The following is a 72089-nucleotide window of genomic DNA, read 5'->3' as shown; positions in this document are numbered from 1 at the left end:
AATAGTGAGATTGGAAACTAAATTAAGGGGCCTTTGTGCTAGGCAGGCTATAGATCGGTTGTGGTCTGAGACTGGTCATCAGTCCAGTGCGCTTGGAAGTCACTTAACTACTTGGCTGTGTGAAACACAATTTTGTGTAATTTTAATGTTTTGACCAATATTAACCTGTAACTGCCAATGTAAGTTTAAATAATAGGGTTATAGCAACACAGAACTATTTTACTTCAAATATCAGTAAATTATAGCGTATTCTTTTTCTTTTTCTTTTTTCTTTTTCAAAACAGGGTTTCTTTGTGTAGCCCTGGCTATCCTGGAACTCACAACCAGGCTGGTCTCGAACTCACTGAGATCTGCCTCCAAAGTGCTGGGATTAAAGGTGTGTGCTACCATGGCTCAACATCTACAGCATATTCTTTAAGCAAGCAAATAAGCAATTTAAAAGCAGCCATCTGTTATGATTATATAGCACCTATCATTTTTCTGGGTTCTTCTCAGTCTCTACAAGACTATCATTTTTTTTCTTATCAAACAAAAGTTGATTCATCAAGTACATCTGCATGATGAAAGCATCTTCTGGGGGTTGAACTGATCGTCTGAACTTTCAACTCTCCTTTGCACTGCCATGGATCACTTCCTGGATGGGAGGCTCCCCTCCCCCCCCACTTTGCATCTGAGCAGCGTGCAGTTTCCAGTTCCCTATGGTGATGTGAAGGCCAATCTGAGCACACAGCTGACCCACCAATATCACAGTACCAACATCAATTTCATAACTGTAAGAACTTTTGTTGTCTCTGCTCCCTGTTGTATAACAGTGCCTGGCATAATTGTTCAGTAATAATTTTTTTAAATAATGATTGTTTTAACCCATAGTGGTTGTTTGTATTAGTTAGGTCTATCTAGAAAACGCAGATAACAGTTTATTCTGGCACTATTGAAGAATTTTGGGAATGCTTAAGGTTAGGGACTTAGGCATTCCTTTTTAGCACACTGATTTTGTTGGATTTTAGAACAATATTTTATAAATTACCAAATTTCCATTGTGTTTACTTTTGCATCAGTGTGGATCTGGCCTATGATTCTTCACTCCAAAGAATGTTGCAATCAAAGAAAGAATAAGGAAACACCTATCACAAGGGGTGGTTAGATAGAACTTTCTGTCCCAGGTAGTGAGCTAGGAAAAGAAAGAGAGATGCTACATGGAAGACCCAATGTCTTATTGGGCATGAACTCTGTCCTTAGGGTTTATAAGGTGAGAAGAAGCTGATTTGGATAATCATCTATCTATCTATCTATCTATCTATCTATCTATCTATCTATCTATGATTTATCTATCTATCTACCTATCTATCTGTCTGTCTATCTATCTGTCACCGTCTATCAACAAGAAGGTCAAGCTTAGTCTCCTTCACTGATTTTATATGTATTTTTATGTATGATATTTTATATGCCACCTAGTATATAATTATAAGTAAGGGTATTGAGGGTTTTTTTTGTTTTAGTATGAAGTACAATTAGAGTCTATTAAAAGAGACTTTAATATACATTTTAGACACCAGGGCTAAGTAAGAGAAACAGACACTTGGGAAGAAAGTAAGGAAAGTCAAGAGTAATATTTATACATAGATTTTTTTTAAGTTACTGACTTCAAAGAGATGCTAAAGAATTTCAATGTGGTTACGGGGTGGGTCCTGAGGTATAGCTGATGGGATTATAGTTTATATACTAGAACTCTAGGTTATAGAGATACAAGAATTTAGCATATTTTCTGTGAACAAATTATCCTTAATTGTGAGATTCCTAAAATCATCTAAAAGACGAGTGACAGGTCCTATACACATAACCATAAGCCTGATGTATTGTTACTTTAACACTCTTAACATAAATATTATCACCAACAATCTTAACCAGCTGTGGACACTGTGAACTACAGTATGACTGGTGTGGAAAGACATGCCCATGGCTGCAACAGTGGCATGACTATTATGGGGTAACCAATTGCTTTCTGATTGCACTTAAAATCCAATCCACAGGAAGAAACTCGTTGAAGGAGGCTAACCGCTCTAGAGTCAGTTGAGCATGCGCATTAGTAACTTCCCTATGAGCCAAACAGAAGTCTGCTGCAAGGCCTAGAGATCGCTGAGATCTTGATGACTTGGATCCAATGAGAGAGAGACAACACAGCATTCCAGATGGCACCACCCCTGGCTCCCAGGAAGGGGTATAAGAGGCCTGCCCATACCCTCAATAAAGGAGTTGGCATTTACTTTTCCCCTGGCTCCCAGAGTCTGCACCATTGATTCCGTGCCTTCTCGTTCCCACCCCCAAGAGGCTTCCTGGTTGGACTTGCCCCTGAAACAGAAACTCATGCTCAGAACTGTAAATTTGGCCAAGAACACTTGGTTGGGGAGTTCACTCTTGTTCTACTAAATGAAAATAATATAAGACTACCTTCTAAATCCATATTTCTATACCCATAGATTGGTGCAGCTCTCAGACTTTATCAGAAATACATCTTTATTTCTGGATGGATGGTGGTTAATGCAGAAACTCAAAACTGGTCAAAGTGCAGAGAGTAAGTGTCAGTAGAATGCTCAGGCACAAATGGGAAACTCAAGGATCAGGGACCATGTTGGAAAAGAGGGAGGAATGACTCTTAAGAATCAGGGTTTGGGGAGGATGGGAGTGAAATAATGCCTTTTCCACGGGACTGGACTTCTGTTCTCATTGATTAACAGCGGCTGTTTGCCCACACAAGACTTGTACAAGATCAAGCCAGTCGACATTCAAGCATGGAGAATGGAGGACTTCATGAGCCTTTCTTCTCCTAATAAAGGAGCTATTGATGGTGATAGCTTCTGGTGGAAAGAAAGTCAGTTTTTTGTTAAAGGTGTGAATCCTCGAAGGTCAATCCTGAGATGACCCCATGCCCACGAGTAGACATACAAGCAGCACCAACTGGACTCAACTGGTCATTTTAAAAGAGGGGGTGTTGAGAATGTGGGGGTGGCTCTGGGAAGAGTAATAGAGCAGAGTGGAGGGTGAAGAAGATGAAAAGGCATCATATGAAATTCTCAAAAGAATTGATAAAAATATTATATGGATAAACAAATATGCCCATGTTGGCAACAGTCAAATAATGTTTATCTTGGCTTCAGTGGGACTTCAGAGGGGGTTCCCTTTCCCTCTCCCCACAATAGCTCTGTTTTTTATACTGTCTCAGATAGTACAACTAACAGTTTTAGTTTAGAGGACACCAACGTGCTGGAGCACTCTCCGCTTTGCACTTTAGAAGGCTTCTGTATTACAAGGGGACCATAACTGCATTTAGCATTTAAGGTCCCAGTGCTGCTTTGTATCATTACACAGAAATCTCTTGAAGCACAAAATAGACCAGCAGGGCTACAACACTATTAGACCTTTTGCAATCTGGGTATTGCAGACCACATACATACCCATTTGCAGAAGTCTTGTGCACAGTAAGAAAATGTTCATGTCTTCAAGGCAGGCAGAGATAGACCAGGGCTTCATACAGCACAACTGTCCAACTGGTGGGTCTCCCATACAAATGCTACAAATTAAAAATAGCAGAAATATCAGGATTTCATTGGTCATTATGACATTTTGTGTGAAAGAGAGTATGTATTGGCTATGTGGCATGCAAACTTACACACCTTTAACTCTGTAAACTTTTGCAAAACTTGGTGAGAGCAGAGAAGGACATAGAGAAGGCTGAAGGAGTGTGGAGATGAGTGTGGAGTAGAGTCATGGGCTTTTGTCCTTTCTTCAGTTACTTTCTGCAGGATGATGAACTCCAAAAAAAAAAAAAAAAAAAACAGGCCATGTTGATAAAACCTGTACAGCGATTTTACAGATGGAAGACATAATCTAGCAAACGAGGATCGTCACAGGCCCTTACCCAGACAGTGTGGCGCTGAACTTCTGGGAAGTGTTGGAGAATTTATGCCATTCCACACACTGGTAAATGGTCCCACTGTCTAGCTCCCGTTACAAGTGGTTGGTAACACTGAATAAACCATCCTCGTTTTTTTTCACAATGGGACTAGTGACAGTGCATTTAGTAGTCTTTTGGAAATGGGGATACCTTGGGACATGCTTCTTGAACTTTATGCTAGTGGCTTCTGGATAGAATCTGTCTGACTTGCATACCGAATGCTTCTCTTCACCGTGGCTTCACCACACACAGTCTAATGGCAGAATAAGCCAGCAAGTGGCTTTTCACACTGCTGTGTTCAGCTGCTGACCCGGGGCCTCGGCTGCAGACACAGTCTCTGTCTTTGTCTTGCTGGGTCAGCTGTGGTCTCAGGTGAGCCTCCCACACCTTTATTGACTTCTTATCAGTTACTAGCTATTTAGACCCGGAAAATGGAGAAAACTTCCTTTAATCCTTAGAATTCATAACACTGATCGTATCTTTGCCACCACTATTTTGCAGATGAGGAAATGGGCTCAGAACTGTCAATACAATTACCCTATGTCTACAGCCTAATAAATAACTAGCACGACCTTTAAATCCAGGAGTTCCAACTTCACAGTGTGGCATTTTAATGGTAGGATAAGCTGCCCAAAAGCTGTGATATTGTTGGGTCTATCCTTTTTTTTTTTTATCTCTCTGACGTAACTGTGAGATTCCCAGGAACAAAATGGATCGTGTGTATTTGTCTGCTTCCCACAGGATCCCTAACAGATGAGCACCTTGAACGAACTGGGTGCCCAAGAAAGACATGGAGAAGGCCATGCTTGCTTTGTTGACATTTGGAAGGCTGTGTGTGGTTAGAAGTGACCCCAGGTCCCTCTGCGTCTTACTGGCTTGGTTGTGTTTGTGCAAATATTTTATTTTTGCAAATTAAAAAATGCAGACCGGTAAGAAGAAACTAACTGGCACGCCCAATGATTGATTTCATGCTTTGGTTTCAGTAATTTTAACTGGCCTCCCTCTTGCTTCTGCCCTCCCCCATCATGGTGAGGACAGTGAGGCCAGATGGGGGCAGTGGGCTCCTGAGAGAATCTTGTGCCAGTGATAAGCCTGAGTGCTATCCTAGAAGGGAACATGCAGTGTAGCTATTCTTCCAGAGTGGAGATCATAGCTGCTAGAACCCCAGGCGAGCTGGACTCAAATCCATGTTCCCCTTGAGGTCAAAGCCAGATAGGTAGAAATCAGGAGTCATCTGGGTTGGTGCTCAGTGGCCTTTCCCATTCTGGGCTCCTGCTAGTGAGACCCTGGGACCGTCTAAAGATGAATGTGTGTATTGATTTAATGAACAGATTGCCCATATCACTCACCATGTTGTACAAGTCTCCTACGTGCTCACCAGGGCGCATTACTACCCCCAAGGGAGATGCCTATTCATGCATGTACCGAGTTCTACTGCTTCTGTGGCTATGGGTCTAAGTGAGTGAGTGAGGCTAAGGTCCTTTGTGTGGATGCAACTTTTCCCCATAGGCATGTCATGGCTCCCGAGTTATTTTCATTTGCAGTTGGAACTCTATTTAGACCCCCAAGTCTAAGATGGAAAACTCTGTTGGCATCTATGGCCCTCAACAAACCTTTAGTTGAATGGGGGAGTCCTTGTTTGTGGGGTTTCTCCAGCACATGCAGGGAAGAAAGAGGATGGAGGAGGTTTTGTGTAATTTCCAGTTCCTGGTTATCATGCCTAAACAGTACTAATTTTATCTTAATCACTACCAACATTGTCTGAATTTCATAACATCATACTTTAAAGTTAAGGAAATTTAGATGGTTTCTATCATATAATGGTGAACAATGGAACAGCTTTTCTAATCACACGAGGCACCTAGGCATGCACAAACTGGAAATAGGATAGATTTTAGTGGATGGATTTTTGTCAACAAAATTAATTTGTCCTTTAACCCAAAGATCATTTTGTCTCCATTCTTGAATGTCTGGCTCAAGGGAATTTTTTTTCCATGATAAAATGCACTTTGGATTGGAATTTGATGCTGACTGGTGACCACGGTAAACTGGGAAGGTTAACAAACACAAAGGGGTTGTTCATTGACTCATTCTGTGCATCAGAACAATGGATAGCATTTGGAATTTCAGTGTTCCCACCCACCGAGCAGAGGGATGGGGAGTGCCATGTGTGTTACCTTTATTTCCTGCCCAGTGCTTCGGTCAGTGCGTCTGAGCTGTGGGCATGTCTATGACAAAAATACACCTGTTGAAGAAAACAAAAGACTGGATTTCAAAATGATTTTGCTAATTGCTTCTAGCATTCAGTAGTCTCTCAATCTTTCATTTGGAAAACCATGACTGACATAGTTAGGAGACTATGTGGAGTAATGTTCTTGGCTTCATGGAAATCATTTCCCATCCTCTGCCCTCGTTAGCTGGTGGGGTGTTGGCTTATTACTCATTCTCTTTCATTATCACCCCCCCTTTAAATGAATGACCCAGGGAGGGGCTATCTTATTATAAAAACCCCAGACACAGCTTCGAGTCAGGTGCCACATAGCCATGATCTACAGTGTGAGTGCCTGTAAATCCCATGACTACCTGGGCAGAAACACACTACACGGAGGCACAGGAGCCTTCCAAAAATAAGTAGATGTGGCTAGCTCTAACTGGGTGTGTGTTTCTGAGGTTTGTGGGAGCCCCTTGGTGGAGATGGTGAAAGTGAGAGCCTGAGCCAGCACACCCTGCCTCCTTCCTCTCCAACTCTGTGTTAAAACAGTCTGAGGCTTGGCCATGAGCTGTCTTTGTCCATTCTCTTGTTCAGTGAGCTACTGCTTATTTTGTGTACTTTTAAAAAAGAGAAAATATTTTGTAAACAGTGCCCGATGGAGTGTCATTTTAAAGCCTCACACAGATTCACTTTATAGGAATCAGCTGTAGTTAAACCTGACCTGGCTTTTCTCCTTTCCCTGCCTTAGCAGAGACCCCGGGCCTCAACCTCTGCTGTGTTAGTGGGAGAAATTCCCACCTGGGTTTTCTCACAGTCATGCGTGCTGATATAGTTAATGTCTCCAATTCTGGTGGAGCTGGAAATCACCATTTGTTTCATAGTTAGAAAAAAGCTAATAAATCTGGCGGGTTTCTTTTCTCTTTGAGAGTAGAGAGTGTTGAAAAGAGAGACTCCATTGCAATTAGATTGTAAATTTTGGGCGATTGTTCTGTCTATTGGATTTTAGTTTCAGCGGAAGCGATCATGTCTGCATTGTCTGTGGTGAGCGAGGCCTGTGGTTCCATGTGGCAGCATACCTCTGGACAGCAAACACAATTTCTCTTGCTGCAGCCTGAGGCTCACAGTCTTCCCAGCTCTAAGAACAAGAACATGGACGGAAGAGCACTGAGGTCAGAAAAGTCTCTGGAGATTCTCTAGACGGCCACACATTAATTGTGTCTTTCTAAATGGTAGTGGCCTCTTGTGGGGTGAACTCGAGAACAGGCCGTCACTAACCTGCAAGGATGGGCTTTGATTGCACAACCCTGATGGCCAGGGGACGTTCAAAAGAAACACAGCCCTTGAAGGACTTGAGCAAACTGGTTCCCTTGGGAAAGCCAAGATTGAACATAAAAGTTATGATATTTAATTAACTTTAAGGTACAGGTAATTCTCAACTTCCTGGCCTTTTTTTCACACCACGGTGCGCGTGGGAATAATAAACTTGGAGAGTTTGGGGCAAATGTGGAAGTAGCTGGGAGTTAACCCCTACGTGAGATTGGTGAAAGCAGACTTTAGATACTGTGTAATTATGAGAAGATTCCAAAGGGTCTTTTCACACATTTTAACGAGAAATCTGAAATTCTTTTTGGGACATAACGCTTTACAATTATGCTTGAAGTGGCCCCCTGCCATCCCTAATGAAGACATTGTAACACAGGTCTCTTCAGTCTTGAGAGCCACTAGTAGTGGGAAGACTGTTTGCAAGTGATGTGTTACAAAACGAACAACTCTTTCTCTTCCTGACCATTTTAATGTAACTTTAAAATTTATCAAAAGCGGTGATGCTCTGACCTGTAGCAATCTTGTGGGGTTGGTTTGTTTTTCTTTCTTTCTTTTTCCATTTGCTTGTTTGTTTTTCAAGGCAGGGTGTCTGGTGTAGCTTTGGCTGTTCTGAAAATTGCTCTGTAGACCAGGCTGGCCTCGAACACTGAGAGATCTGCCTTACTCTGCCTCCTGAGTGCTGGGATTAAAGGTGTGCACCACCACAGCCTGGTGGTTTATTGTTCAGTAACTTTTTTAAAAAGTTTTATAAAAAGAGACTTATTTATCTTGTTTATATGTGTGTGGCTGAGTGTATGTGTGTGCACCATCGTGTGCATTCAGGTGCTGGTGGAAGTCCGGGGAACTGCCTTGGATTCTCTGGAATCTGACTTGGGTCCTGTATAGGAGCAGGAAGTGCTCTCACACTTAGTCCCTGGGTCTATTCTGAACTAGGATTTGAATCTGCAGTACCTCTCAATATGGCATCCAATATTGTCTTTTGTTTGTGGCTATTCACCTGTCTCAGCACCATTCGTTGAGAGGTTGCTCCTTCTCTGTTGAAGCTGAGGGCTCCTGGCTTAGGTCTGGATGTCAATTCTCGTCCTTTATCTTGTGTGTTTGTTCTTGGACTAGTGTTCGCTGTCCCCCAAATTGTGACTTCACAGTAAGCTTTGGAATTGGAAAGTGTGCTCTCTTCAGCTTTGTTTCTTTGGACAGTATCGCTTTGGATCTTCAGGGTCCCGACAATTCCATGTGAATTTGAGCTTCAAATTGTCATTCTGAAAAGGAGGTTGTTGGATTTTCACCAGAAGTCACACCAAGTCTGCAGTACAGGTTGGCTAGGATCTCCATCCATGAATGTGGGATAGCTTCTCTTACTTCTTTCAGCAAGGCTTGTAGTTTCCATCATTGATGAAATTCATTCATAAGCAGCCTGACGATACTATGATACTATACTATAGGTGGAATTGTTTCCTTTTTAAAAGTTTTTAGTCATATTTACCCCTCCCCCAGTTCTTCCTACCAGATCCGCCCCCCTCTCTCTCTCTCTCTGTGTGTGTGTGTGTGTGTGTGTGTGTGTGTGTGTGTGTGTGTGTGTGTGTGTTAGGCCACAACTTCTGGGTCTGGGGCCTGCTCTGGAATGTGGTTGCTATACCAGGGCTCACATCATTAACAAATAACAACCCTCCCTCTCCCAGATGTAATGAAATGCCAATAGCTCTTCAGCTGGGGGTGAGACTTCCTTCCCACCTTCCTGGAATTGTTTCCTTAGTTTCTTTCTGATTCTTTATTGCGGATGTGTAGAAACTTCTGTAATGAGCTGACTTGTGCCCAGTAACTGGACTGCATTTGCAAACCTTGGCGATTCTTTTTGGATGTAGGCTATGATGGTTTCCATGTGTAGAAACAAACCATCTACAGACAGAAGTCATTTTGCCTGTTCCTTTCCAATTTGGATGCCTTTAACTTCTTTTTTCTTGCCTAATAATTCTGGCTAGGGCTTCCAGTACAATGCTGAATGGTAGTATTGAGAGCAGGAATCTTTATCTCATTCCTGATCTTTGGGGGAAATCTCTGTCTTTCACTGTTTAGGAGGGTTTGGCTGGCTTTATATACAGGCTGAGGTTTTCATCTTGTTGAGGGAGTTCACTACATTCCCTCTTGCAGAATGCATTTATATGTAGAACTACTGATTGACTTTTGTTCAATGGGGGATTTTGTGTTTGCGTCCTATGAGATAATCTTGTGTTTCTACTCTTATCCTGCTAACATAATATGTTGACACCCCTACATTCCTCGGGTAACTCAGTCAGTCACAGGCTTTCATATGTGTAGTGTACTATTGAATTTAGTCCATTAATACTCTTGAAGACTTTTTTTCTAAAAATCTGTATTTCTAAGAATAGTTTTTCTTTCTAGTTTTCTTGTGGTGTCTTTGTCTAGGTTTAGTATTAATCTGGAATTTGTCCCTTTTCTGTTAGAACGAATTGAGTTGGGTTGGCATCGTTCCTCCTTTGATTATTTGGTAGATTTCATTTATTTCCAGAACTAATTTTATTGGTAGAGTTTTAAAATTTCCTTATTAAAAATTAAATATAAATTTAAGATTTCAAGTAATAATGAATTAAATAGCTGTGCATAGTGTACAGTGTTTTAAAATGTGTACACATTATGGATGTCTCAATCAAGCTAATTGACATGTTTATTACCTTCACATACTTATCACTCTTAGGGATTTATATGTGAGAAACAAATACATTTTCTTCATAATTAGAGCATGGGGACTCAATAGTGAAAGTATTTTGCAATTTTGAGACGTCGGACATCAGCCCACAAAGGCAGGCAAGCTAATTGAATACAGAGAGAATGTCCAAGCCCTACCATGACCCCTTCCCACTCTCTTCTTTGACTAAGTGATGAGAGGGTTCAGTCTTCCACATAGCCTAGGTCTTGCCCTCCCCTTTGCCTCTTACATGTGTTCTACCCTTGACAAACTTTAGAGGAGTTCATTTCTACATCCTCTATCCTGTGTATTTTAAAGTTGGTCATGTCTTCAGGTCATCAGGAAAGCTTGGTTGTTAATAATTTTTAATTCTAATTGTCTAGTTGGGGGGCGCAGAATAGCTAGACTAGCAGGCATTAGCAGGGGTCTGAGTTTTTTTTTTGTTTTTGTTTTTGTATTTGTAGCTGGATCCAGGCTGGCTTAAGTAAACCATCAGATTTAATTTCCTGCCTGTATGTTGTCATTAACTATAATAATTGTAAAGCTCTTGAAGTGATCCTTTCTGTGTAAATGAACTTTTATCCCATTTGACCAACATCTTGCCTACACCATGCCCAGCTCTTGGTAACTGACATTCTACTCTCTGTCTCTGTGAGTTTGGTTTTCTTACATTCCCCATATAAATGAGACTTTGAGTTGCTTCTCCTTGTGCTGGAGTGGGGATGGATAGGTTATATGGTAGCTGCATGTTTAATTTTTTGGGGGCAACTCCACTTAGTTTTCTGCAGTAGCTGCATGGATGTACATTTTTCTCACCAGTACTCGAATGTCCCCCTTCATTCACATCCGTCCCAGGGCTTGTTATCTTTGGGGATCGTATCCCAAAAGGTCTTTATCAGATGAATATACCAGAAACTTCCCCTGGAGAGCTCCGTGCCTGTTAAACTCTCTTTCCTGATATAGGCCTGTTGAGCTATCCCGTGTCTTGAGTCAGCGTGTGTAGTTTCTGTGACTGTGTTATCGTGGCCGTTGCTTTGCTGTGGACACATGCCTGCAGCACTCTCTGATAATGTTTGTAGTTTCTGTAAGGTCAGTAGTCATGTCACTGTCTCGTTTCAGCATTTTTTTTCTTTTTCAAATGCTGCAGATTCACTAACTTTGTTGATTATATAAGAGGCAAATGACTGCTTTGCTTTTCCAATGCTTTTCTGGACTCTATTTTATTTATCTCTGCCTTGGTCTTCCTTTTCCTCCTTCTGTTATCTCTGGATTTCGTTTGTTATGCTTTTTGTCAGTTCCTCAAAATATAAAACCAAGTCACTGATTTGTGATAATTCTGTAAAATAAATATCAATGGCTATGCATTGTCCTGTAATCACTGTTTTAGCAATTCCCCATAAATTTTCATCTGTCATGTGCTTTTTCATCATCTCAAAGTATTTTATATTTATTTCCCAGTGATTTCCGTTTTTTTGTTTTGTTTTTCTTTCTTAATGGCTATTTAACAGTAATAGATACATTTCTGTGTATTGGTGCATTTTCTAATTTCTTTCTGTCATGGATCACTATTTTCTATTCAGTGATGTGATTTAGTTGTATGGTGTAATTTAAAAGTCCACTGGCAATTGGTTTTGGCATAATATTTTGGCAACCCAGAGAGTGTTCTTTGTGCACCTGAATATTTGTTCTACTGTTGTTGAGCGGTGTTCCATGAGTGTCAGTTAAGTTTTGTTGACTCACCATGTTGCTCAAGTCCTGTTGCCTCCTTACTGGGAGTCCCACCAAGCTACACTGGGATTGTGGGCCAAGTGTGCGTGGCTTCCTTCTGCTGGGCTGGCATGAGGTGGTAGCTGGTGTACACAATGTGGAAGCTCACTGGGATTTACTAGCCCTTCTTTAACCAGCCGAATCATTGGATGCTGTGAATGCCTGCCTGGCCTGCGGGGCTCCAGATTATAGATAGTTCTTGCCAACTCAGTGGCTGCTTTGGGGGAGTATGGATACTTGAAGCTGCCCACTCTGCCATTTTGGGAGGTGTACTCCTTCATGGTTTTTTTAAAATTCATTTTATATAAGTCAGTCAGATATTGTTAAAAGGTAGCATTGGCCTTTGGTGAACAAAATGTTCAAAATAAGCAAAGTCAGAAATTATGCCTGATAGATGCTCACGTCTGGTCTGCTGTAATTCCCGCATCCACTGCTACAAACAGGTCATCCATAGGCTACTCTGTGCAACGTTGGACTCCTGGTCTCATGTGTGGCGAGCAGAGGCTCACTCTTGGCTGGTCACTGGCACAGCTGATTTGGTAGTAGACATGTTTCCACTGTGATTAGTGTGCCAGACTTAGCCAGTAAGCTCTGGAGACTGTTCATCATCCATCCCTCATGGGAGCCAAGCAGTCTCACGGCAATATGGGGAGCCTGGCAGACCCTGTCCATCCCACTTGCTGCAAGTTCTTCCTGGGTTCCCTGAATGCCAAGAGATTGATTATGGTCAGTATTAGGCCATCGGTGTGCCCAAAGCATAATCTGAGCAGCTCTGAGGTAGGCAGTAAACTGAAGGAGCTAACCGTGTCATCTCACCTCATGGATAAGTGCCTCTCAGAGCCGAAGACCAGGCGAAGAGCACTCTCTGACCCAGACTGGGGGTTTGTCTCATTTTAAGCCTCGCTCTTCACATCTTGCAAGTGCTGCCTCTATTTCCTCTTTATTGAGGGTTCAAGGATCAGGGTGTCCAGAGGGTTTTGTTGAGCTTTGAGGGCCGAACAGTGTTTGGAGGAGCATGGAGCAGGTGGTGGTGTGTTCCTGGAAGGAGTCCGAGGCTGCTGAAATGGCGCGTGAAAACAAAGCCAGGGAAGAGTGGCCATGATGGCACCTGCTTGGGTGTTCCTCCATCGCAGCGGATTGTTTCAGGTGGTAGTGACTTTGTGTAACATTTTCTTGTTCACCCAACTGTTAAAAGAAGCTTTTTCCTTGCTAGCCGCTTTGGTTTATCCCCCGCCAGTCGCCTGGGCTCTGCCGCGCCAGCCTGGTTCTAGATCCGCATGAGTCCCAAATAAACACACAGGAGGCTATATCCATTATGAAGCTGTTGGCCTTGTTTGTCTCTTACTGGCTAGCTCTGCTTTAAGTAATTACCCCATAATTGTTAATCTAAGTAAGTCTCTTACCGGAGAATAGTTCCAGGCTTCCTACCCCCAATGGCGTTACATGTTGACTCTCTTGTGTTTCCCCTTCCCAGAATCCTCCTCGACTCCTAGCCCCACCTATCTAGATTCCTATTGGCCAGACAGTGCTTTATTAGCATAAGACTTCCCCAACACCCAACTCATGTGGCCTGTTATTTAAAACAGTGCAAAAAACACTGAAGGGGAAAGCAAGGGCCCTGAGGAGAGCCTGAAAATAGGGTTTATCCTGGCAGTGTGTTCTCAGGTAATTTACACGCCTTTTGTGCTTGCATGGAAAGTCTCTTGTGATGTCCCTTTGAGACTTGTAAATTCAGTTCCTTTGTGTAGACAGATTTTTCTTGGGACTGCCATCTTACAAAAACAGCACAGAGACTTATTATTACTCATGAAAGCTCGGCCTTAGCTTGGGCTTGTTTCTTACTAGCTCTTACAACTTAAATTAACCCATAGTTTTAAATCTACTTTCTTCCACACACTTGTTACCTCATCTCCATTTTGCTCACCCTGGTTACTCCACGTGTGGCTGGCGATCCTACTTTTCTTCTTCCCTGAGCTCTCTGTCCAGAAGTCCCTGCTATACCTCCTGCCTAACTATTGGTCATTTACCTTTCTATTAAACCAGTCACAGCGTCAGATCTTCACACAGTGTAAAGGAATGTTCCACAACCTTTGCTTCTTGGAGAGATGGGCTCCAAAACAGGCCTCAGTTCCTCTGTCGGCTTCCTTCAGCTGTTCCCTAACCAGCTTCAGCCCACGGAGGTTGCTGTGGCTTGAATATGGTTTGAGTATATGCCACCCCCACTCCCCAGGATTCATATGCTGATGTTCAGTCCCCACTGAGTGCTTAAGAGGGTGTGCAGTGGGGGAAACATTGGTCTGACTGTGGTGTTTAAGGGTGCACCATTTGGGAAGTGATTAGATTTGGGCAAAGTCATGAGGACTGAGGCTCCATGGTGGTTATTCATTGAACGTGGTACTGGTTATATAAGTACGTCTTTATGTAAGTATGCAGGATACTTTATTTTAAAATTCCCCATCCTTCTGGAGATGTTGTTCATGTAAAGCACTTGCCCAGCTCACGCAAGGTTCTAAGTTAAAAGCTAAACCAGACAAAACAACCAGGCAGCTACCACCACCACCACACAGCAAACACACAAACAAACCAACAGCAACAGAAACCTAGCCACCGTTCTTAAGTCTTTTCCTGTGTATCCTATATGCCCTCTTTCTCACCAAATGTGGAACATTTTGTATGGGCTAGAAAAAATTCCTGTGCTCAGAAACCTCTTTTGTCATCTGTCTCCTCAGGCAAAGGCTGGCAGGAGGTTTTTGGGTGGTGGCAGTACAGACACTGTGGTGAATCGTCTGTGTATGTTGGGAGAACTTAGCATGGTAAGGTTTCTGGCCATAGAAGGAAGCTCGGCTCCTTCTGTTGTCTGCTTGAGGCAGATTGCTATGAGCATTGCAATGGACAGTTAGGCTAGGGCAGAAGGGCAGGACGTGTGTTTTCAATCTGAATCGCATGGCTAAGGATGAATGGGCACACACTTGGTGCCAGCGAGATGGAGCAGGTTATACATATGGGCATGGAATAATCAGAGTGAGTTCTAGAAGTCGACAAAAGCCCAGAATGTGCCAGAAGTACACAAAGGTGTCTGCGGAGATCACAAGAAGGAAGCAGCTGACACGGGGTTCCTTCAGAAGCCAGCTCCCTGTGGATGGGTCCAACTCTGCTCACCCTGTCACCCACCTCGGGCAGACTCTTGGACCCCTAGACCTGTGTATTTCCTTCTCTGCCAAAGGGTCCTGACACCCAGGAGGGGAGGGCCTGATGCAGTTCTGTCTTTCCCTTTCAGTCCAGCAGGGGGTTTGTGGTGAAGGGGGCCGTGCTGGAATCTTGGAACCATGGGGTATGGTTTGGGGACCATCCACAGGTTTAACCTCCAAGCTGCTCCTCCCCCTCCCCTACCCCATAGCAGCATACCCAGGAACGGCCTATACTGGCTTGTGCTTTTCTGGGGGCGAGGAGGGTAAGTGTGGGGTGTCCTCTGCAGCTGTCACCATCAGAGACTCCGCAACCTTCCTTTCATAGGTGCTGGGGAGTCGCCGCAGGCTGCTGGTGCTCCCTACACAGTGGTAACGGTTTCCATCTTTGCCTCTTGGGTTATGAGTATGATCTCGGTTTCTGACAACTGCTGTTTCTCTATTCCCATTTCTGTCCAATTTAAACTAATTTGAAAAGTAGAAATACTCCTTCTGTTCATTCGGTATGGACAGATTCAGTGTCAGTTTCTGGTTATTGTAACAAAACTCCCCCTAACACCTAAACTCCTAAAGTAGGAGAGGTTTGTCTGTGGGCTGGGTCTACACAGCTGGTTGCAGTGTGAAACGGGCTGAGCTGTGGTGAGGTGGAGCATCATGCTGGAAGGGCATGGTGGATCGAGGCTGCTCACTTCATGGTGGTCAGGAAGCAGAGATGACAGACAGGCAGACAGATGTCAGGGAGAAATATCCTTCAAAGATACACACTCAGTGACCTACCTTCTCCAACCAGGCCCCCCTTCCAACAGTTCCTCCATCTCACAAGAGTCTGCTTGGAATTTGAAGCCTTCTATGACTCCACCCATCCCCAAAGGCAGAGCCCTCATGAGCCAATCATGTCCTCAGATTCTCTCTCTTGAACACAGCTTGCACCCGAGGCTGAGCCTTCAACATACAAGGCTTTGGAGTGAATTTTTTGGATGTTTTGTATGCAAGCCACAACAGGTATTTCTGGGTGACCCATTGTGGGTAGATTGAGCATTGAGTCACCACGTCACAGGCTGTCTTCTTCAAATGTCACCGCAGTGACAATGAAGACGAATTGCATTGTAACTCAAACTCATCTGACTGTGGATTTTCTGTATAAGCTGCTGAACTGGCACGGGGGTGGGGGTTGTGGGGGCAGGGGAGGTGTTGGGGTGGGAGAGCACAGCTAGAGAGATAGAGATAGGCAGATAGACTTGGCTGTTTGCCATCTCTGCGATCTTAAGCAGGTTACGTTGTTTTACTAAATCTCAGGTCCCTGGTTTGGACATCAGGGATTATAACAGTGGGCCTTTCATTGAGGAAATCCGTCTTTCTTTTCGGTTTGTCTGTGGGTGGCTTCCTATTCCTGCACTCCAGGAATGCCTCTCATGGAACATCTAGACATTTACTCTCCCAGTCTCTCTTACAAGGTGGCAGGCGCTGTCTGTAGACTTGTGGTCACAAGGAACTTCTCACAGCAGATAGTGGTGAACTGATGGCATTTTCAGGGTAGCAGTGGTGGCATTCGGTGTCCAGTATTAGGAATGCTAGTGGTATAGCCTGGGCTAGCCACTTCCTAGAGCAGCAGTGGCCATCTCATTATCACAGCAACTCAGTTGTGTAATTTTGTGCACCATCCCTGCCTGGAGAACCTCAAAAGCAGTGACGAAGCTTCTTGCTAACATTGGCTGTTTGCTAGCTCAGCCTCCTGCAGGAATCTCTCTGGGATCTGCACTCCAATACCAATGAGAGTGGATGAGAGGAGATGCCACTGGTGGATGGATGGAAGTCAGGGTATCTCCTGAGAGGCCTCATATCAGGTTCAATTTGCACCCTCATTTTCTAATGTAAAACCATAGGGTGGGGTGGGTAAGCAAGCAAGGTTCTACAGACGTGTGTGTCAGCAGGCAACAACCCGACCCATTGTTAAAGCTGTTTCTCCAGGTCGCTCCGCTCCAGGTAGCAAGTGAAGCCATGCTTAGAAAGGGCCAGGACAAACAGTGCTCTTGGTAAAACACTAAATAAATCAACAAGCCTGCATTTAATAGTTGGTCTTTTCTGCCTCAAGCCCCTATTGGTCTCTATACCTCATCTCTACAAGTTCTGATTGACTCTTACTCAGTGGGTATGAAATGAGATAATACAAAGGAATTGCTTGGCTAGGGCATGGCACGCAATAGGTGTGTGTATTAGTTATGTTTCTATTGCGGTTATAAAACACTACCATTATGTTGCAGATAGATAAGAATCAGTCATGACAGAGAAGCATGGCATCAGGCAGGCAAGGTGGCCAGAGCAGGAAACTGAGAAATTGCACCCTTAATCACCAGAGGGACAGGATGCAGAGACACCCAACACGAAGTAGGCAAGGTCTTCACCCGCAAAGCCCGCCCCCAGTGACGTACTTCTGCACCTTCTAACTTCCTGAAGCAGCACCACGAACCGTGGAGCAAATGTTCCACTGTCTACACATATGAGGGTGGGGCGTTCTCGTTCAAACCACTACAGCTTTCTAGGAAAACGATGTCGGTAACTGCAGTGGGAGGAACAGCAAGCAGAGCCAGAGATGAGACTGAAATCACATCTACTGGGCTGTGAGTGTTCTGAGACGAAAGCATGAAGGGAACTTGCTGGATTAGAATATGCACATGAAAGTTTAGGTCTCCCAGAATTAACTGGTTGCAGCCTTCCTTCCTCATTTAGAAATGAGGAGTGCTCTGGGTCCTGGGTGAATTAATTACTCACTGCCACCAGTGGGCGAGGGACGGAGCCGAGCTGGAACCCCAGCTCACTCTTGGCTTCCCGTTTTTCATGCAGCTGTCTTGCTCTTTGAGTGGAAGAATTAGGAAGCAGGTGTGTTTGGTGGGGGTTAGGTTCTGTGGGGAACTGAAAAGGAACTGTGGTCTCACTGAACATTTCTTTCTCCCTATGGTAAAAAACAACTGGCGAAAGGAGACCAAGATGAGGGCACGGCTGGTGCCTGTCTGCGAGGAGCCACAGTCCAGGACAGCCAGTGCAGGCCCTGGTCAGGGATTGCCACATGGGAGCCGGTGAGCCGGGTAGCTCCCCCGCCCCCATATGGTGAGGGTCAATAACAGCACATGCATTAGGGTAAAGCCAAAGTCAGAAATTAACTCACAGTTTACAGTTTGTTTCTAAAAGGACATCATGTTCTAACTTAACACACACACACACACACACACACACACACACACACACACAGAGGGTGGGGGTAAGTTGGGGATGCTGAAATGGGAAAGCAAATCTGCTTTGTGAGCTCTCAGAGAACTGCTCTAATGGTCCTCTGTCTTAGTAATGCTCAGAATTCTCTCATAGTCACAATAAATGAAAACAATGAGGGAGATGTCTTTCTGGAATTAAAAAAATAAATCAGTGGTCTTTAGAGGATCTTCATGTGTAAGACCTCTGATCATGGTGGCACCCAGGTAGAGTTGCCTAAGTACAGGTGGTTTCTAGCTTAACATTCCATCTGCTAAGAAAGTCTTCCCCTCAGACCCACTTGTCCAGAACTTCATGTAAACACTGAGGAGAGAGGGCCCAGGAGGGGAGACTTTCATTCCATAAGTTCTGTGACCCTAGAGAAGTCTGACTAATACAAATTTTGGTACCAGGAGTGGGGTGGTTTGAATGAAAATGGTCCCCAAAAGAAGTGGCACTGTTAGGAGGTATGGCCTTGTTGGAAGCATGTCATTGTGGGGCTCGGTTTTGAGGTCTCTTTTGCTCAAGCTTCCCTCAGTGTGACTGTCAGTCAACTTCCTGTTGCCTGCAAGATGTAGCACTCTCAGCTCCAGCACCATATCTGCCTGCATGCCGCCATGCTCCCCATCATTTGTGTTCGAGATGATGGCTATTCTGATATAGGAGAGAGATTCTTAAGGCAGTTTTAATTTGCGTTGCTTTGATAGCTGAGGCTGTTGAACAACTTTTATATGTGTTTCCTAACCATGTGTTTTTCTTGAGAAATCGCTGACAAACTCTGCAGCTCATTTTTTAAGTTGTCTTATTTATTTTCTTGATGTGTATTTCCTACCCGAGGCACAGTTGGCAAAGATTGTCTCCCATTTCATGGGCTGCCTCTTCACCCTATGGACAGGTCCCTTTGCTGTATAGAAGTTGATTGCCTGTTTTATTCCCTGTACCACTGGGGTTCTATTTGTTAAAGGGCAAGTGCCCTGGCCAGCAGGGCACAATGGGATTCGAGTCCACAGAAACCAGGAATGAATGAGACAAGAAACATGAGAGAGATAGGCAGCAGGACAAACATAGCTGATTGAGCTGCATTTAATGAAAGTTTTGTACAGGCTTAAATAGGGGAAATGATGTAGGGGGTTGCAGGACAATAAGGGAGGGGTCATTGCCTAGTAATCAGGCTGAAGGGTGTTCTTGGTCACGTACCAAGGAGTGTGTTTTTGGTCACGTACTGAGGGGTGTTGGCAGACCACCTCTGAGGCTGAGCAGCAGGAATGAAGAGGTGTTAGTGCTAAGTAGCCTAATTGCAACGAGGAGGGTTGAGTAACCTAACTGTAGATTGCTATCAGCTATTGCTGTGAGCCCAGGTTGTATTCATTAGGAATCTGGGGAGGGGATGGACTTCTTAAAAAAGACTGACAATATTTTCAAGAGGTTCTAAATAACAACGATCGCTCCTAACAATTTCATTACCCAAACTTCACTCTTCATAGTCGCCCTCACAGCTAAGACACAGGCTAGAGCAATCATGCATTTGCAAAGCTTTTAGGGACAGGGTAAGTTGAAAGGAGTAACTCTGAGAGCAGGCTGAAATAGTGACATAGGTGGAGGGGAGAGAGGGTGGCAGAGCCATCACACGGCCTCCTAAACTGTACCAAGATGGGTAAAGAGAATGGCAGGTGGAGGTGTGAGCATTCACATCACGAACACGACCCCCATGCACACGCAGACACACCCTGGACCACTGCCCACTTCAGCCCAGGCGCTGTGTAAAGATCTGCTGGAGACGTGAGCATCACAGAGTCGGCTGCCAGTCAGTCAGCAGCCTCTTGTCGTCACGTGACGTGAAACAGATATCAACACAAAACAAGCTTACCAAGGACTCATCTTTAAACACTGCTTTTCAAAACTGTCCTAGGACAATCCTTATCCTCCAGTTCCCAGAGTGGAGTAAGACGGGGCTTCTTTAGTTCTGCCATTGACACTGTTCTAATGCAATTCCCTGGTCAGAATTCTCAGAGTTAAAACCCCCAGCTCTTTAAGTGATTTGTCAGGAAACCAAGGCATAGCCCTACTGTGGAGCCCCGTTGAATGCAAACTTTGTAAAACTGTCTTTAGAAAAAGGCTAATAATTGTGCAATGGGATATTTCCCTTTGATCTTTCCATACTAGTAATTGGCCTCTGAGTTAATTAAACTGTTTTACAAGGGTTCAGAACTGAATATTTTTAATAGCTAAGCTTTTCCTCAGTCACTCTGTAGACAGCATGTCCTTCTGGCAGGCCATCGTGGTGGGAGCCGAGTGGCTACACTGAGAGAATATAAGAAAATGCAAAGGACTGAGGCATTTACAGACAGTTGTGAGCTGCCGTGTGGGTGCAGGAATCGAACCCGGGTCCTCTGGAAGAGCAGTCAGTGCTCTTAACTGCTGAGTCACCTCTTTCTATCGCTGATTCCAAGTATCCAGGCAAAGCAACAGTGACCAAGGCAGCACGGAGAACATCAGACTCTTGAGGTGGAGAAAGGGTTCACAGAGAAAAGGACGGAGGATGCAGCTTCGGCAGCAGTGTTGTACCGTCCACCCCTGTGATGTTACCCTTCCAAACAGACAACTGGCATTCACTGTCTGTTTCTGTGTCCCCAGGTCCAGAGGTTGAAGTTAAGCTGCTGCTAAGGCAACGTCACACAGCTCCACAGGCAGGGCTCACTCACAGTCTTCTTCTGTGGCTGCTGGCAAATCCACCTGGCCTCTCCACAGGCCTCCTGCCTCCCTGCACTCGTGACTCTGCCTTCTGGGCTTCTCCTAGAGTGAAAGGAAGGGAGGGAGGGAGGGAGGGAGGGAGGGAGGGAGGAAGGAAGGACAGAGGGAGGGATGACAGCAACTGCAGTCTTCTTATGACTTATTCTCTGGTGGCATTGACATACTTTTGATTGTCCATGAATTTGCGGACATATCTTTAACATCATGGTATGTGCCTTATAAAGAATTTATGCACAGAGTAGGTAGAGAACACTTCCAAGTCTGAGAAAACTAACTATTCTGTTCCAAGCAAATACAAGAACCCAACACACACTTTTAAAAGATGTACTAGTGTCAAATAAGTGTGTGAGAATATGTTCAGTACTGTTGGCAATCACAGAAATGTAAAGAGAAACCAACACATGCTTGTCAGAATGGGTAAAATTTAAAGGACTGAAAATGTTGATTAAATATTTGCAAGGATATGGAGCAATTAGAATACAACATTACTGGTAGCCAAATAAAATAGTATGACAACTATGTAAATTTCTTTAAAAAAATCTAATACACACATAACATACAGTACAGCCAAGAAAATTTACCCAAGAAGAAATGGAAATATAATAGTACAAAAGTTTATACACATATATTCATAGCAATTTTATTTACAATTGCTAAAAATTAAAAGTAGCATGAATGTCTTTCAACTGATAATAGAAGAAAATGTGGTATATCCATCCAATGGAGTACCACTCAGCAATACAAAAGAATAAGATACTAATGTAGAAAACAACAGGGATGAGTCCCAGAATCATGTTAAAGGAGATACAAAGGAGTACATGCTATATGGACCCAACTATAAAGTTAAGAAATACATGAACTTATCAGAAGTGAACATATCAGGAATGACCAAAGCAGATACATTCTGCCTTGGGCTATTGGTAGAGGGAAAATAGAATTAAATAATAACAATAAATTATCCTCCAGGGTTGGTGGACATTGTCTCTGTCTTGGTTGCTGGGACAGTTTTAAGAGTCAATACCTCTGTTAAATCTCATTAAATTGTGTACCTTAAATGGATGTTGCTTTCTGAGAAAAAAAAGGCTTTACAAAGGTGAGTGTGTGGGAAGCTAAAAGTCAGTAATGCTCCCTCTTTAAGACTGTTGACTGTCACGTTGGATGGGGACATTCACTACTTGCTTAACTTGTGACTTCGCAAAACATTGAAACTGTGTTTTTAGCTTTGTTTCCTGTGCTCTTGTCTATGAGCTGTGCTTGTTTTTGCAGAGTGGTAAGTCAGTGGGGGATGAGGAAGTGCCGAAGGCAGGTGATGGACATGAGTTATGAGAGGGTACGGAAGTGGATTGTTCTTCTCTTGCTAACTCTGTCATAGAGTTTTTGGTTTTGGTGACGTATAAGTTTGTAGAAATACATTTGATAGAGAAGGTATATAAGCCAATATGAAGTGCCTTAGTGTGTGTTCCGAATGGCCACCCTAACTGTGCACAAGTTCACTGAGCTACACAGTCTTTGCATCTGATTAATTTGGGAGTGTGTTTTTTTGGTGTATAAATTTTGTCAAATGAAAGATTATTTTAAAATTTAAATGAGAAAAAAATGAGCAGTAGTCAGGAATATTACACAGCAGAATCATCTACGTGCTTCGACCACACAGACAGCTTTCCATGTCACACTGCTGAGTACATCCATAATGAGGAAATAAGTGTCATCTCCCCTTGTGTTTAGAGTTAGTTAGTATTCCATATTCCAAGTGGACGTGAGTCACTTCTTCAGAACACCCTGGAAGTGCCCTGAGGGTTGGCCACAAACATCACTTCAGAAGGTCAATGAGGATTAGAGAGCTAAGGTACCGAAGTGTGTGTGTGTGGAAGCCCAGAGCCCATGTCCCTGCTGGGGGAATGGCAGAGCCACTCTGAGACCACTGTCTGTTGTATCCCTGTCAAGGTCTTCAGGTTTGCTCTACTTAATTTTTGTTTTCCCTCTGTTTGGCTCACTGATGACTGCTGTAATTCTGCCTTCCCAGTTCAGAAATGAACATGAACTCCACAAATACATAAGATATTGGATTTCCAAGTAATAGGAAAGCAAGTAGTTCATATGGTGTGAGAAGCTAAGGCAAATAACTCTAAAATTAGGAAATTCAAGAAGAATCTTATTTATTTATTTATTTTTGTTTTTTCAAGACAGGGTTTCTCTGGGGCTTTGGAGCCTGTCCTGTAACTAGCTCTTGTAGATCAGCCTGGCCTCGAACTCACAGAGATCTGCCTGTCTCTGCCTCCCAAGTGCTGGGATTAAAGGCATGTGCCACCACCACCCAGCTTTCTCCTTTATTGAACAGGGAGTTAAAAGAGAAGATAGTCTTCTATTGTTTCAGTTAAGTTTTGCTTTTGTCAAAACTAGATGGCAATTTCCCTCTAAAATGTTAGCTGCCAATGGAGTGTTATTCATTCATCAACCAGAGCATACAGACAGAAATTTGTTTCTGCTTGTTGGAACAATAGCTCATTGTAAATTATATCAAACAATATTTAAGCCAATTAAATAGGAGTAAATATTCCTTAGAACAAATTAAGCTTTCAGAAAGTCATGAGAGCTGGGAGTGGCTCGGAACACCGCCCCTGTACCTCAGGCCTACTGCCCCTGTCCCGTTCCACCCCTCGTGATCACTCATTTTTATTCTGTCATTCTTTTTTGGAAGACATGCTTCCTGGTGGTAGGGGTTAGACTTTTACGGCAATGGTTACTGTCCTCCAAGTGTCCTGTGGCACTCTGTGGGGAGTGACAGCTAGCTACCCAATTCTCTCCCAGAGACAACATTTGCTGTTTGAATTTTCTCATGTCCTGTGCCTTTCCATCCACACAGGAACAGGAACGGGGTGTGGAAATGTGTCTCACAAGGCTCTAACTACTGACGGTTTTCTGTGTCGGTAAGCACATCCATCAAGGGAATGCTAGTGAGCCAGGGCCTTCTAGGACTCAAGCCTCCATCTCCTCCAGGCTTCAGAACAACAACAAGAAACTGTATTCACATCAAATAGTTCTCTTATTTTTCAGCAGAACAGTTGCTCAGTTATCTAAAACATTGACAGAATTCAGTGACTCTGTAAAAACACACATTCTGGAAATGGAGTGGCCAGGGAACGATGAGAGTTTTCTGATGTTTGCCTCAGCTCTGAGAAGCACACATTGGCCTTTGACCTTTTTGCTAATGAAAACTGGACAGTTTGTTTTGTCTGGGATGGGTTAGGCATAGGCCTAAATTAAAGAGGTAGACCAGATGGCTCTGGCTTTTCCTAGGAGCCTCCTACTGAGGAGTGGTAGAACAGTTCAGGTTTCCCCAAATCACCCCTGAACTGCCCAAATTCATCAACCCCTTTCCTCTATGTGAAATTTCTACTTCTGCCAACTTCATATTTTAATAGTACATCCTTCTTCATTTTTTTCCACATATGATTTTTTTAAAACTTATTTAACAAATACTTGCTATATATTATGGGCCTGGCAATGTCCTAGGTTTGTGGAATTTCTTGATTTATAGAATTTGAATTCCAGTAGAAGAAAAGAAATAAGATCAGATGGTGGTTAGAACCAGAAGTGAATACACAGTGGATCAGATGGTGGTTAGAACCAACGAGAAGACCTGAGGTACCAGGAGCGATGTGAAGCCAGTCTAGCCAATACCACAGGCAGGTTGGCTATGAGAAAAGCCTCCTCCCCCAAAAGAGAAGATCCTGGCATTTGCATCCTGCCAGGAACCCATGAGGTAGGGGGGAGTTGGGAGTGTGGAGGTGTGAGTGGGTGGCAGCACAGATCCCCTGAGGTGACAGAAAGCTCCTAAGGTGGGAAGTGCTTTCTTTGTGTCTGCACTCTTGCTGTCCTCCATACAGCCCACCTGACAGACCCTCTGACTTCCAAGCTATACCTTCTTGCAAGTGTTCCCTTTCTCCCTTCTGCCAAGGTTTTTACATTCTTTAGTCTTTTCCCACTCCAGATTCTTGAGGCCTTTTTTGGCTACCAATTCTGTAGTGACTGGGACAGGCTGTGGTGTTTCTGGATCCATATGTTGTACTGTGTAGGTGCAACCTGGCAACATGCAGACTCATGAAGGCCTACAGCAGTATGCCCTCTGGCCTCAGCATGTTTCTTTTCTTTTCTTTTCTTTTCTTTTCTTTTTCTTTTTCTTTTTTTTTTTTTTTTTTTTTTGGATTTTCGAGACAGGGTTTCTCTGTATTGCTTTGGAGCCTGTCCTGGAACTCGCTCTGTAGACCAGGCTGGCCTCAAACTCACAGAGATCCACCTGCCTCTGCCTCCCGAGTGCTGGGATTAAAGGCATGTGCCACCAACGCCTGGTTCTCAACAGACTTCTCCACCGACTGCTGACATCACTGTAGGGATGCATGTGTAGGGATGTACACATAGGGATTTGGGGTTCACCCTGCTCCTTAGCACTTGACTTTGCTCCATTTGGACTCAGTCTTGGGTCCATGGTACTTTGGGGGCAGTGAAGGACCGCATGTACTATGGAGATCCTGTGGGCTGATGTTGCCTCATGATATCATAGTCATCTGTTTGTTAGTGCTTGCTCTAGTGTTTGCACAACAACAATGAAACCATCCCATGATATATTGCTCAGAATAATCTCTGTCAGTAAGTGATGGTGGGCTGCAATTAGACTGAGTGTTTCCCAGAATGCATCTAAAGGTCCTGGAGCATTTCTTTTGATATGTTTTTCCTTATTATCATCTGGCAAACCAAGCAATGGTTGGAAGTTAAAATCTAGCAAATTTCACCCCCTAAATGATTTTGAAGTGGCTGTAATGTTCTTTAAAAATCTGAATAATGTGTGATTTTTTTAAATACACAGGCTTTCAATAAAACAATATGCTACAAGGTTTCGTTTTTCTAGTCTAAATGTCATTTTACTTTTCCCATGTGTAGTGATTACAGGTGTATCTCTCTATACACATACATGTGCATTTACATCTGCCCATATGTATAAATGTTATACGTGGCAAAGCAAGATACATTGTGAAAGGACAACATTGAAATAGCTTAGTTGGACACTTCTGATTGCCTTTATTTGATCCTAAAATTGGGCCACACTTAACTCTATAGAGAGGGTAGGTGTTGTAATGGGCAGAAGAGAAAAGGCTGGATGGTACAGACAGAGAAAGGTAGACAAAAATGAGAGGGAAAAAAACCAGAAACTGTGCAGACCATTTCAAAGTTGTTTTCTGGACTTGGCGATAGAGCATTTGCCAAGAGTGCGTGAGGACCTGGGTTCAATTCCTGTTCCTGCAAAAGGAACATGTATCAATGACATCAAGTGTTATTCTTTTTGGGAAGGTAGAAACAGAACAATAAAAATACATTCTTTCTGACTATTTTTGGTGAGAGGATTAAGACCAGGGAACTTTGCTATCTTGAGGATTGAAATGGGAAGCTTGGCTGTGTTCTCTCTAATTCTCATTTCTCAGGACAGCTTAGCATGAGTTTAGTGAGGGATATTAGCAGCAGCGACTTCATTTTGATTTCTAGCCTTGCTTATTGGGGTCTAGTATAGGACTGCAGTCTAAAAGTTGACCTTTTATGATTTGGATTTAGTAATATGATGTTATTGTGTGCTAGTGATAGAGTAATTTATCAAAATCAGTGGAGAACAGATTGGATCAGGCAAGCCAGCTAGAGGCACTATTAAATCATGTAGGCCACTACAACAGAGCTTCAAATGTATTTTAGAGAGCTTTATTTTATTCAAGGAAGAGGGAAGTTTCGGTTTAAGAAGGAGGTTTTTTTTTTCAATAACATTGTTAAGGCAGAGGAGTTTGCTGGTGAAGACTCAAGTCTACTTTTCACAGCTTTTTAGATCAACTTTTGACTTTTGCTACCTGCATCACTATTTTGCACCTACATGTGTGGTAGGGCAGTGTTATTGTTGGTGGTGTCTACATGGCAAGAGGTCACTATCGGATGTATCCTCCAACCTTTTCTCCACATTACTTTTGAGATAGGATCTCTCACTGAACTTGAAACCATTTTGGTCAGACTGGCTGGCTACTGAGCCCCTAGGTTCACCCGTCTCTGCCCCAGTAGGACTAGGGTTACAGATACACCCACAACACTTGACTTGTGTGTCACTGCAGGGAATCCAAACTGAGGTTCTCCTGATTGCTGTAGCCAGCAAGTCCCAGCCCCTTCGTCACTACTCTGTGGCCTCTGTGTCACTCGTGAGGTAGGTCCTCCACAGTTTTAAGCTAAGTCTACGTCAGAGCCCCCTTGTGGAGTGGATCCTGTTAGAACCTTCAGAAGCATGAGTCCTGGGCTGGAAGTGCAGCCCAGTGGTAGAGCACTCCCCTAGCCTGAGAGAAGTCACAAACTCCATCCCTAGCATTGTCACACAAACAGAAAACAAAGTCATGGCACAAAGAGCTCTGGAGAGCTTTGGTTTGAGCTAGAGCCTTTTTGACCATGTGACTCTTTGCTTGAAGGTTTATGATGGCGTCATGTTAGGAAACTTTTCAAATGAAGCTCAACCACGAGCTGACGGTCACAGCATTGTCTGTAAGCTGGCTGCATGATTAGCCTTCCGTAGGATCCAGTGTGCATTTGATTCACACCCAGCTATCACCATTGCAACACTACTTGAGTTCCCCCTCTAGTCTTATGTTTGTCTTTTGCCTTTTCTGGAGTGATGGACTCACTCTATGTCACTCACTCACCCTACACTCATTCTCTCCTATGATGCATAGTGGGGTTATGACAGAGAAGAAATGACAGATTCTATTCTTAAAAGCTGAGGGCTCCTGGAGTAAAAGGCAGGCAATTCCAGTGCAGGGTAACAACCACTGTAACAGACGTTCCACTGTCAGAAGCAAAGAAAAGTCTGCTTAAACCTGTGTGGGGAATCCCAGGGAAGGCCTTTGTAGAATAAGATGCAGCTTAGCAAAAACTAAAAGTAGTTTTCCAAATGAGAAGAATGGGATGGCAGGGAATTTCAGTCAAGGAAGCCCAGGCTGGCTTCCTTCAGGAGAAGCAAGCCTTGTGGAATGGCTGTGGTTTGACACATCGCAGGCAGAAGGGCACACAATGAAGTGGAATGGGCAGGCATTAACCAGTCCCTGGGCTGCCTCTCTTGCATACGGTTTATCAGTCTACTCAGAATGAAAACTTGGCACTAACTTTTAGGAGTGGTGGGATTATTGTAGATGGGTTCATTTTTCTTTGCTACAGTGTCTCTGTAAAGTTGGAAGGATATAAGCAACAGTAGCAACCTTATGATATATGTGTTGTGATTAAATGGGTTAATATTTGTAAGGTCTAACAGAACGGCTTGGCATATAGCCATCCTTATATAAATGTTGGCAGTGATCAAGGTGACACTGACGCTGATGAATGTAACGTGTCACTCATGGGGGTCCCCAAGGGAGGTAGCGCAGGTGGAGATGACACAGCACTATCCACTTCTGGATTGCTGGGACTGAGCAGTTGGACAGAAAGAGGAGTCAATCTCAAATTCTCCTGTGTGTGACCTTGGCGGCATATTCATAATGGGTGTTCAGAACACAATGTGCCTGTCAAAAAGCAAAGGGGACAAAGCACTATCCACGATGAGCTGGGTTTCCTCTGTAATGAGTTCTCAGATAAGAGCATACATCAGAAACATTGAAAGGAGTTACAACAGGCTGTGCCCCACTCCCGCATCCTTGATTCCCTGAATCTGCCGAGGGGTCCACGATTCTGCCCTTTCTAACATATTCCAGAGTGACACTTGGGTCTAGAGACCACTCTTGGAGATTTCCTGCTCCCTTGCATTGGACTGGGGCTGGGGGAGACCCAGAGTACTTGGCTTCCTGCTACATTCCACATCCTCTGCCCAGCAGCCCAATTCCCTCCCTGTTTCAGAGGCACCCACTAGGCAGGCTCCCAAGGCATATCTATGTGTTGCTTGGATCCCTTTTCTTCATTTGTATAAACAGGAGATTGGACCAAATCCCTGGGCCTCCTGAATCAGGATTCTACATTTGTGCTGCTGTGGGAGAGATGAGGAGCAAGAAGCTGGTCTCCCGCCAGCCTGTCATTCAATTCTCCATCACTGGAGTTCCTTAGGTAAAGTATCTACTCTGTCTGAGAAGACAGGGAGCGTTCACGGACATTTCCAGCTGTGATTTAGACTTTCCATCCCATAGTTTACTAGTTTAGATGATCATAAGACTAAGTTGTCACCATCTTGAGTTAATCTGCTTCATGAGTGAAGGATGAAGTGTTTTGACAACCCACTGGCTCTGACAACAGTGGTCAGCCTGGGCATCATGGGTCTGTGTGTCATTCTCTAACTTTAATCTCCAGAATCTGGCTCCTACCATGTGGCATGCTTTCTGGCTGCACCTGTCAGCAGCACTGGGCTGTAGGGTGAGTACCTGGGATGAACGCCTGATGGAAATGACTGGGCAGCTGTTGCAACGAAATATGATCGTGACTCCGGGCTCAGCAGGCCATTCTGATGGTGAGACAGGTAGGATTTCAGTGGCAATGTTATGTAACCACGCTTGGAAGGGACAGCCTGTCCATCTCAGTGGCAGAAAAAAGAAAGGCATCCTGTTCTACCATAGCCAATTGTTGTTAATAATTTAAATGCTGTTTTATCAGATTACACATTCCTGCTTACTTCCGTGACTTACATGAAGAGATCTTTAAATACTAGGCTTTTGACTAATCTTTCTAAAAAAAAAATAAAGCATAAAAGCTCAGATAGGATTCTAGCAAATAGTGTCTTTCCTGGAGCCTATTAGAAGATCTCTTTGAGACTTTTTGACATTGTAGAAAAACAAAGATGATTCTGAACCTTAGCAACATGATGGTGGTGGTGGCAGAGCTCTTGGGGTGACAGATAGGACGTTCCTATGGGGTCAGAGTCCTTCATTGGTTGCTATGGGCTGTGAGTGGAAAAACCAAGTCTGCCTTCTCACTGTTTAATAGAAATTAAACCATTACCCATGTATAGTGCAAGCTGAACATTTAAAATAGCACAAGGACAAGATGCCGTGAAGTCTGAGAAAGATTTCACGGGTGGCAGGATTTTGAGGAGTCGCAGCAGAGACAGAGGACAGAGTTCTCACAGGTGTGACTGGAGATGCCATTCTTTCTCTGGGCAGTCCCCACAGAAGCTATGGCGGCTTCTTCTTAGACACTGCTCATCCCCATCAGAGCCTGGCTGCTGACTCTGACAGACACTTGCGTTAGATGAAGTAGGGCCCGAAGCTCAGCTGTAAGATGCCCTGCAGGCTGTCTTGGTGGCCAGTCTCCAAGAGGGGCCCATCTCCTTCATTCTCTCATGCCTTACTCACTCAAGGTTCACGGCTAGTATTTGATGAAGAATGGACATCTCAGTTGGTAGCCTAGAGAAACCAGCTATGACCCTACTTTATTGTAGTAGGCTACAATAGTGCTGGGGCTGCTTGGCTTCTACCATCTCACACAGTGAGGACCAAGTGAGCACATGACCAGGACATCTTCACCATGAGGACGGGCAAGACGCTGACTAAACAGAGCAAGGCCAGGCATAACCAAGGAATGTGGGTCAGGGGTCGCAAAGCTGCAGTTGAGAAATGGCTGGTGTTCTCTAGGAATGGTGGGAAGCACACTGTACATGACCCCCATCTTTGCTATGGGTTTTCAGTACAAGTGAATGTGTGAGATCACTTGCTGGTTGTTTTCACTCTTTGCTCTTTATTCTTTGGGGACCCGCTGCCCAGCTCCCAAATAATCACACACACAGAGACTTATTCTTATGAATGCCCGGCCTTAGCCAGATTTTCTGTTGGAACCCGTCTTTGTGGGGCTTCAGTCGGATCCAGCCTTTACGGCAGATAAAGATGCTGAGAAAAAGACAGAGACACAGAAAAAAGTCAGAAGGGAAATCCAGTGAATACTGAACACCCCAAGTTTATTCTTCAACATTCTTAAATAACCCAAACCAAAAAGGGGAACATGTCAAAAGACTTCTTTATCAAGATACAAGGAAAAAACAGACCTTCTTCCTTAATTCTCAGATTAAATTTCTCGTTATCTGGCCTTGAAGGTCAAGAGTAACCACACCTTAGAGCAAGCATCTTGTTATTTAGATAAGACATTCATGACCAAGATCAAACATCCTATGGTAGCCACGTCTTAGACTTTAAGTCTTATGACTTTAATCTTGGAAGAGTAAGAACAGTTTTAAACTCTATGACCTTAAAGCCATTTTTGTGGGCTCTAACACTTTTTTAAAGTTATCCCATCTACCTTTTGCCTCTGGGCTTTTATCTTTCTCTGTTCTATATACCTTTCTTTATTTCTTACTCCATGGCTTGCTGTGTAGATGGGTGGCTGACCCCTGATGTCTTCCTCTCCTCCTTCTCTTGTTCCTCTGTCTTCTTCACTTCCTGTTAATTCTCTCTGAATGCCAGCCCCACCTGTTCTTTCTCCTGCCTACCCATTGGCCAGTCAGCTCTTTATTAGATCAATCAGATATTTTAGATGGGCAAAGTAACACAGCTTTACAGAGTTAGACAAATGCAACACATCTTTGCATCATTAATTAAATGTTCCACAGCATAAACAAATGTAACACATCTTCAACTAATATTCCACAACAGTCATTTTAAAAGTAACTCAGGTAGTTCGGTTTCCTTCAGTATTGGGACTGGATCCCTTTTGTCAATTCCCTAGATGAGGGAGACAGCTCCAAGAGAGTGGTTCACAGACCGAGTGTCCCTCCATCTCCTCTCGTTGGTGCCATCCAAGAAGACACTACACTGATGTTTCTGTTCTTTGGCCAGTTTCCACTGGAATTGGAAGGTCACACTGCTCCATACAGAGCATCACTGGAGTGTTGGATGGCACATCCAGATAGGTGCTCAACCCTGACTCTGGAGCTGTTTGTTCTCCACTAAAGACTACAGTGCTCATCTGGAAGGATGGAGTCACAGGCAGTGCCATAACCATCTCAGCCATGGATGTTGATATCCTGGTTTCTCCCTTTCCCTGGGTCCTGGACAACTTGGCCCTGTTCCTGCTCCTGACTCCTCTTCTCCCATGCCGTGGTTACTCTTTAGCACCCACCTGTCAGTCTGCGCCAACCCTCCTGGGCCCGTGCCTTCTCCTTAGGGAGACTTTGGTGGTCATGGGACCTCTCTAATCCTTGGGCTCTCTCCCTGGCCCGGGATCACCCTTCTCTGGGTGAGCTTCCCTAGCCTGGGATCTATCTTTGACAGGTGATCGCTCCTCGCTGACAGCTCAAAGGCTGTCAAAGGCTGCATGACTGCATCATGCATGGATTAGGTGGCTGCAAAAGGACTCTGTGTGCAGAAACCATGTGGAGCTGGGCCAACGGCAGCTCCATGACTCCAGTTTCAACAGCCCTGACTGCTGGGCCTCGTTCTAAACCACTGCCTTTCCCTTTATAAGCTTTTTCTCTCTCTCTTTCCATTTCTGCTCCCGATTGGTTAGCACCTACCCCTCCCTTCGCTCGCTTTCCCAATAAACTGCATGTGGGTTTGTTGAGTTTGGTGGATCGTGTTTCATCACCCGAAGCTGCAGCAAAGAACAATTTCTCAACTGCATCTGATAAAGTCTATATCGATACTGGCTTTTCTAAGTCTCTATTTATTATTTAAAACAAGTAAATATAAAAATCTTACTCAATTTCTTTAGCGTTGACCACACAGTATCCTGCATAGATGCAGAGTGACCAAGGAACACAATGCTTTTAGATACCTCTCTGTCTCTCTCCTCCATTTAGCTCTTCCCACATTGGACCAGTTCAAATATGTGAAGCTTTACTGAATTTTCTTTACAGTTGTCTTGCATTAGTGTTCATTCCTTTTCACTTTTACTTATTTTTTTCCTGATTCTGGGAATGACTTTGAAGTGATTTTCTAGTATTGTAAGTTGACGATTCTCTTTTTAAGGAATAGACTCTTTAAAAAGCAGTTGGGGTGCGCAGTGAAACTAAATGGAAAGTGCATTGCTTTGCAAGTTCGTACATCCCCAGCCGTCCAGTCTCCCTACTCCCACATTAGCATTCAGGGTGAAACCATGCAGAGGAGCACAATTGTTACAGTGGACAGACCTGTGTAGTCATCATACAGTACACAGTCTATTGCTGTTCTCTGTGTTGGGTCTTCTGTGGGTTTGTCACCTGTATCTTGGCATGGATGAACATGTAGCCTGACCATCATAGCACCATCCAAAGTGCTGTTGTCTTTTCATATACTATAAAACATACAGCAATTTCACGCAGCCTTCTCAGTGGGCTTCCTTCCCTTACTGATGCATATGTACCATCTTTTCTTTCACAGTCTGATAGCTTAGTGTTTTGTAATGTTGCAATGTCTAGACACATCATGTTTTCTTTAATCTACGCTACTGAAAACCCCTTCTCTGTTTCCAAGGTGGTACAATTATAAGAGATTTTGTGTGGAGCTCAGTTCTCCTTTGAGAAATGACTGCTGGGTTGTACAGCAAGTGTGTGTTCCCTTTAAAACCCCGCTATCTTCCAAAGTGGCCACATCATTTTGCCTTTTTACCAGAAGTGACCAGAATGTTGTGTCACATCCTCACCAATGCTGGGTGGTATTAGTTCTCCAAATTCTAACCAGTATGTAGTGGGATCTCAATGTTATTTTAATTTGCCATTCCCCAACGGTATATGGTATGATCACTTTTCATATAACTATCTGACATCCTCATCTTTTTGATGAGGCTTTCGTTGCAGTTTGATGAGTTTTGCTCTTTAGTTGGGTAGCTTATTTTATTTTAAGGGTTCTTCATATGATTTAGAAAGTAGTCTTTATCAGATGTATTTTCTTCTACTCTGTTGCTTATCTTCCCATTTCCTTTGATAGTGTCTTTTATAGACCAGAAACATTTAATTTTAATGAAGTCCAGATGATTAATGTCTTTTTCATGCATGTGCTTTTAATGTTACGGTATAAATGATTGTTAGATTTAAATCACATCCAAACACAGGCCATATAGTCTTTCTCTTATCTAGAACCTAATAGGTCTAAGATTGACTGAGAGCTCATGTTCTAAAGGGCATATATGTCTGTGTCTACCTTTATGGTTGGGGTTTTGTTTGTGGTTGTCTAGTTATCTCAGAATTTAGACTGTCTTTACTCCTCCAATGCAGAACAGTTGACTGTATTGTACCTGTTTCTAGTCTACTCATCAACTTGAGTCTTCTATCAACATGACATTGTCTTGATTTCTGTAGCTTTTATATTTAGCCTTGAAGCCAGACAGTATTTGTTTCTTCACTCTGTCTCCTTCAATATGGTATTGATTCTTCAGGGTCTCTATGTAAACTTTAAAATTGGTTTGTCTACACTCACAAAATAGCTTCTGAGTTTGACGGAGGCTGTATTGAATTCATGGGAAGAACTTACCCCTTTACAATAGTAAGTATTACTCCCCATGAATGTGGAGTATTTCCCCATTTATTTTGCTCTTTGATTTTATTCTATCATTTGGTCTCCTCATTATGGGTAGACTTAGTTAGATAAAGGCCTAAATATTTATTTTGGTGATGGGAGTTGGATGCTACTACAAATGGTATTGTGTTTCAAACTTCAAACACTACTTCCATGTGCAGATGCCCTGAACTTCCATCCTGAAATTCCACTACAATAATCTGTTAATTAGTTCTAGGAGTTTGTTGTTGAGTTTTCTACATAGACCATCCTCATAGACAGTTGGGTCATTTCTGAACAAAGGTAGCTTTATTTCAGTCTTCCATGTCAAATTCCTTTTGTTTCCTTTTCTTATTTTGTTGAAGGAGACTTCTAGTGCAACGTTGAAAAGGAGTGGTGAGCTGGAGAGAGAGGGGTCCTCCTTGATTTCTGTGCCCCATAGGAAGCTATACATTCCCCAGTCTTAAGTGTGACATCAACTGGAGAATATCTTTATTAGTTTTTTCCTTGCTTACAGACGGATTTTTTTTAAAACATGTGTTTGATTTTTGAAAAATGTTTTTTCTGCATCTCTTAATGTGTTTAGTGATCTTTTTCCATTATCTTTTTTGGTGTAATGACTTATAACAGTCAATACTTGAATATTGAGCTATCATTTCATACCTAGGTTAAAGCCCACTTGGTGATAGCATGTAAGTGATTGTGTATAATATTGAAGTTGTTTACCAATATTTTCATGTGGATTTTTGTTTCAGTGCTCATGGGAGATACTGGTCTATAATTATTGTTTCCTATAAGACTTTTGTGTGGTTCTGATAGCAAGGCAATGGTAGTCCCACAGAATGAAGAAGAGTACATATATTAGAAAGGAATAAAAGGTTTACCTCAGACTTTCTCAGATTCCACCTTAAGAATGCAGAAAAAGAAAGGGAAATTAACTCTAAAGTGAACAGAAGGAAGGGAGTGATAAAAATGGTTACACAGACCCATGAAATTTGCAAAGAAGGAAACCAATGAACAAACTCAATAAATTCCAAAGTCATTTCTTTAAAATGTATCAAGAAAATTAATAGCCTTTTCCCGGGCTAAAAAGAAAATTATCACCCCACGGAAAAAAAATGTTGGTATCAGAAACAAAGCAGGCATCTGTCTGTTCCCAATTTCCAGAGAGACTGTTGAGAATACTGTTTCTTCCTTATATGATTGGTAGCAGTCACCAGCAAACCCATCTGTGCCTAATACTATTCTGAAATTAAAGAGGTTTAATTTCCTAACTGATATAGGCTCTTTAGATTATTCATTTCACCTTGTGTGAGTTCTGGGAGCCTTTGACATGAAGGAAATGGGCCATTTAATCCAGGTTGATGAGGGCTTATAGTACTTCATAGCATTCATTTCTTATCTTGACATCAGTGGGTTCTGTAGTGATGTCTCTTTTATTTCTGATAGTAATTGATGTTTTCTTACTTTTTCCTTAGTTTTTAAAAATCTTTTTTCAGAGGATTAACTTTTGATTTTATTGATTAAAAAATCAACGCCTTAATGTTCAATTTCATTGATTTTTGATACAATTTTTATTTTTGGTTTTCTTCTTTCTGCTTTGAGACTAATTTTTTCTTTTTCTAGTTTCCTAAGGTGAGGTCTTGAGTGACATTAGATTTTTCTTCTTTCCTAAAAATGCATTAAATCCCATAAATGTCCCTCTAAACATTATTTTTGCCTTTGATAAGTTATATTTTAATTTTTATTTAGTTCAAGATATTTCACAATCTTTCTTATCTTTTTTTGATCCAAATGTTATTTAAAGTATGCTGCTTAATCTCCAACTAGTTTTTTCTGCTGTCCTAACTACTTTCTGTTATGTTTCTAATCTAATTTCACTTTGTTTTGAAATAATATCTTACAGGATAGTTCTGTTATTTCTAACATTAAGGTCTATTTTGTCACACACTGTGAATGTTTCATGTGAGCTTAACAATGTGTATTTTGCTGATATGGGTGAAGTCATCTGTGCATAACAAAGGCATAGTTGATTACGAGTGTAGTTGAGTCCAACTCTGTCCCTGGTGACTCCCTCTCCCGCCCCCAGGGTGGAGGTGAAGGTTGGTTATCCATTTCTGACTTGAACACACTTGTTTCCTTGAAGTTCTGTCGGTTCTTGCTTCTACATTTTGTTGCTCTGTCATGTCCTCTTGAGGAATCACTCTAATTTGATGTAATGTCCCCTTCCATGCCAGACGATTTCCCTGCTGCGAAAGCTCCTATGTCTGGCATTAACCTGACCATAACATTCTCTGCTGCTTGATTTGCCTAAGGCCTGTCTTTGTCTGCTGACCTCTGATCGACATGTATTCTACCCCGTGCACTTCCTGTTGGTGACTTAGATTTCAGCCGTTTTCTTTTACCCACCAGCTGTTGGTGCTTTAACTGATACATGTAACTGATAACAACAGTGTTCATTGTGTCTGCCATGTCATACATGTCTGCCATGTGCCTACATATGTTGTTATTGTTTATATGTGTGTATGCTTAGACAAAAAACAACCAAATTCACTGTTGTTGTGAGTCTGAACAAATGCTTATGTGCTGGACCAACAGAGATAAGAAAAACAGGAGGCCTTACTCTTCTTCACCCTTCCATTTTCTGTGTTCTTACTTTTTGTAGATTTGAGGTCCTAATGTGTCATTCCCCCCTCTTTTGAAGAAATTAAAATGATAATTCTTATGATGCAGACTTACTGGCCACATACCCCCAATATTGATTTCTTCTTTTATTTTGAAGAAAAATTGTGCAAGTGAAGAATCCCAGGTTCATGAGGATCCCATCTCTCCTTATAATGTCTTCAGGTCTCTAAGATATCATAAGTAACAATTTTAAAGTCATATTTCACCTATTTTGTGTTTGAGGAGTGTATGAATGGCAGGGCATGCGTGTGGACCCTGAACAACTTTTGGTTATCAGTTTCATCGTGTCTACTGAAAATTCAACTTGGGTCTTCAGGCTTGGTGACAAGCTCCTTAGCCCACTGAGCCATTGCCTACCCTCAGGCCTTTTTGCTTTGCTCTTTGATAGGCAAGACATTTTTTTCTCTTGCTGCTTCCAGATGCTTGCCCCTTATCTTTGATATTCTGTAACTTGAATACAATACATTTATGGGGGTAGTTTCCCTCTATTTCTTCATCTTTTCTTTTCGTTTTTTTCCTTCTCGGGACTCTGAGCTTCCTGAATCTATCTGTGCTTTGGGTCTGATGTTAATTTGGGAGATGGTCTCATCATTACTGCTTCAAATGTCTTTCTCTCCTTGTTTCTGTTTTCTTCTGTTGGTGTTAGTGGGAATACCCTGCAAACGTACCCTTTTGTGGTTGTTGTATAGCTGCTAACATTACTGGATAGTTCCTTCCTTCCTTCCTCCCTCCCTCCCTCCCTCCCTTCCTTCCTTCCTTCCTTCCTTTCCATCTGCTTTTCAGTTTTGGAAGTCTTTGTTGAGATGTCTTTAAGTTCAGAATCTCTTCTCAGTTGTATTCAGCTGCTAATGGGTCCATTTCTCATAATCGAATGAGATAGAATCTCAATGTAGATTCAATTTGAATTTCTCTGATGGGTAGGGATGCTGAAGATTCTTTTCATGTGTTTGTTGGCCATTTGTCCTTGTCTTTTAAGAATTGCCAATTTATTGATTAGATTGTGTAATTTCTTTTTGAGATTTTTTAGTTCTTCATACATTCTAGATATTTATCCTCTGTCAGATGTCACAAGAGCAGTTATGGAAGCAGTCCTGGTGTCTATGCACACATGACTGAATAAAGATATGTGGTATATATGCGAACTGGATTTTTATTTTCCATAATGAAGAATGAAATGATGCCTTTTCAGGGAAGTGGATGGAACTGGAAATCATAATATTAAGCAAAATAAACTCATCTCAGAAAGGAAAACATTACACCTTCTTTCATATATGGGACCTGATTTTTTTTTCTGAGACAGGGTTTCTCTGTATTGTTTTGGAGACTGTCCTTCCTGTAACTCCCTCTGTAGACCAGGCTGTCCTCGAACTCACTGAGATCCGCCTGCCTCTGCCTCCCAAGTGCTGGGATTAAAGGCACGTGCCACCAATGCCTGGCTTGGGACCTGGATTTTATATAGATGCATAAATCAATTATGTATAGTTACATATGTATTTATATATTGACAAAAACAGAAGCAAGGCTGCCTTAGGTGTGGGGGTGAGTCTGACAAAATGCATGATATACTTGAATAAGAATCTCTTTATAAAATCTATCACTATATACAATGGGTATGTGTCAATATGAATATTAAAAAAGAAGTTACACAGAAAAAAAGCAGTTTTCACTCCTGTTGTAGTTTTTGATCTATAGCAGTTCCCAAATTCTTTGTTAGAACTCCTTTCTATCTGCTTGTCATGGCTCATCTGCTCTTGTAGTTATGAGAGCCCTTAGCATTTCAGTCAGAGTTGTTTTAATCGTCAGTCTGGTGAGTCCAACAGTTCTGTGGATATCCTAGCTTGCTTCTGGTGCTTGTCCTGACTCTTCAAATGGCGTTCCATCTTTTAGTATAACATGCAATCATTCTCCATTACCAGATGTGATGTCTGGGCCAGGGGAGCCACTGTAGGTAGGCCTTCAGTATGTGTGGTGGGAGACATGTTTTCTCGTTCTATAGTTAGGCCAGACTTTAACGAGTCTGTTCCCTTGGACTGTGGACTTCAAAAAACGCTGTGAGTCTTTCTTCTCTCAAGTGGAAGGCCAGAATCAGCCAGAGTTGGGTACAAATAGGTTGAATGAATATTACCCACCCTTAAGCATGAGGAGACTTTTCTGTCAATATTCACTTTGAGGACACGGCAGAACTCCAGCAATTCAGAGCTACAGAAGGGTTGCCTCACTGACAGCCAATCCCTCTGGATTTATTTTTTAACTCTCAAACTAGCCCACATTGTACACTGAAAAAGTCATCAGTCGTTTGGGCTTTCCGGAGCTAGCTTTTTCCCCATACGAGGTGTCTGTTCACAAGTGCCCCTTTGCTAGTGTGAGCCTCTGTGCACTCCCATGTGTCTTTTCAGTTTGGGGGAGGTAGTTAGCATCACATGCCCACTTTTATGGACATAGAAATTCAGCTTCCAGTTCATCACTTGGCCATAGACTGAACTGGTCACTTCGGATCTCTATCCCTGGACCAGGAATTGGAAGACATTGTTGGGTTTCTTTAAAGTTAATTTTATTTCGGGACAGGTATTTTTACACATATATTTTTGAAGAAAACATGCAGTTCTCTGACATTTTCTTCATGCATGACTTTGATTTCCACCCATGGTTAATTAGCATAAATGCTCATAAAGCAAAGTTTATCCACATTATTTATCTCATTGCTGGATGGAAGACTATTTTTGACAACCAAATGATTCTGATGACATTATAACTCCAAAAAGAACTTTGGTCAGTGATCAGGAGACGATCAATAATGAAGGGGCTGGTAAAATAGAAATGTAAAACTATTTCCTACAGTAGAGTTGTTCTTTAGTTAATCAGTATTTGGTGTTATTTCAGTTATCTCTGTTTTCAAAATAAAAACAATCCAGCGTCTAAAGTTTTATCTGAAGAAAATAACTTAGATTACCTATTTTTAAAAAGCCAAATCAGAATCCTGTGGAGTCACCTGAATTGAACAATCAAGTGAAATTTAATCCCATGGGTAACACACACACACACACACACACACACACACCCGTCTAACGTTTGTCATGTGGTTGAAAGGTGAGTTAAGAAGCAGCTTGTTATTGGCCCTCATTTCATCAACTATCTCTGGCTGACAACTGGCCTGAACCCTGCTGCTTTTGCAGGCGTTTGTGTTTATCTAGTCAGAACCAGGGATAGAGATAGCATCATTCCCACGGTGCCTGATTTAACTTGGCCTTGGGTGGTGTAACAGACGGGTTGGAACCTGACACAGCAGATTACATCAACTTAGCCATCATTTCAAGAGTTGTATCTTTTTGTTTGAATAGTTTATCTCCAGAGATTTGATAGATCTCCTCCTAAATGAAAGTTACTGTCATTTGTGCCTACCCTGCCAACTCTCCCATAGATGATGGGCTTACTGTGTCACTCACTCTGGACGACATCTCTCCTGATCCTCTCTGGGTTATTTGCAACAGGGCTGGGTCCACCAGTGAGATCTCTGATTCTTAGCTATTGATTTTCATCTGTGCAAAGCAAATCATAAGACAGAGGGAGCAACCAACAGAAATTCCTCACTACCGTGCAAGACTGCCATGGGGGACAGCCTTGGGTTGTGTAAGGACAATTAATGTACATACAGGGCCGAGACAGTTGTTGGTATCCCATCCATGGTTAGTACCAGTGCTGTTTGGATGGGATAAAATCTCCACAGCCATGTCTAAACAGTTAGGCAAGTGATAAAACAGTCTTGGATGTCAACAACATCTAAGGACCAGGCTGCAACAGGCCATGACATTGGGTTCCCGACTTCTCATCATGGAGATAGTGTTCACTGCCCTCCCCCAAAAATTTGGTAATAAAAAACAATCCCATTGGTACAAAGGAACCACAATGATTTGGAAGGTCAAAATTTAATATATTTTAGGTGGAGTAAGAAGAGCCAAGTTAGACAACTGAAGCACAAAGAAGTTTTCCTTAAGTATATATTGTCCAAGAAGACTCAAATTCTGTTCCCGGCTATGCTGTTGTTTTGGCTGGCTTGCTTGTAGGTGCTGGTATTTTCTCTACTCTCCAAAGTAAAATATTGACACAAATGAATCCAATGAAGAAGAAAGAGGACGGGGTGGGGTGCTATTGAGTGGATTCTGATCACCTCCTGGTGTTTGGCGGAGGATCCAGTACCTTCTATGGGAAAGTGAAGCATTCTGGAAGGCTAGCAGAGGGCATTAGGTTAGCACACTTTTATCCCATTGTTTGAGAGCTGGATACACCTCTGCCACCTGTCCGTGAAATGACATATGTGTGCATTCTAGATCTCAGGTGGGGACATCTCAGAAAGCCCTTCCGTGCTAGCTGGGATTTAACATTGTAACCCTCCTCCAGCATCAGGAAGGCACGCCAGGTTCTCCTGGCCCCCTAATCACCTGGCTAAATCTTATATAAAAGTTTAAATAGAGGAGTGTGGTTCTCTGTGTACCATCAGATTATCCACTTGATATGGGGATTAGGGAAACCAAGTTCTCCTCCCTAGCCTGCTTTTGAGTGAGATTTGAGTCATTCAGAGCCTAGTAAATAAGTGTTACATTGCATAACTAGCTGTAAAAACTAAACTTTATCTTTTCCCTTGTACCCAGTTAATTCAAGAACACTGAACTCCAGAAACCCAGACTAGGGGAGGCAGCTACTCCCTCTACAGTGTGGGCTTCCTGCGATAAGATGTGTGGTATCAATCCCCACCTGTTCTCTGCTTCACAATACTGAGATAAGGGCTCTTCACCTTGCCCTGCCTCAAAGCCTTCCTCCGTCCGTCCTCCTAGGTCCTTCATGCTGAGTAGAGGTCTGTGTTCTTCCTGGAACCATCCTTTTCTGGGAAGATCAGCAGCAAGGTGCAGGCTGCAGGTTTAGCTGCAAGAGAAGCCCATGGATCCTCCACACTGAGTTGCCTCACCTACCCCAACTTCCTCAGGACCAAAGCTGACGTTTGTTGCCAGATTAGGATGAGCGCAGAGTGGAGGGCAAACATAAAAGAAGAGGGAACACTCACATGAACAATATAGACAGGAACCAGTGAGCTCTCCTGCATTCTCCACTGCAACACGTGCTTTGTATCTTGGTTAGGTGACTATAAAGTCTGCACACATACAACCATGTAAATATAACCACGACACTCACATAGACCATTTCTACTATCTCTCTAAGAGACACAGTCTTTTTTTTTAGTTGTGTATATGTGTAAATTATTTGTGTGTGTGCATGTGAGGTCTGAGGTTGACAGTAATTGTGTTTCTCAATCACTCTCACCTTTGTTTTTGTTTTTTTTTTTTTTAAGACTGTGTCTCTCACTGAATCTGGAGCTCACCAACTTTTCTAGTCTGGGGTTAGTTATCCACAGGGACACTCCCTTCTCCTCTGTCCAGTCCTGATATTACAGGTATGTATTTCACCACACCACATTTTTCATGTGGGTGCTGAGTTCTAAACTCAAGCTTTCACACTTGCCTGGCAAGCTGCTTATTCACCAAGCCATGTCACCAGCCTGGAGAGTCACTCTTTAGGAGGTGTGTTTTCATATTCTGTTCCTGCTCTTGGCTTTCTGGAACAGCCATGACTTTGTAGCAGACAAAAAAAAAAAAAAAAAAAAAAAAAAAGTTCCCTGTTGTAATAATCCTGCTAATAAAAACCGACAGCTGGTCGGAACTCATGACCAAATCCCTCTCAACAGACTCAGTTGCTCTTTCCAGTGCCACCAACATCCTTCTTGCTCTTGCTGTGTGATATTTCCTGTCTCTGCGGGCCATGGTCACTTTCCTAGACTGTCCCAGCACTCTTTACTTCTTACAGGCCCTGCCAAAAGTGGCCACACTGCAGTCACTTCTCCTGATCTCCTTATCCAGCAGGGCCCCGTCACCCCTTCATCTCTGGCTTGCTTTGTTATTCTTCAAGACCGTACTCACATCTAACAGGACACACAGTTACACCAATGGCTCACTGTCGTCTCTGTCTTAGACTTGGTGCTCTAGAATCAGCGCTTGAGAGGAATCAGATGCACGGAGGGAAGAGGGGAGGAAGCAGGGAGGTGGGGATAAAATAGCCAGGTCAGGATGTGTTTCAGGCAGGTCCAGTCTGGCGAATATCAGCTGGAGGCGTGGGGGTGTTCTTTGAACCCTCACACAGTAAACGCTTTGGGGTATCACTATGTGGCCTGCTCTACCTGATGGTCTACCTTGGATGGACACAACTGTCTTCTCCGGGTTTTGCTAGTTTGCTTTACTCAGCTGTAGTGTGAGTGTGTGCATGTGCATAAGCATCTAGACACTCAGATGGGGGCAAAGAGTTGGTTTGGGGGATGCCTTCAACGAGATGTGACTTTTAATGTCTAATAGTCATATGTCTTTAGTTCAGATGTTTGCATAATTCACCTAGAAAATGAATCAAAATAAGTTCTAGTAAAATACAAAAAGGCCATTGAAATGTCACAGAAAGGTTATTTAACAGTGTGTTATGTAACACCTGTGGGTTAGGGCGAGCGAGGGGATCTTGCACAGAAGTTTCTAGTAATTTGAAGACATTCAAAACACCAGTGTTCTCAGGCGCCTCTGTGTTGGTTGCTTTCATCCGTGTGTTGAGGATTGTTAGCCCAGTCCAGGCAGTTAATCTGAACCCAGGGTGGGTCTTTGGCTCTGCTTGTCTTACCTCTGCCCTGTTCTTCTGGTGTCTCCCTGTGGACACATCTGATTGGCTGCTCTCTTAGCCTCCCCTTGAAGTCACATGGGTACCGCCATGTTTAATGGGTCCCATCTGCTAACAGAAGGTATTTAATATGGTAGAAAATCAGGTGATTTGATTTATCAAATATTAATTTTCACCAGATGATATTTCTTTAGAAGGAGCTATTTCTTGGATGCTTTTTAAAAAAGTAATTGGTGAATGCTGGAATATTTATTTGTGAAAACAGTGTGCTGTAACAGCATGAGCTTGGGACTCCAGGCAAGAAAATGGGTGTTAGTATAGCCTGCTTATGACCTTTGACACTGGACCTGTCTTGGCCTCAGTTTCCCCACAGACTACTCTTTCAGGCCCTTGGTAATCCTGTAAGTAAATCCCCTTGTCTGTGGAGCCGATAAACTTGGCCAAATCAGTAATGATACCTGTTTTTGTTTGAGCGAGTAGCACTTGGAACTTTGGGTCAAACTTGAACACATAAAAAACTAGACCAAACTTTAAAGGTTCCTGCTTATCAACGCTAAACTGAATTTTGATCAAATGTTGTTTTATCAGATAGGTTATTAAGATAATAATATGCTTGATGGAGGGTGTTGGCCCCGGACGAAGGGATTGTTTTCAGCTCAGTGAGTTCTCATGAGGGAAAGCTGACACTGCCATTGGAACTGGGGTACCTTCTCCCCCAGGAAAGCTCAATGTCCAATGAGCCAATACACATATTGCTCTTGGGCTCGGCAGGAATTCTATGTAGGAGACAAACTAGGCGTTCACCCATTTTCTTTTTCTTAAGTAAACCCAGAAAGTTTGGAGCGGGCTTGTATCTGAGTTGTTCTCTTTCAGAAGCGTATGCAACACCGCATAAAGGGAGGAAGACCCTACCAGGACATTTTCTGTCATGTTTTGATAGAAAAGAGCCCATTTTAGGGCCCAACTGCCATAAAATGCCATTTCTGATATGACTTACCCCATACACAGGGTTGGCCTTTGTAGATAGGCCTGTCAAGCCATGGCTAGATGGCTTCGTGTGCTGTCCCATTGCAGTGAGAGGCAAATCATAGTATAGTTTATTAACTGGCAACTATACAATAGACAGAAAATTGGTACAAGTGGTTCAGGGAGTATTCTCGGAATTAAAGGGGGGTTTCACAATGGCTGAATGGTGAAACAGTTATAAAGGTGTTGTGATTTTCCATTAACTTGGTTTTATATTTACCTGCAAACTCTTGTTGTTCTTTGAGTCTCCTTGGACACTACAATTGAAGTGGGCTGAATGCCACCATCTTCAACAAGGGGGCAACCTTAGGCCAGATGACTGACTGCATAGAAGGCCTTATCACTAGACAAAGGGCAAGCCACCCAATTCCAGGTTTGTTTCTTTGTGTTTGGTGAGAATAAAATCAGCTTTAATGGGGGCAGTTTATTAGACGGCGGACACTGAACCCTTAGCACCCTTGCAGCCATTCTTGCAGACATAGTTACTTCAAGGTGAAATGAGCCTGGCATGCTAAGGGTTAATGCGCCGCAGGAAAGGGGAGCAATTTTCTCTCACCTTGTCTGAAGAAAAAGACTCAGCAATGGATTTTACTTCCCTCCTCAATTTATTAGACTTTATGGGAAGTTTAATGTGGTGTGTCCCTTGTACAAAGTCACTGAATGAGAGCATTCCGTGTGGAGGAAATCCTACACACTGGGAGAGGACTTCAGCAATTATGAGGGTAACATTCACACCAGCAAGCATTCCATGACTTTCCAAAAGGCTCTTTAGTGTGTCAGTTCCAGCGCTTTAAAAAGAACATAAGCCTGCTTCCTGAGTAATGACTTCAGATAAATGGGTGAAAAGCAGCCAAATAGTCCTGGTCCCAGGCGGACCCCAGAGAGTCTGCTAATCCACAGTTAGGGTGCCCAAGTGCCTAGAGGTACACTTTCTACTCGCCTGGGATGCTCTCAGGAAGATTCTGTTTTGTTGTGCTCAATGTTTGTTGACCCCTCTGAGCCTCTGACAAGAGGATAACACCTCCATTCATGAGAAAAACATTTGCCATCTTTTTTGTTTGTCTTCAACTCAGTGTTTGCCAGAAAGTAAGGGTCATATACAGTATATTGGAGGAGACTAATTTAACTAATAGGGTTTCACTGTGGATCGAGTGTTCTGAGGCAATGTTTGAGAACTGAACTTATAAATAGAAGTTCTGTGTTCAGGGTCCCTAGAGAAATACTGATGGCTCCTGTTCACTGGACACTTTGTTCTACAGGACCAGCCAGAGGAGGACACAGGGGTGGAAAACCACTGCTTGTCTCCAAATTGGGCTGGTATTTAGACCATTCCAATTGTGCAGTCTGATTTTTACCATGATATATGCAAGTTGTTATTTAAGACATGATGAAATCATCTAACCAGTATACCTGTGGGTGACTGCGGTGGGCGACTGAGGGCAGCCAGAGCTGGCTTTCACATTTCCTTGCCAACCAAGGGGCTTAATGTGGAAGGCAGGCTGCGAGTTGCTCACAAAAGCGGGGTCCTAATTGCAGAACCCTTTGTATCTCTGAACTGGTGGCCCCAGATGACTTTTAAAAATGGTTGTTACTAGAACCTTCTATTTTGAATGAGCAGACTAACCAAGCCAGACTGGCAGTGGCCCTTCTTGTTCAAGAAAGAAAAGATGTGGCTTAGAAAATCAGAACACCGTTTCTTGATGAAGAAGTTTTGTTTTGTATTATTCTATTATGTGTATGTATGTACATGCTATCATCTACCGTCTCTCTCTATCATCTATCCATTGTCTATTATCTACCTATTTATCTAACATCTATCATCATTACCATCTATCTGTTATCTATCTAGTATCTACCTATTATCTATCTATCTATCTATCTATCTATCTATCATCTATCATCATCTATTATACCTCATACCCAAAGTGGTCAAGGTGATTTTAAAAATAGAAAACACATCTAACTTCTGTTTATATGCCCAAGAAGTCTAACAAGTCATTTCCTTTGTCTTTTGTCTTTATAAACCCCTTTCCTTTATTCATTCCTCTCTACTTCCTTATCTAGTCATTGGAATATATTCAAATGGGCTCATAAACCCATCTCCTCCCCATAAGCGTGCTGACTATTGGGCAAAGCCCCCCTTGGTGGTGGGTGCCTTTGTGGTTCTCTGGACACCTGCCACATTGCACTGCCTCTTAGTAGCTGGAGCTGCACTCTCTGCACTTGCCTCAGACATGCAGAGGCAAAGTTTCATTCTTTTGAGAGGATGTCAGCTGAATAATCGCAGTGGCATTTTTGTTATTATGAAACAGATCATAACCATTGCTTAGAAAAGGACATTGGCAAAACACACACACACACACACACACACACACACACACACACACACAGAGGAATTCAGGTGCTATGGAGGTCAGAAGCCTCAGATCTTCCTGGAGCTGGCTTTACAGACAGTTGTGAGCTGTCTAACCCAAGTGCTGGGAACTAAGCTTGGGTTCTTCTTGAGAGCAATACCCCTCTTGAGAGCCCCCCTCTTCGAGCCTGGGAAAGGGCCCTTCAAAATGTAGCTCACAGAAAAAGGCTTAGAGATAGGTGTGGGGCAGGAAGGAGTGAGAAATAGGAGAGAGAGAGAGAGAGAGAGAGAGAGAGAGAGAGAGAGAGAGAGAGAGAGAGAGAGAGAGAGAGAGAGAGAGAGAGAGGAGAACAGCACCCATCTTCTCAAAGGCAGATATCACTTTCTCTGGGAACTAGGACACTCTTGTCTGTGCAGAATAAGGGTTAACACTTCAATGATAAGGAAATTTCCAAGGGGACTCCTCCTTCCCCCCTAAACAAAACATTAAGACAGTAGCTGTCTCAATAGTTCCTGAACACAGAGACACGTCATGCGATCACAAATTTGGTTTATGCTTGGTGCCTGCCTTAAATATTATTAATATCCAATTTCGTGCTCAAAATGCCTTGGTAAGCATAATAAATGATGAGGATATACTAATCAAGACCAGCATCTGGGAATTGGAGCTTTATTGACTTAAATGTTTTGAGATAGTCGCCTATATTTGCTGTGAAAGACTTTTGTAATCTGAAACGGGACTTGAAGAACAGTGTGGAGGGAGGAGAAGGCTCCTGTGTTGTGTTAAGGAAAAACACAGAGTGACCTCACTGGAGTCTCTGAGAGAGCTCATCTTTCCTCTCTCAGGGTCAGGGAAGGGAAAGGTGAAAAGCCGTTACCTGATGGACATGCAGAAACAGCTTTCCAGCTTTAGGTAAGGGAAACACTTCTTGCGTTTCAGTGTCAGGAAAGTGTACACACAGGGCATCTTGGAGCCGATCAAGCCTGAACCCCATAATGTCAATTGAAAATTCAAGGGGAGAGATCATTAACTTTCTGTGGCGGTGGAGCCGATGACGAGATCCACACCCCACCGGAGGCATGGGAACAGGTCTCCTCTCCAGCCCTGCGCTCCCCCCCCCCCCCAGGATGCTCTTCACGCAGCAGCTCCAGCAGAGCAGGGAGAGCGAGGCAACAAAGGCAGTTCCAGGCTCTGCCCAGCAGGGAGAAGCCACAAGCTCCCTTGCCAGCGTTTTCCTCTCCAGTCTGTGCTAGTTCAGTGTCCCCTAGTGGCAACTCATCTTATTAAATGGCGAGTTGGTTACAGGAAGTAGACTGAGCCCCACACAGAACAGTGTCTTTTGCTGGTGTTTTATTTCGCAGACAAATTCTGACATGCCAGGTGTGAGGTCCCCGAAAACTCTTCTGTGTCAGTGAACTACCACTATCACGTAGGCCAGAAAGCTGAGGTTCCTGGAGTTTGGCCGTAGCCAAATCGAGTGTGTTGTAAGAGAGCCAGGGTTCGAAGAGAACATCTAGCTCTGTCTTTTCTTTTACTGTTCTGATCCCAAGGTGACAGACATTTTCCCGGCGGCAGTAGGCAGTAGGGAAAGGAGCCTTAGGAAGGCCAGGCCTGTGCCTCACCTTGGTCACCTCTGGCTTTCTGAGTGTGGGTACTAAGAGACCATGGGGTAGAGAGAAGAAATGGATGGTTCTGCCCTCGGATCCTAGCACCACCACCATTCCACTTTCTACTCTGAGGCTACTGCAGTTGCTACTGCACTCTTGGCCCTAAAAATACAGTGATGATGTAGAGACAAAATACTTTTGGTCAAGTTTCTAGTTCTTGCATATCCCTAGGGTTTTTCTTCCCCCTATGTGTAAAACGGTTGGGAATACAGTTGAATATCGTGGGAACTAATCCAGTGTATGAAAGCCATGCTCAGAAAACCACGCTCAGCGAGGCAGAGCAGCATGGAGGAGATGCTAGTCCAGTACACAGTCCTTGTCAGCTGAGCAATCAGTGGGTCCAGCATTCCTGGAACCTTCCTTGGGTCAGTTATCTGCAGATGAAAGGAGGCAGTGTGAATCCTTGTGTGTTTTAATTAGCCGAGCTGTGAACTCTGTAACATGGAAAAAAACTAGCTGGTTCCCCCCCACACACTTCAACCTGGAGCCTCCAGCAGTGGCCACACTTTATAACTATAGAACTGGGGGTCAGAGTCTCATGGAGGCTATGAAAACATTTGGTCTCCTTCCCAACAGAAGGCTGGTGTCTAGATATCTCAGATGACATCCTCCTGGAAGGAATGTGTTTAGAATAACCGACGATGAGCTTTGGTTAGCTTCAGTTTGCCACATAAATGATAAATGCATTTCCTTAGAATGTATAGTCTCTTCCTGAGAAACTTTTCTTCTGCTTTAAAATACATATAATGCTCAGAAACACTAGCTGAGGAAACAAACAAATTACTGAGTGTTAGGACGCCGGAAGAGGGTAAAGATTTTCTGACATTTGACAGAAAAACAAAAGTAAATGTATATCTTGGCCAATGTTTTTTCTTGGACTTATTCGTTCAGCAAATGTTTGCCATGCACCTGTCCTGGGCACTCACTGTCCATGTTGGGGTCACAGTAAAACAGACGGCTGCTGTTTCCATAGATCCTAGAGGAAAAGAGCAATCACGACAGATCAGACGTATGTATGGTCAAAGCTAGGAAACATAAGGCAGGCGGAGTGAACTGCAGAGGGGGAGCCCTCCTCTAGACAGGAAGCTGGGCAAGTCCCCAGTGAGGGGAGGAAGTGGACCTGCTGTCTGGGGAGAGAGCAGATGCAGAGGCCCTGGGGTTGGCTGACACTTAAGGGTCAAGGTGGTCAGATGTGTAGCTGGAGAATGCTGGGGATAGATCTGAGGGCAGTGAAGGGAAGGAGCAGAGCCTGATGGGCACGGGCGGCTTTGAGACACTTGAACAAAGGACAGACAGCATCTGGTTTATGCTTTAAAACAGTGGTTCTCAACCTTCCTAACACTTCGACCCTTTAACACATTTCCTCACATTGTGGTGACCCCCCCATAAAATTATTTCATTGCTACTTCATAACTGTCATTTTTCTACTGTCATGAATCGTAATGTAAATATCCAGTATGCAACCCCACAGGGGTCGTGACCCACAGGTTGAGAACCTCAGCTTTGAAAGTTGGGCAAGTGAGCCAAGTTCAGCCCAGAAGCTGGGTGTCTTTGAGGTAGAGGCCCCAACTTTCCCCCCTGAAAGGGCAACTCAAGTTCATGTGCAGATCTTGGGGAGCTGGGTAAATCTATGTATTGTAAGCATTGCCAAGGCTGATGAGTGTAGTAAACACCAAATAATAGACATTATGTTCACATCTTTCTCTTTCCTCATCCCTCTGAAGGAGAAACGGCAACACTGGATCTTCTAACACATCTTCCTTCACCGGCGCTCTCCCTGCCCTCACCTCTCAGGTTTATGTGGAACATAAAACTGCTTGGGATTTCAATGAGCCGGGAAAGAGTTCCTGGGAGAAATCCCTTCTGTTCTCGGCCCTCAGCTTTCTGTCCTTTCCTAGGAAACTTGTATTTATTTCCAGTCAGTGATGATCAGTTTATTCTCTGTTTCCATGTGATTCGAACCATCAGGCATTTAAGCCATTTTTATTTTTATTTTTTGGGTTTTCAAGACAGGGTTTCTCAGTAGCTATGGAGCCAGTCCTGGAACTTACTCTCATAGCCTGGGGTGGCCTCAAACTCACAGAGATCTGCCTGGGATTAAAGGGGTGTGCCACCACCACCAGCTTAAGCAGTTTTTAAACTGGCACAGGTTTAGAAGGATGCCGCACTTATGAAGAATACTGATAGAGTTCCTGAAGGTGAGATTAGATTGTCTCCTTTCCAGTTCTTTGACTTAGTGATGAAAAAAATTGTGAGAGACACAACCATACAAACTGTTCATGGGTTTTGCAGCAAAGTGGGTTTTGTCTTTATAAATGATGTTTGAAGATAGTGTCTTAATTAGGGTTTCTATTGCTGTGAAGAGACACACGACCATGGCAACTCTGATAAATAAAACATTTAGTTGGGGTGGCTCTTTTACAGTTTCAGAGGTTCAGTCTATTACCATTATGATGGGGAACATGGCAGTGTACATGGAGTTGAGAGTGCTATATGTTGCAGACAACAGGAAGTCGACTGAGACACTGGGTGGTATCCTGAGCATGGGAAACCTGAAAGCCTGCCCCGTACAGTGACACACTTTCTCCAACAAGGCCATACTGACTCCAACAAAACCACACCTCCTAATAGTGCAATTCCCTTTGAGATTATGGGGGCCAATTATATTCAAACTACCACAGATAGAATTAAAAGTATTTTGAAAATCTTGAACAAAGAATGAAATCTTTCCCAATATCTTTAAAAGGAGGTGCAATGAAGATAAGTGCTCACAAATAGTACAAGACAAAATTGGACCATTACAAGAGGAGGATGAAGGATGTGTTTCATTAGCAATAAAGAGAGGAAAGGGCTTGAGTCACGGCAAACCACATAGTAGGTCCACAGTTAACATGATCTATCCTCAGGAGCAGATGTGTGGTTTGACCCCAGCAAGATAACTGTTCTACATTCCAGGATGATGATCTTCAGTGTGGACAAAACCGTGTGCCTTAATCTTAACACTGTAAGAAAGGCTGGGCCATCTTAGCAGTGGACTAGTGGCAAACGTGGACCCAGAGAGATCTCTCAGCTTGTACCCCATCTTGGCTTGCAGCGAAGTTTTCCAGGATATGTGTAGTAGATCTTTCTTGCTGGACTTTCTTTGGAATGCCAGCCCCCAAGTAATGTCATAGAGACTTAGTATTAGTTATGAAAGCTTGGCCTTAGTTTAGCTTAGCCTTGTTTCCAACTAGATCTTATAATTTAAATTAACCCATTTCTATTAGTCTACATTTTGCCACCTGGCTCTTTATCCCTCCTCAGTACCATGTGTCTGACTTGTTCTACATCTCACTGGAGAAACCACTCAGCTCAGATTCATCCCTTGAGTTCTTCTGTCTGGAAGTCCTGCCTAACCTCTCCTGCGTAGCCATTGACTGTTCAGCTTTTGATTAAACCAAACACAATGGCACATCTTCACACAGTATACAGATACCCTGCAACAAATGTGGGCTCTCAAATTCTTAAAAAGCTTTGCCTATGCACCATTTTTTCCAGTTTTCTAATATTTGGAACAAAGGTGGATGATAAGGGATATCCTTCTGTATGCTGTGAATATGTGTTACTTTTATTGGTTGATGAATAAAGTTGTTTCAGCCAATGGCCTAGCAACCCCACATCTGACAGAGGGCTGATCTCCAAAATATACAAAGAACTCAAGAAACTAGACATCAAACTACCAAATAATCCAATTAAAAAAATGGAATCCAGATCAAGAAAGAGAATTCTCAATAGAACAATCTCAAATGACAGAAAGACACTTAAGGAAATGTTCAACATCCTTAGCTATCAGGGAACTGCAAATCAAAATAACTCTGAGATTCCATCTCACACGGATCAGAATGGCTAAGATCAAAAACACCAATGACAGCTTATGCTGGAGGGGATGTGGAAAAAGGGGAACACTCCTCCATTGCTGGTGGAAGTGCAAACTTGTATAGTCACTGTGGAAATCAGTATGGTGATTTCTCAGAAAACGACCTCAAGATCTGCAATACCACTGTTGGGCATATACCCAAAGGAGGCACATTCACACCACAAGAACATTCACTCAACTATGTTCATTGCAACATTATTTGTAATAGCCAGATCTTGGAAACAACCTAGATGCCCCTCAACAGAAGAATGGATAAAGAAAATGTGGTACATTTACACAATGGAGTACTACTCAGCAGTGAGAAACAATGACATCCTAAAATTTGCAGGCAAATGGACAGAACTAGAAAAAAATCCAAGTGGGGTAACCAAAAACTAGAAAGACAAATACAGTATTACTCACTCATAAGTGGATACCAGACATAAAGCAAAAGATACCCAGCCTACAATCCACAACCCCAGAAAAACTAGAACCCTCTTCCAGAAATACATGGAAGCATATGTAGAAATCCACAACTAACAATTGGGCCAAGCTCCTGGAGTGCAATTGAAGTGAGGGAGGAGCCATAATATGAACAAAGGAGTCAAGACCATGATGGGGAAACCTGAAGAATCAGTTGACCCGAGCTAGTGAGAGGTATCTGACCTAAGCTAGTGAGAGATCACTGACTTCCAGAGATCCACCTGTCCCTACCTCCAAGTGCAAGGAGTAAAGGTGTGTGCTACCACACTTGGCCTAGATAAAATTTGTAATAATTTAAAAATCAAATGTGTATGAGAGTTGTGCTGTGTGTGTCTATGTGCATCATACGTGTGCCGTGCCTGTGGAGGTAAGAAGAGGGCATTGGTCCCCTGGAATTACAGTCGTGCATAGTTGTGAGCTATCAAGTGGGTGCTGGGAACAGAACTCAGGTCCTCTGCAAAACCAAGTGCTCTGAACCACAGAGTCATCTCTTCAACTTGCAAAGGTTTACTTCTATTATTTTTAATCTTGTGTGTACATGTATGTTTGTGTGTAGATGGTGCATATGAATATATAGGTGTTCTTAGAGGCCAGACATGTAACTCTCCAGGAGCTGTTGCTACAGGTAAGTTGTGTGGGTTGTCTGATGTGTGTCCTAGGAACTAAATTCAGGTCCTCTGAGAATGCAATGTGAGTTCTTACTGTGGAACTAGCTCTCTATCCCCGGCTAATTTTAATCTTGATAACTGACAGCACAACTTAACACCTTCTCGTCAAGTTCAATTAGACTTACTTACAATTACTTTTAGTTGATGTAGTATCCTCTGGTAAAGTTCTGAGGATTGCTTCAAAATCTATAGCTTGTTTAACTCACTACAAAGATTAGATCATGCATCTGTTATGATAATTATGTACATTATATTTTCTGAGTTCTGCTGGCATACATAGCAGCATCTTATCATAGAAGCACGTATTTTGTGCTTCCTATTATAATTTTTAGCTATTTCCCTGGTACTTTATAGTCACTTTTTAATAACTACAGTTTGGCCTCATCTCCTTCTTGCTCCTAGGTCACAGTTTCTCATCTGCAAATCAGTAGACAACATCAAGTTGGTGAGTCCCACAAACTCTGTGAGCCTCTCCAGATGAAACGATTTCTCCAGATGAAACAAAACCGGCCTAGATGAGTCAGCCACCATCCAACCCACCTGAATGTGGAGTGCTTATTGTTGCATGTTGCTGAGATTTCTCAATTGTCTATTGTACTACGACTTTGTAAATACGTGGTTGAGTGATTGGATTTCTGATGCTAAACTTTACTCATGTAATAAACATAAATTTCTAAAATAATAAATAAGTAATACATGTTGATCATTATCTTTAAATTTGTCTGGAATCTCTTTACTTAATTAGTCCTTCAGAGTTTGGGGGTTTACATTCAATGGCCCCATGGGCTACTTTTACTTTGTTCAGGTTAGGATATTAGAGCCATACAATCATGATAAAAACATATTGGCCAGCTCAAGAAAATCTCCCAGTGTTCTTCACACAATGATAAAAATATAGAAAATGTAAAGGTCTTCAGAGTATAGCTTGATTTAACTTAAGGGGTAGTTCTTAACTGGGATTGGATGCTGTGTTTTCAGTGTGAGATTATAAAATGATTGTGCTGAGAAAACATTAATAAAAACCTACAGAAATAAAAACTACAATGGCAATTGCATGTTAGTTTTTCCAACTCTGCTCTGGAACAAGCTAGGCATCTTGTGATGAACATGCAGTGGGCTGTGTCTTAAGATCTGGAGTCATTCCAGACAGACAGTGTAAAATCATGGTCAAGATGAGCTTTGAGCTGAGTGACTTTTTCTACCCTTTGGCCACCCAGTTACATTTGTCTTTGGGTCTACTGTGAAGTTACACGTTGCAGTGTGTATAACACACGATTGTGTGACAGTAAGTGTCAGCAAATGTTAACTACTGTGTTCCCAATGTTTTCATATTTCTCTCTTTATTAATGCATTCTGTTTTATGTTCTTGATTTAATTTTTAAAATATAGATTAGAATATATACATGTAAAAACTTATAATTCAAATGCAGGGCTGAAGAGATGACTCAGCAATTGCTTTTACCGAGGATGAAGGTTCGATCCCCAGCAACCACATGATGGCTTACAACCATCCACACACATCCAGGCAATCTGACTTCTTCTGATGTCCTTGGGCACCAGGTATGCACCTGGTGCACATACACACATACATGCAGACAAAACATTCATGCACATAAAATAAAAAAAAACAACCAAAATAATTTTAGAACTGTATCACTCAGTAGACTAAAACATTCAGCACACCCAAGTAAGCATCAACTGAGGACACAGACTGTCCAACATCACAAATCTCCTTAAAAGTCATCTTTCTTCCCAAAAATAGTCATTACCTGTGTTTCTAATACTATAGGTTACTTTGCTTGTGTTTTGAATTTTAAATAAATATAAACTATGCACACACACACGTGCACACACACACATTTATTTTTAATGGCATCCTTGGCTGCTGTGTATATTAGCACATGCAGGTGTAGATTTTTTTCATCCTCTATTAATAGTGTTGAGTGGGGTGACTAGAACATCACTCATCGTGTTATTGATGGACATTTGATCTCTTTCCAGACACATGACCAATCATTAGAGATTAAAGTATTTTACTGTCTTTTTGAGAGCCAGCTCGTGAATTTGTTAGTATAATGCTTATTTATCCCCCTGGTTTGTGCAGGCTACTCCAGATCTTTCATCTTTATTACGTCTTTTAACTTCCTTCCCACAACCTGCCCTCCAAGCTGAAGTTGAACACCTGGTATATTGGTTTACTTGGTGAAGATGTGTTTGCTGGTCTCAGGTGGATACTTCTTTAACATGTAAAAGCTGTCAAGAGGAAAAAGCTGGGCACTTTCTCCCACTGAACATAACTAAATTGCTTTCAAACAGTAGTGTGTGGTGCTCTGAGTATTCATGTTTTTCTTTATCTGCAGTGTGGACAGCAAGAGCTGCAATCAAGCCCATCAGCGTTTGGGAGCAGGTGTTCAGAGGATGTGGGAGGGATTCCTGTTAGAGGCCACCTGGGTGGAGTGGGCCTGGGGCTGGGGCTGGGCTCGGGATTAGAATAAGGAGCCAGTTCCTGAAAGACCACAGAGTCCTACCCTGTCTTCTAATAAAGAACACCAGAGAGTAATAGCTGTGAGCTTGCAGGTTCCCGAGTTCTCTTAACTTGAGCCTTAGCACCGACCTATTTATTCCTTTAAATTATAACCATACCCGCACATCTTTCCAGATTCCAACTGTCGATTGTATAGAAATACTTGAACGGCTCAGAGCCAGGCAGCCAGAGTCCAAAACATAAAGGGTTTCAAACACGATCTGGGCTTCTGAGATAGCCCAGGCAGTGAAAGACTAGCCACAGAGGCACGAAGAGCCCTGGAACTCATGTAAACAAAGCAAGCCAGGTGTAATTCCAGCGCTAAGGAGGCAGAGACAGGTGGGTGCTAGTTGCCCACAAGCTGTGGTAGTTTGATTGTAATTGGCCTCCATAATCTCAAAAGGAGAGCACTGTTAGGAGGTGTGGTTTTGTTGGAGTGGGTATGGCCTTGTTGGAGGAAGTGTGTCACTGTGGGTGTAGGCTTTGGGGTTTCCTATGCTCAGGACGCTGCCCAGTGTCTCAATCGACTTCCTGTTGCCCGGGAGATCTAAGACTCTCAACTACTCTTCCAGTGCCATGTCTGCCTGGATGCTATGGTGTTTCCCGCCACGATGATAATGAACTAAACCTCTGAAACTGTAAGTGAACCCCATCGATTAAGTTTTCTGTGTAAGGGTTGCTGCAGTCAGAGTGTCTCTTCATAGCAATGGAAACTCTAAGACCCTAGTCAACCATGCTAGCTTTCTTGGTGAGCTGAGGCCAGTGAGAAACTCTGTCACTAAAAGAAAAAGGTAGGTGACACTTTAGGTTGTCTTCCACCTCTACACATATACACACACACCTGTACACACACATACATCCACTGGCGCTTCAGCTATGATTTGAGAGCAGTAAAAACTCGTGTGACTGTGAAGTAGCAGAGTCAGTTCCAATAATCCTCCTAGGAAAATAAATTCTTTTGGTGTAAAGCTATATCATAAAAACTAATCTTCCCCTAGCAAAATTTCAAAGGTGGACTGTATGGCAATGACAGGTGACAGATTTCGAAGAGGGCCCCTTCTGAGTGGACGTGCTGGGCATGCTGATTCTGAGAGGGGGGTTTTGGCTCTTGCATGGATGGCCTTGTTTGTGACCTCTGGGTCACATGAGGCAGGGGAGGCTGGCTGCATGCTGCACCAAGTCAAGGAAATGCCAGAGGCCTGGAGCTTGGTGCTGCTGTGAAGTAAGTCAGTGGCTACTCACAGGTCTGGTATGGCAATTGCAGGCTGTAGCCATGGGCCGTGTATCACAAGGATCCGTTTGAAATGAAATCATGAACATGGGAGTGTTCAGCCCAGCCTTTGAAATGTACAGGGTGTTCATGGAATTAGCCGCAGTGTCCCAGGAGGATTACAGTTGGCAACCTGTTTATGGCGTGGTGTCCAGCCTTCGCTCATGCACCAAGACAGTTTAAGATACTGAAGTGTAGGCTCAGGGAAGACTGGCTGGAAAGGAATGTGGAGTCTCTCTACATGGGGAGGGGAGGTATGGAGGCCAAGGGGGAGGGAGGGACAGGTAAAAGCTGCTGGATTTCCTCAGGTGAATGTTGTCTAGATCAACGAATCACTGAATATTATTTAGCTGAGCAAGTCTGGTTATCAAAACAAAATGAAACAACGGAAAATTGAGTGATTTCTCAGTCTCTGCTGTATTAATCTCTCTAAAAGATTTAGCTTTTTAATTAGTCTCAATAATTGTAAATCAGAGATGAATAACTCATTACTTCTCCAGAGGTTAAGAAGAGATTATGAAATCAAGATAATCACGAGAAAACTATGACTGAACTTAAAAGGAAGATATTGGAATTCTCAAAATAACATGTAACAACCCAGCAAGGCCATTAAAAAGTTTTCAAACCACGCAATACTGATGGTTTCCAGTAGAGGGGGTCAGAGAGTCGGCTGCCTTGACTGTGATCTGCTAGAAAATTGTTTAAAAATAAGCCTTCCTATCTCTATTTACCATACCCAATTCTTATTTAGTTTCCTGACTTAATGGGTTTAGCGGACAGATTTGTGTAGTTTGCTGCCTTGCTCACGGAAGCGAGCTGTGATCAGCCGCCCTCCTAGAACGCTGAGCACTGTTAAACAGCAGCAGAAGCAACTCCCCGCAAAGCCCTTCGTTCTTCTGACACGGGCTTCACTCATGGAAGCCACTGCACGCCTCAATCCAGCGGCGGTGTTTAACTCACAAAGTAAATAACTGCGTGTCTGAGCGATTTCAAAACCACGGAAATGCTATTGTTTTATTCATGACAAATCTCTACCGTGAGAGATTGCCCGGAGCAGGAATTCATGGCATTACCTTAAATGCATCTCCAAAATGAGGTGAAAACCTTAATTCTCCTAGGACGACCCTGCGGCGTTAGACAAACTGCCTTTCTTATAATGGTTTTCTCATCCCTGTGTTGTCTTAGACTTCTCAATGCATTTCCAACACAAAATGATCCCTTTTAAATTTAATAGTTGAGGGAAACAACTCGCCGTAAAATGCTGTCTTTCCCTCACTGAGGACCGACAGCATCTTGTTTAGTGGAACACTCCTGAAATCAGCCCGTGTGTGGGCATGCCCACTGAGCTCCGCAGAGGGAGGCCTGTGCCTGTGGGACTGTTGGGGCTCCCAGGAGGGCCCGACATAAAGGCAGACACAGTGATTAATAATATTGGTCTGATAAACATTAACTTCTTGGCTTAAGATGAAAACTATCAGCCAATCCATGGGTAGTTTTTTTACTTGGAAAATTTACACATAGAAGGTGTAACAAAACCTGAACTAGTTGAATCATGTTACGTGCAAACTGGCTGTGCAAGCCCTCAGGCCTGTTCCCATGCTTTTAGTTGACCAGGAAAATGACCGTTGTGCCCACTCTACTCGAGGGCCAGTCCTGATTTCCCTAGAGTAGCCAGGCATTCATGGGCTGGGCCACCCTGGCAACCAGTCACCCACCTAACCTCGAAATGAACAGACATTTTTATTCTTTTTTTTTTTTTTTTTTTTTTGGTTTTTCGAGACAGGGTTTCTCCGTGGCTTTGGGGGGCTGTCCTGGAACTAGCTCTTGTAGACTAGGCTGGTCTTGGACTCACAGAGATCTGCCTGCTTCTGCCTCCGGAGTGCTGGGATTAAAGGCGTGTACCACCACCGCCTGGCAGACATTTTTATTCTTGACACAAACTATCCAGATTAAAATGGAAGATTTAAAGTCAAGTGCCGCATTCAGCTGTGTCCCTAAGGGACATATATTTGTACAAGTGATTTAGGGGACAGTTTGGTGACACCAAGGAAAGCCTTGCTTACAAAGTTCCAAAGCTGGGGGATGGAGGATCCCCCCCCCCCAGAGGCCCATTTGAGACAAAAGGGAAAGGCAGTTTCCAGCCCCCAATAGGGGAGATGACTAAAATGGGGGGAGGGGGTTTCAGCGGACAGACTGAAGGTGGAAGGAGACATTTCTTTCAGCTCTGAGATATTAGTGTGTCAACATTTTAGCCTGGGTAGCTCTTTAACAGATTCAGTCCAGAGGAGGCACAGGTCCTTGAAATGTCAGGGATCTGATTGAAGGACAGGCCCAGCCAATGAGGATGGCTTTGGCTGAGGATGCCCAGGTAGGAGGCTGCCTTTCTATCACGCATAAGGGAGGTGTTGAGAAGTGTAGCTGAGCCACCTGCTGGAGATGCCCAGAAGTGCTCCTGGGGGTTGAAGGGATCTGAAGCAGACTGGAAGCCAAGTGCCTGAAGAAGATACAGCACCAGAAACCCCGCGCCACCCCACCCCCGCCGCCGCCAAGGATATATCCTGGAAGACGGGGTTCAACTCAGTGTTTGCCAAAAAGCAAGCGATGAGTGTGAATTGAGATTAGGAGACCATCAGGCTCCTTGGCATCTTTGGCAAAGGCCGGCTGAGCCATGCATGACTAAATTTGGTGGTCACAGCACAGGGGTGTCTCCTTGTTGACTACTATACTTCTAGCATTTGTTGGTGATTTGGAGGACTCAGGGGTGTGGCTCTCCTTGGCTTATGGGTTTATGGCGTGTAGTAGAGAGAATACAAGCACACCGATGACACAGAAACAACTCAGGGCGATAGCTGCTGGGCTGACTGTCATAGCCAGCACATGGAATTAGCCCCAACAGGTGAACAATGACTATAGGCTAACTTGAAAAGGCCAGCGCAGCTCCCTGTTCAATCCATCTCTAAGCGCTGCCTCCCTTTGCTTGACTTTTTTTGTCTGTCACCTTTGCTTAGTCACCACACAAGTGAAGGCTTGCCGGGTTTTGAAACATCTACTGTGAGCACTGACTCAACTTCCCATCGATACAGCCACACTGCTCAGAAACGTCTGTGTGCTTGTTGTGGTAACTCCTCAGCGTCTCCGCCTTCACAGCCCCTTGGTTAGATAGGTTTGATTCGTAAATAACAACTGTAATAGAATTATATCCATCTCATCTAAGAAGGCATTCGATGTAACATGCACTATTATTTTATGTACAACTAAGACAAAATCCTCCAATTATGTCCCCTTGCTGTCTTGATGCTTAGAATTTTCATTGTGCACTTAAGCTTATTTATGCCGACGATTTAATAAAATTCCCCTTGTACAGACATAAAAGGAAACATAAGCTTGCACTATCTCTGAAACTTCTTCACTCCAAGTCTGACTATTTGAAGTTGATTTCTAACTTAGAAGTGTCAGGATTTTTCTAAATGTTACCCATTCTGTGCACAAGAGATAGCTCGATTCTTTTGTCGATTCTTTCCTAATTTTTTTTACAATTATGTATTTACTTATATGTGTATGTGCTTGGGTAGGTGTGTGATGTGTGTGGGAGGGAATCTGAGGACAACCTACAGGGCTTGGTTCTTCTACCATGTGAGTCCCAGGGATTGAACTGTGGTCATTACACCTGGGGGAACAGGTCTTTACTACTGAGCCATCTCACTAACCCCATTACTTTTTAAAATGCTGTTTTGAAAGTATGAAGCATACCACACAATTTTACAGCAAATACCCATCAAGTGACTGCCCAGATTAAAAAAAAAGGAAAATCTGTCAAATACCCTAGAAGCCCTGTGTACTTCCTCCCGGGAACTGCCCTGGGCCTTTCTCCACCATTGCCCTTAATGTATCACTGCCGATTGATATTCATCAACTACGTTGTCTCTTCATGGTGTTTATATAAACAGAATAATTCAATACACATTCTTTTTTGAGCTTTGTCCAACAATATGCAACAGGACATATCTCTGTCATGAGACATAGTGTGCTCTTTCTTATTGCGATGTAAAATTTTCTTTGACTATTCATCATTTTATTAGCCCATTATCTAGTCAATAGGCAATTGAACTTTTGTTTCCATGTTATCATATTACAAGGGATGCTGTGATGAGCAGTCTTGGGTACATCTCTCTGTGTAAGTACCTATAGTATATATGTAGAGGTGGAAATCCTGTGTGGGTTTAATTTTAGTAAACAATGGCAATAGCTTCCAAAGCAGTTGTACCAATAAACCAGTTTATGAGAATTTCTTGATCTTATAACTGAATGTTAACTTAAAACAACAGTTAGAATCCCCTTCCCCAAGCATAGTTAATCAAACATCAGTGTTCTAGGAGAAGAATTTCGTCGTTACTATTTGAATTCTTTAGGTCTGGACTTGCAAAGCCTGTCTAGAAGCCATAAAATCACAAGACAGGGGCTACTGCTCAACACATGTTTTTAACCCATGGCATCCAGTATGGGTTGATGGGTTGATGGTATTCTTATGCTAATGTCATATAAAATGGTAACTGTGGATAAGGTGTGGAGACATATATACAGTATGGTGCAAGGGAAAGAAAGAAATGAAGGGAATAAAAGACAAGAAGTCACGATGCCTGGCTATTAACCAGAGCAAGTAAGGATCAAAAGATAGGGAAATCGTTAACTTTCTGCTTTAGATGCAGTTTTATCCTAACAGTTCCCCCCCATGGACCCTAAGAAGATTATTTTAATGCACTTGCACGTTCCAGCCTTCTGTTTTCTTTGAAGCTTTGCTACCCTATCACATCTTGCTTTTATTTATATCTTCAACTATTCTCTCTGTCTCTCTCTCTCAGACAAGAGTATCTTTGTAAGTATCCAGAGAGTCTCCCTGCATATCTATCTATCCATCCATCTACCCATCCATCCATCCATCTATCCATCCATCTATCTATCTATCTATCTATCTATCTATCTATCTATCTATCCATCCATCTATCTATCCATCCATCTATCTATCCATCCATCTATCTATCTATCCATCCATCCGTCTATCCATCTATCTATCTATCTATCTATCTATCCATCTATCCATCCATCTATCTATCCATCCATCTATCTATCCATCCATCTATCTATCTGTCCATCCATCCGTCTATCCATCTATCTATCTATCTATCTATCTATCTATCTATCTATCTATCCATCTATCCATCCATCTATCTATCTATCCATCCATCTATCTATCTATCCATCCATCCATCCATCTATCCATCTATCTATCTATCTATCTATCCATCCATCTATCTATCCATCCATCTATCTATCTATCCATCCATCCGTCTATCCATCCATCTATCTATCCATCCATCCGTCTATCCATCCATCTATCTATCTATCTATCTATCCATCTATCTATCTATCTATCCATCTATCTATCTGATGTATCTATCATCTATCTCTACATGAGGCCTATTAATCTTTCTACATTTGTTACAAACCTTCTGTACACATTTTCCACATTTAAAAAAAGAAAAACACGATCCAGTACCTAAATCTTCGCACTGGTGAGGCTTTCCCCTAAGTTACAACCAGAAAAAAAAAGCAACTGAGTTATTAGCATGTGCCAGGCACTACGTGAGACTTCACAGAACACACAGAATTCCCTAACACTGACATTGGCATCCCCTAGCTCCCGCCCAACACCAGTTGAAGCTTACTCCTGGGGTGTTGACTTCCATCTCTGTTCTTCTACCTACATGAGCATCAGACCTGAAGAGAAGTCACTTGTGTATAGAAATTGTCTCCCACCGTCACATGGCCTCTAGGATAGGGTGCAGATTAGGACATTGATGATGTCTGATACAAATCTTAGGCTTTTTGTTTTGAACACTTAGCTTTGTCCCTTCCTCTTTACCTTCTCATTGTTCCTTCACTCATCTGTTAGACTTTTATTAAACCAAGAAGATGGATTAATACTTTAACCATGTTTTGGCTTCTTTAAAACACTGCCATTTTTCTTAGCCTAGTGCATTTCCCTCTCAGCATTTGAGGTAGTAAATGACCTTGAAATTTTCATGAGTTTGTGTGGGTTTTTTTTTTCCATTCCTAGTCTCTTTGTTTCCTTTCCACATTAGTTATAAAGTAACGAAGCCTAGATCAATAAGTTTGGTCTCCAGGCAACAGAGAAAACACCAATCAATTTAATCTCAGGCAAAGCCCTTTGTAATTCCAGTTACAAAAAAACCTATGGACTTAACATGAATACTACAAACTTCTCAACATTCCTTTTGTTTGATTCTGCTTGTGTTCTACATATGAGATCTTAGGTGCATAAATACTTAATATTGAATGTAAACACTTTAGTATTGAACCAACCAATATTAAAATTTTTTTGAATGCAGCTACGCATTTTCATATTTCCTACTTCTTCAAAAACAAATAAGGGTAAGACTCTAATTGTTATGAAAGACAGAAACTGCAGATTCGTTTCACATTAAAGGGAACTAAGAATATTTGAAAGCTAAGTTCCAGAAGAATTCTAGAACAGAATCTGAATGACGAAAAGTTCTACAAAGGAGACTCTTGAGAAAATTGGAGAGATTCGAACAAAAACTAAAGACTGGGTATTAACAGTATGTCTTGCTAAATCTGATTGGCTGGTGTTTTAGAAAGAATTTCCTAAAGTAAACATTTGGGAGGGATGAGAGGAAAAGTCAGAGATGGGATATGGGGTGTGTGTGTGTGTATAAACAGTTGTGACAAATGACAAAATCCCGTACTAAGTATCAAACAATTCTTTTATTGTATTTCTGTAAAATATTTTACAGCAAAATGATGAAATAACAAAAAGTAACAGAAGCTCTTCTCAGTTACAGAAGCCTAAGGCACCTCTTCGGTGAAATGTGTATTTATCTATGTTTCCAATTGTGAATAAATAGGATACATTATTCTAAATTCACTGTGGCATCAAATAGGTTAATAGCAAATGGTTACTCTAAGTCTCAAGTTGAAACCTAGTTTGGGTTTGAGGTAAACAGCTGGGCACACAGTAGCTTACATAGTTCCTGCACTCTGCCCCCCAGCTGTCTGCAGCAGATCTCCAGTGGATGTTGAAGGTGTAGACACAATGGTTTTAGTTTCGAAGTTCAGGCTGGATGAGGAGAGCAGTGGGTGTCAAGGTTCATGAGGGAATGCATGAGAGCTTGTGTTTGTGAGCTGATCTCCACACACTCTTGGTCATATTTATCTTTCTGAAATAACTCCTCAGGATTTTCACATCTTAGAGATGGCAAGGAAATGAAATGATGTCCAGTGACTTTCAGATGCTTTTCTCTTAGGTTCTCCATGACTTTTTTGTTGACACATTCTTAGGCTTTCCTATAGAACAGTCAAAGTGAGTGAAATCGGACTCTTGCTGTTTTCTTCCAAGGTAGATATAGCTTACGAGAATAAAGTAGTGGCTGTAGTCTCACCATCAGCTGTGAGTGGCTCGTGTATTGTTTAACATCCTGGAAATTTCAAAGCATTGGGATCGTCTGCCCTTTTCAAAGTATAAAGGCACAGTGGGAAGAATACTTGAAATTAGACTTTTTCCTGAGAATTCAAGCTATATTCTGTTTCGTTCATACATACCCCTCAAGAAGAATTCCAAGTCACTCAGTGAGCTCCTAGAATCCCTTGCTTTCTCTCTCTCTCTTTTTAAAACCAGTGTATAGTAAAGGCAGCACACTTTCTTTTGAATTATGAAGAAACAATTCTGTAAACTTATTTAAGTGTTCTTGAGCCCCCCCCAAGCATTTCCTGAAATGTGTCAGAAACGTAAATGAAGACCTCTGTGTCTTTCCACAGTGTCAGGAATGATTCGAAAGGTACTGGCATTTTTAAGGTATATTTTGCTAAAAAAAACAAAAAAACAAAAATACTTTTATTTGAATGTTTTGCCTGCATGTATATCAGTGCTCTAAGTATATGCCTGATGTCATCAGAGGCCAGAAGAGGGAGTTAGATCCCCTGGAACTTGAATTACAGATGTTGTGAGCCCCACCATGTGGGTGCTGGGAGCATCAAGTGCTCTTAACTGTTGAGCTGTCTTGATAGTCCCAATGTGTAGGAATTTTAATGGTAGAAATTTGCCAGATCCATTTTCCTTGGCAACAATGGATGTTGTAAACACAGTTTTTTTTCTTATTCTAGTCTTAATCGTTAATATGCACTCTCAGATTACATATTGTTAATCACAGAGTAAATATATATGCTACATGAACATGTTTAAATATAATATATATATATATATAGTCAATAAATGTTTACACACACTCTATAGGTGTGACTGTAAAGGGCTGAGAGGCCACCAAAGAGCTCAAGAGGTTTCAGAAGACCTGAAAAACAGGCAAACTGATAGGGACACACGCGGAATCTGTATTGCTAATAATCTGTCATTGCAAGTCAGATTTGTGAGCGAAGTTGTGGAGTTGAGCCCAGATGCAGAGCTGCAGCCAGATGAAGGGATGAGTGGAAGGACGGACGGGCAGCAGGTCCAGAGGGATCGACAGGGCAGGCAGATGGCAATTGAGTAAACTGTATCAACAGTGGGGACCCAACCCAGCTGGGTACGGTCCAGAGTTCTCTGCCTGATGCGCATAGCAGGTGGTCAACTGGGGGACCCATAGGGGCTGTTGCCTTCTCAGGGTCAGGTGAAAGAGCCACAGCTACAATATCATTACATTGTAATTGTAACTTGCCCATGTACCCTTGCAGACTTCTCCCGTAACTTTATAGGGTGACAGGAGTAAGTCACTTGTCACTTGTGGCCAATGCTGGAAAGATGGTGTCACTGGCACGTCTATCCAGGTGCAGAGTCATCCTCCATTTCCAAACCAGAGCCAAAGCCACTGGTAAAATGGAGCCTCTATGGGGAAGACAGAGCATGAAAAGTCAGTGTTTTACACAGCATGTGTAAGTTAGAACGAGGAACAGCCTGGTCTAAACACTATGCTGTGGTGTTAGGCTTGGGTCCATACTATTAAGTTCCTCTGAAGTTCCATGATTCTCATCCTGTGTCTGGGTTATGATCCCTTTGGGGGTCACATATCCGATATCCTTCACATCAGATATTTACATCACAATTCAAATAGTAGCAAAATTACAATTACGAAGTAGCAGCAAGATAATTTTATGGTTGGGGTCACTACAACATGAGGAACTGTATTAAAGGGTCGCAGCATTAGGAAGGCTGAGAACCACCTTTATAATCTAAACTGTGTCTGAGTCAATTTTTTAAAAAGACAAAAGACTTATTTATAATTATGTGCGTTGTGTACCTGAATGTGTGGGTGTGTGCACTTGTATGCAGGTGATAGTGGAGGTCAGAAGAGGGCATCGGATCCCCTTGGAGCTGGGATTACATGTTGGTTGTAAGCTGCTTGCTGTGGGTACTGGGAACTGAACTTGGGTCCTTTGGGAGAACAATATGTGCTCTGAGCTGCCGAGCCATTTCCCCAGCCCCATCTGCAACGAATTTGAATCACATTCTTTGGGTCTTTATGTATTCAGGAGTCATTTGGTTTGCAAATTAGAAATAGCCCCAGATTTGACAATATTTACCAGAAAGCGACTTGCTATTGTTGGCCAAGGCCAGTGGCTGGATTTGCATATGTAAAACAAATTACTAAGCAGTAGGTTTGTCGTGAAGGGCGAGGCAGTACAGTACTGTCTAATGACAGCATGGCAGCCTGTTGCAAATAATCCCAGGCAGTTTCGAGCGTCATTGAAGTTTGGGTAGCAAGGGTGTACAGTATGAATTTTCATATCTTTCAAAGTATTTTTGGTTGCTCTGTCAGCAGGGTTCTCTAGGAACCCAGAAGGCAGGTGTCTCAACAGTCAGAGTGGTCACACAGTAGCTGTCTCTAACTTTGGGGAGGGTGGGTGACAACTCAATCCACAGGTGGAAAGCCTCAGTTGTCTTAAATGGTGCTGGAACTCAGTGCCCACCCATGATTAAAAACAAAAAAAGCAAATAATCTTGAGCCAGCAAGGGACTTTATTAACATGATTAACAGAATGTTAAAAAAAAACAACCCATAGCTGACATATTAATGCTGTGAGATTGAAAGTTTTCCCTTAAGTTAGACAGAAACACAAGCATGTCTGCTTTCACACCTGTTCAACATTTACATAAAGGTTTCAGTGAGAGAAGCTGCTGAGAAGAAGTCGGACGTTTAGACCAGGAAGAAAGAAGCCAAGCTATTTCTGTCCTTTGTCTTATATAGAGAAAGTTAACAAGAATTAGCCAGGCAGGGGTGGCACACACTTCTAATGCCAGCATTTGGCAAATGGTGACAGGAGATCAAAAGCTCAAGGTCTGTAGGAGCTGGAGAGGTGGCTCAGTTGGTAAAGTGTTTGCCTCACGAGTCCAAGGACCTGAGTTCTGATCCCCAGCCAGGGGATAGCAGGCACTTGTTGACACATCCAGTGAGGGGGTCCTGGGCTAGGTTTCAATGTTTTGTTCCTGCTGTGTGAACTGCCTGTGCCTCTAAGTCCATCCTCTGTGGTCCCATGATAGCAGAGCCTTGGGGATCTCCCCTGAAACAAGGGGACATCTAAGATGTTTTTTTGTCAGGTCTAGGGTCGTGGTCTCTCATCTCAACCAGTGAGCAGTCTCTATAAGCTAGCTTATTCTTCTAAGGCTCAGAACTCTCATCTGTGAAACATTCAACTTCCAAGTCTGTAAAAAAAAACCTTAGACTGAGCTTTAGAAAGTACGGTTAATTTTTGACATAGGAAACACTAACTGTTACCAACCACATGGTTTTAACAGCACAGGTGAATCAAAAACAGGATAGTATTTTTTCTTTTTTTAAAGTAAGATTTTTGTTCAAATTGTGGCTCTGGTTTGAGTATTAACATAGCCAAAATTATTTTTTTCTATACTAGGTAAACATTTAAGCACAGAGTCTTCGTGAGGAGTGGGAAAGAGGATCATATCAGGGTTTTTGTAGAGCTGGGTTCTTTCTGTGGCCCTCATGTAAGTCATCATGTGATTTTACATACTTTGCTTTCTGCATTCCTGGCTATCAATTCCCTCTTATGCATGGTCCAAGGGCTACCCTACACCATCAGTCTCTAAGAGCATTCTTCGATGAATGTACCCTGATATGCAGTATCTTACAATTTATTGGGTTTTGTTTGTTTGTGGAGCATCTTGTAAGGCCAGCACTGCATGGTGCATGTTGGGAAAAACTTTCTTGTCATAGCCCAGGAAGACCCTTGCTGTGCCAGTGTTCTGAGCCAATCCTCATTGTGGTGCTATTTTGTCTATCATCTAATAAAGCTTGCCTGAAGATCAGAGTGGGGAGCTAAGCCACTAGTTAGCCTCACACACACTAAGCCACTAATTAGCCATAGAGGACGGGCAGTAGTGGCCACACCTTTAGTCCCAGCACTCAGGAGACAGAGACAGAAGCATCTCTGTGAGTTCAAGGCCACCCTGAGCTAAATGAGAATGAATCAGTCTAAAGAAGAAACAGAGCTCCCCACCTTTGATCCCAGCACTTGGGATGACACGCCTTTAATCCCAGCACTAGAGAGGAATATAAGCCGGGAGGAGACAGGAACAGGTTGAGGCAGTCTGGGGTTTGGTAAAGACATACAGTCTAAGGGACAATACAGTCTGGAGATGTAATCAGAGGACAAGATCACCCCTTTGGTCTGAGCATTGGTAGAGGTGAGAAAACTCTAGTGGACAGCTGCTTTGCTTCTCTGACCTTTCTACTTGAATCCCAATTTCGGTCTCTGGGTTTTTATTATTGAGACCAACTGTTTTTCATGTTACACCACATGCTGAGCCCATGAGAAGCTTAACCTCAAGAGAATTTCATAACCTCCCTGAGCTTTAGTTTCAGGTTCACAAAATAGGGTCAAATACATATGCTTGAAACTACAAATAGGAAACACCACACAGATGCCAAGATGTCTCTCAGAGGAGCCCACAGCAGCCTAAGCTTTCTGACAACAGGCAAGTTTGCTAAGAATATTAAGACAATGTAGATCACTATGGTGGTTTGAAAGAGAATGGCCCACAAGAGGAGTTGGCACTGTTAGAAGGTGTGGCCTTGTTGGAGGAAGTGTGTCACTGTGGGGGTGGGTTTTGAGGTCTTTTTCTCAAGCTTCACTCAGTGTGACAGTCAGTCGACTTCCTGTTTGCCTGCAAGATGTAGCCCTCTCAGCTTCAGCACCATGTCTGCCTGCATGTCACCGTGCTCCCCATCGTGACGACAATGGACTGAACCTCTGAAACTGTAAGCGAGCCCTCTCCATTTAATGTTTCTTTATAAGAGTTGCTGTGGTCATGGTGTCTCTTCACAGCAATAAAAACCCAAACTAAGACAGCCACAAATGCCCGAGTATGTTTATACCAGCAAAAGGGGTGAGTGGAATTTCTCCTGCATCAAGGAGGTTTCCTGATTGCCCTTCAGGGTTAGCTTCTAGTTACCATGATGTGTTTGGGTTTGTGAGTTCCCACATACTCAGAATGCCTAGTGGTCTACCTCACTAATTCAAGCTGGCCTCTTCAATTTTGCAAGGGACAGAGAACACCCACAGAGACTGTGTTTCTCCTGTGCTGTTCTCATGGGTGGATACAGTGCTTTTTCTGCAGAAGAAATAAAGCAGCTATGAGGGGCTGGAGGGAAAGAGAGGATAATGGCATGCGATGAAATGCAAGGAATGTGATTTGGAGCGAAAGGACTGCATGGTTCCGATTATGTCACTGGCTGAGTGTGCCTGTGCAAGCCGTACTCAGGAGAACCAGATTTCTCCTCTGCAAAAAGGAATTTGGGACAAAAGCATTGTAGTAGTGGAAAACAAGGAGAACAATTCTCTGCAATGCTTTGTTGTGCCTTTAAACATTGAAAACAGATTGTTTTCATACAGTATATTCTGATCAAGGTCTCTCCTCCCCCTACTTTTCCCAGATCCTCCCCCACTCTCCACCCACCTGAACCCTTTCTTTCTCTCTCATTAGAACACAAACAAGCAACAAAAAATGATAATAATAAAATGAAGTTAGATAACATAAAAACAAACAAGGATAGGACAAAACTAACAGAAAAAAAAGAGTTAAAGAAAAGCATAAAAAACACAGACACAGATACCAACTGACACACATTTGCACGCAGAGAAACCCATAAAACAAAATCAGAAGCAATAGTACAGAAGAAAAGATCTGTGAGGGGAAAAGTCCACACAAAGCTTATTCATTGGGGGCTGAAACCTCTCTGACAACTGGGCTAGGCACCAGTTTGGTCATGGAAGATGACCAGTGCACTCCACATATCTGATATTTTTAGGAGTATTAGCTGTGGTTAGCCTTGTAGATTCTTGGGAGATTCCCTTGTGTCAGGATTTTACCTGACCCTGAAATGCCCATTCTTTTTGTTTGTGTTTTGAGACAGGGTTTCCCTGTATAGGCAAGGCCGACCGTGAACTCACAGAGATCCACCTGCTTCTGCCTCTCAAGTGCTGGGCTTAAAGATATGCACCCACACCACCTGGCTTTCCGTCTTAATTCTTATAATGTGACATTGCAGATCACCCCTGCAATGGATGCTTGTCTACATTGCTACACTCTGAATATGTGTTGGTCATGTGACTCACTTTGGCCAAAAGGACATTAGCATAGTGGGTATCACAAGAGGCTTTCTTGCTGACACACCCTAGGAGAGTAACCTGAGTTAAGTTGTTGAAGTTGTTAAGTGACTGTGGTGAGGTGGTGTTCCTAGCCCCTGAGTGCTAGCCATCAGACGTGAATAGGGCCATTCAGGATCATGAAGTCACCATTAAAGTCAGTAGCTTGCCACAGAGCCCTAAAGAACTCGGGAAGGGAAGGATCAGATAAAACTTGCCCATGACAAAACAATAATCCCCCTGACTTACAGAACTGCAAACTGTCATTCATGAGGATTAAAAGATAGGTCCTCCCCCTGTACTGCTCATCCATCACTGAGTATTAAGTCACCCCTCCCAAGATTACGCCTTACAACAACCAACACTGTTTCCCCTTCTTGGCATAAAGGAATCTAAGCACATGGTGCTTTAGGCTCAAGGTTCCACAATCTAAACTAAAGTTAAGGTGGCTGACATTACAGTCATCTCCATGCTTTGGGCAGACCTCAGGTCCCCACTGTCTGTCTATCTGATGGAGTATCATTTTTCTTGTCACATA

The 72089-nt window shown here is 42.9% G+C and overlaps 4 long non-coding RNA genes across 7 annotated transcripts; 2 read left to right on the top strand and 2 right to left on the bottom strand.

Moving 5' to 3' along the window:
* The first annotated feature begins 331 nt into the window (after window positions 1-331).
* LOC121142896 lies at window positions 332-2263 on the top strand. Its single transcript, XR_005880028.1, has 2 exons — window positions 332-772; window positions 2031-2263. It is a non-coding gene; the product is annotated as an uncharacterized LOC121142896 (long non-coding RNA).
* A 233-nt stretch (window positions 2264-2496) lies between these two features.
* LOC121142895 lies at window positions 2497-13402 on the bottom strand. Of its 4 annotated transcripts, none has more exons than XR_005880024.1 (5): window positions 13362-13402; window positions 6130-6197; window positions 3672-3809; window positions 3453-3568; window positions 2497-2855 (listed from the first exon to the last, which is right to left on the bottom strand). It is a non-coding gene; the product is annotated as an uncharacterized LOC121142895 (long non-coding RNA). The 4 variants fall into 4 exon arrangements; XR_005880026.1 differs by lacking the exon at window positions 13362-13402 and adding an exon at window positions 8485-8905; XR_005880025.1 differs by lacking the exon at window positions 3672-3809.
* Window positions 13403-41180: 27778 nt separating this feature from the next.
* Window positions 41181-42416, bottom strand: LOC110340384. The gene is made up of 3 exons (XR_002382179.1): window positions 42330-42416; window positions 42023-42190; window positions 41181-41498 (listed from the first exon to the last, which is right to left on the bottom strand). It is a non-coding gene; the product is annotated as an uncharacterized LOC110340384 (long non-coding RNA).
* A 204-nt stretch (window positions 42417-42620) lies between these two features.
* Window positions 42621-54749, top strand: LOC121142659. The gene is made up of 3 exons (XR_005879680.1): window positions 42621-42716; window positions 53957-54025; window positions 54471-54749. It is a non-coding gene; the product is annotated as an uncharacterized LOC121142659 (long non-coding RNA).
* The last annotated feature ends 17340 nt before the right edge of the window (window positions 54750-72089 follow it).

Source organism: Mesocricetus auratus, unplaced genomic scaffold (assembly GCF_017639785.1).
Source record: "Mesocricetus auratus isolate SY011 unplaced genomic scaffold, BCM_Maur_2.0 Super-Scaffold_100010, whole genome shotgun sequence".
Lineage (NCBI taxonomy): Eukaryota > Metazoa > Chordata > Mammalia > Rodentia > Cricetidae > Mesocricetus > Mesocricetus auratus.
The sequence above is the reverse complement of the archived record's forward strand: the minus strand, read 5'-3'. Positions and strand labels throughout refer to the sequence as shown.